At 30.6% G+C, this 72089-nt stretch overlaps 1 protein-coding gene across 1 annotated transcript; it reads left to right on the forward strand.

Moving 5' to 3' along the window:
- The first annotated feature begins 4697 nt into the window (after nucleotides 1-4697).
- LOC145282162 (general transcription factor II-I repeat domain-containing protein 2B-like) lies at nucleotides 4698-52347 on the forward strand. The gene is made up of 2 exons (XM_080132240.1): nucleotides 4698-4806; nucleotides 51878-52347. Exons 1-2 carry the CDS (start codon nucleotides 4698-4700, stop codon nucleotides 52345-52347), a joined length of 579 nt encoding a protein of 192 aa, XP_079988366.1.
- Nucleotides 52348-72089: the final 19742 nt, after the last annotated feature.

Consider the following 72089-nt stretch of genomic DNA (forward strand, 5'->3'; position numbering starts at 1 on the left):
TTTACATTTCATATCTTTGTATACTCTATACTGACATTTTTACAGATTTCGTTTTCACATGTTTACATTTTTACATATTTCGTTTTTACATTTTTACATATTCTTATTTACATTTTTACTTATTCCTTTTCACATTTTTTCATATTTCGTTTTTACATTTTTAAATGTTTGCATATTTCTATTTACATTTTTACATATTTCGTTTTTACATTTTTACATGTTTACATTTTTACATATTTCTTTTCACATTTTTACATTATTCGTTTTTACATTTTTGCATATTCCTATTTACATTTTTACATATTTCGTTTTTACATTTTTAGATTTTTACATTTTTTTTCACAGTTTTACATATTTCGTTTTTACATTTTTTCATTTTTGCATATTCCTATTTACATGTTGGCAGATGAAGAAAGATTGCATCAGCGAGACAGCAAAAGAAAAAAATTAAGAAAGTGATGAGCAATGAGATTTTAAACCTAATTAAAAACAGGAGAAACCCAAAAGTAAAGAACTCGACAAACTGATTAAGAAAAAAATGTAATGAAGCCGAGGAGGAATACATAGATATGTAGTGCAAGGAAATTGAAACGAAGTCAAATTTTGATAGCAAATGTATACATGAAGAGATAAAATATGTGACAGGGAAGAAAACCTGCAAAAACAGGTTGCATAAAGTCGAGAGATGGAGAAATACTCTTGGGGAAAGAAAATATTCCTTAACAAGTGATCAGAATACATCAAAGTGTCATACGACGACGACAAAGGTCTGTCTTCTAATATTGCAATAAAGATGGCCTATAATCATGGGGAAAGGAGTGAAACATGCACTCAGCAAGATGAAAAGTGGTAAGGCGCCAGGACCGCGTGGCATCCCACTTTAATTGATAATGGCCCTGGATGAAGTGGGAAGTAAGGCAGTCACAAAATTACTGAACAATATCTATGACACATAAAAGATTCCGACAGGCACAAAAAAGTCCATCTACATTGCGATCCCTAAGAAACCGGGCACAACTGAGTGTGGCCAATCGTACAATCAGCCTGATGAGTCACCTCACCACGGTTCTTTTACAAATACTCATGAAGAGAATGAGAAATAAAATGCTCCTAGAAATATCAGAAATGCAATTTGGATTCATGGCAAACAATGGCACCAGAAATGCAATCTTCGTATTGAAAATTCACATGGAAAGATCCATCGAACTCCAGAAAGACCTGTACCTCTGCTTCATTGATTACTCAAAAGCGTTCGACAAAGTATGACAATCTGACTTGTTTGATATTCTGGCAGGACTATTAATTTTCTGATATCTTGAGACTTCAGTTGCTTCATTGGCTTTTCTATATTTTCATAAAACTCCTCAATTTCTGCGTCATTTCTATCAGTTCTTGGTGCATATTAATGTTGGGACGATTAATCGGAATCGGGAATCGGAAACATCAGAGTTTTGGGGGGTATCGAAATCGGTATCGGAATTTGGAAAATTTGAGCCTAGTTTCCGATGCCTAAACCGATTCCTTTAATTATCTATTTTATTTGATTTTGTTTTTATAAAACATCTTCCACTGCTTGTTGTAATAATAAAATGATAAATATTTATTGATTTAAACTTCCAGTGAGACTAAAATCTTTAGATCAACCCATCACAAGTGTGATTTTTTTACGTTTGAGAAAATATAGGCACATTTAAGATGCGTTTTTACGGTAATCAGGACAAAATAACACTTTATGGTTAAATATTTAGAGATTTATAAAGAATCGGAATCGGTAATTGTATCGGAATCAGGAAAAATATTGAAATCGTCCCATCACTAGTGCATATACTTGTACTATTCCAATGTCCAATGGTTTACTTTGAAGTTTTACTGTCAAGCCTGTCATTGACAAGTCAGACACCTTTCATGCTCTTTGGGGTTTCTTTATCTAGAATCATGCCAACTCCTTTCTGGTATTGATCTCCTCTAGAGTAAAGAATGGTGCAGCTGTCGGATGTTATACAGCCTGCTCCTTTTCATCTCACTTCTGACACTTCTAGTATACTGAGGTACATTCTTTTTATTTCCTGTTTGAGATTTTCCAATTTTCCTTTTTGTAGCATAGTCAGTACGTTCCATGTAATCATCCTAAGAAGTTTTCTGATGCTGACAGTCGCTGGATGACGATTGAGGGTTATTGATACAATTCTCTATACATATAAAAGCCAAGTATGCCCAAGGATGGAATACTGCTGCCATATCTGGGCAGGGGCTACTAAAAACAGCCTATCCTACCTTGACAGAGTACAAAACAGACTTCGTGGCTTAGTGGGGGGTGCCCTTTTCTCTTCCCTGCAACCTCTCTCCCACAGAAGATACGTTGCGAGCCTATCTTTGTTTTATCGTTATTTCCATGGTAAGTGCTCGTCTGAGTTCCAATCTCTAGTCCCCCCGACTATAATCTCACCCGGCTATCATCACTTTTTGTACTATAAGAATATAATAAATTACTCGGTCGTAAAATAGGCTTAAATATATTTTAAATATAAATGCAGATTCGTATTTATTATTATAGAGCCAATTCTCTATTCATTATTATATTAGTAGTAGTAGTGATTTTTTTTTTAATTTTAAATTTAAAAAAAAAACATTCGCTGCCATATGACCTAAGGACAGATTGATATCAAAACTCAAAAATGTACTTAACTGTATAAATGTATATTTGCACATACGTGGAGAATACACAATAAGTCGATTTATGCCTGCCAAATTCCAAATTTTATATTTTTGCCCCTTATCAGTTATTTTTCGACTAAAAACCAAATCAGATTTGTTTCACGGGTCTAAATATCTGATAAATAAAGTTTCAAGTCTGTAGACACAAAATTGATAGAGTAGTTTTGTAGAGAGTGCTCCGCACCCCGCGCTCACCCACAAACAAGGTCACTCGTATGTGTGTGTATGTGTGTGTATGTATCTGTGCTGGGGTACCCATTTTTTTTCTTGGGAGTCACCACTTATCAAGGCCCGATGGCCATTCGAGGATATGGGTTAATGAATGTAAGGTGGTGGTGTAGTAATCGTTGATCGTGTAAATTAGGTCGAATTTGATAGTTTATGAGAACGGTTCAACGAGAACTTGTTTACATTGGACTTGAAGGCTACCATGTTGTATTAAACCGCGAAGCGGACCAGCAGAACAGTGGTCTACAGGCGGTCAGTTTTTGGAAAAAAGCTTTGTTCGTGGAATCTACGTTTAGATTTAGGCCCAGATAGAGTCGGGGAAATCGTATATAATGTTTGTAGTTAGTTGAGTGTATTTTTTTTTTTTGTGAAAGTTTTGCAGGGAGTACCATAGATTGGAGTTCAGTCGAGAACTTGCCATAAAAATAACGATAAAGCAAAGACAGGCTCGCAACGCCTCTTTGTTTTATTTAAAGTTAAAATTGGGTTGATTAAAACTTAGAGGCATTACCAAATAAATATCTTTTTTACTATACGTATATCTCACTGTATTTTTCATATGAAGGCGGCCATTAAACTCGTTTTGCAATTCAGTTCTACGGTGTAGGATTAATAAACTGCTGCGCCCATGCGTCAGATTTCTATTTCTTTTCATTTTTTTTTCTTTTTTTTTTTTTCTTCTTCTTCGCGTTTGTTTACTTTGATCAAAACGTTCATGAAAAGAATCGTTTGCTTCATAAATGGTCGTTTTGGAGAACGGAAATCTAGGGTTTATGTTCAAAGTGTATTTGTATTTTCATTGGGGGAGCAAATATGACTTAAGAGCGTAAAACATCAACTCGAAATGAGAATTAGTCAAACAAAAGTGTATTGAAGTAAAGCAGATGTGTTGGGGATTAATACAATCAAGAGAGAAAATATAATTTGATTTTTTTTAAATGCATTTTTGGTAAAAAAAAATACACTATTAGGTTACATTACTTGTATTGATCGGACTATTGTTCTCATCCTCTAATAAGGACCTTTTAGAACAATATGCAATGAAATTCTGTTTTAAACATGAAAAATACCTCAGAAACGTATGGAATGCTTCAGACTGCTTCTAGACCATCTTCCTTGAATTAAACGTCAGTTTTTGTAGTGGCATAAGAGATTCAAAGAAGGCAGGGAGTCTGTGGTGAATGATGAGAGGTAAAGAAGTCAAAACACCAGAGTTGATTGGCCAAATAAAGAATTTCATGAATAAGGACTATCGTCTTGACTGATAATGCCTCTACATTTCGATGTCAAGAATGTTAGAAATTCACAGCCGAATGGGTGGGGTTTAGAATGTGTTTACCGATGTACATATTTTCCTGAAGGTAACGGCATAGTGGAGCGATGTCACCGCATCGTCAAAAGAATTGCAGCTAGGACGCAGTTCGATTCCAGAAGCTGTGTACTCGTATAATGTGACACCGAATGATGATGCAACACCATTAACAGCGTATAAAAGGGATAGATGTCACACCATCAGTGGTTAGAGTTGTCAACACGCCGAATAAAGTAGGCGATCGTGTTTCGTTAAAACCACCAAATACTCGGTGTACTACAAGGCTTGGCAGTGGACGAATAGAAAATATAAGTTCTCAGACTATCTTGGTCAATGCTGTCCCACGTCCGCTCCTGTTGCGCCTCGAAAGACGATGAGGAAGAAAACATACAATTTGAGGATGATCCAGATCCGCTACTTCCCGTTCGGATGAGCTAAAAAAATGTTATCGACGAAACCAGAAGAGGAAATTGTGGAATGTGCCGGTGACGATGACGGTAGTGGTGAAGAAGATGGGAACGAGCAAGTGACACCTCCAATTCTACGTAGAAGTACACGTCGAAGGCGATCACCATCGCCCTGCTATTTATGTGATAGTGATATCAAGAGGGGGTGTAATAGAAATCATCACTCTAGCAAACGACCTCGTGTTTGCTGCTTAGCCTGTAAAATGTCAGCAGAAAATGTAGAAAAGAAAAGACAAACAGAATTTTATAGGTCGCTCATTGGTGAACCTATGCCATTAATTTTCATATGTACACAGTTGGTAACTGTTAAATGGGACGAATTCTAAAGCATGAGAGTTGAGTTGAGTTTTTTTGTTGGACAGCTTAGAACGAGAACGAACGGTGGAAGATGGTATCGAATACACGAGGATTTATTGCGAGTTGAGGAAAGAAAGGGAAAAAAAAAAGACTTTCGCGCGTTGTATTGCCAGTTTTTTTTGTTTTTTTCGTTTGTTTTGTTCCTTTCCCATTTTATATTATTTAATGCCAAATCAAATAATTTTAGACAAAAGTGTTTATGCTTCAAGCTCTTTATATCTTTACATGTTCATTTGTGGTTATTTTGACTTTGCAGAACATGATTGATTTTTTAAAACGGAAACGAAAACAATAACAATGTTTGGTGAATTTTAATTCAGAAAGCCAGTATCTTCAGACAACCTGATCTGGTAGCAACAGTTTTTCCTTTTGAGAATAGACCTCATCATGCGCTTTATAACACTGAGAGACAGTCTGAAGACGAACTTTCGTACAAATTAAAGATGGCTAACTTTTCTATTGTTTTCTTTTTATTTTTGTTAATAGTTTCTCGCACACAATCTTCCGGAAACCAACGAGTGACGTGTTAACGGGATCCAAATAAATCACTTATTTATTTTATTTTATTTCGGTGTCGCTATATCAACCATTTGACTGTGGTTGAATAGACGCTTTTTATAAGTAAAACAATCAAAATAATGAATAAATAAATGATAAAAGGGGTGGATGGTAAATAGGTTGACCCAAGAAAAGTGGGCACGGTCTGTGCTTATCGACAAGCTGTAATGGCTGCTAGAGAGGTTTTTTCTTCTTCTTCTTCTTCTTCTTCTTCTTCTTTCCGGACGTCTACTTAACATGGCGGGAACAGGTATAATGGTGAGCGCTGAGTTGAGGTAAGCCGATGGTTGAAATGCACAACAGGTCGAACGGAAATCGGGTAAAACCGTAAAAGCATTTAAAATCACGCCGTACTTGATGCAGCGTTCATAAAAGCACTTACCATCAAACACGCTTGGTTATTGTGGATACGGATTTAATGGCATATGTAAACGAAAGGCGAGTCAAGGAAAAAGAAAGGGGGGGAAGCAACGGTCAACCCTGATGAAATATTAATCTACTCCCTCCCACTTCCTCCCACTCTCTCTTATATAAGCTTTCTTTTAGGTTTGCCGGGAATAACTCTCTAATTTCTATGGTTGGCAGTACAAAAGAGAAAATGGGGAATGGGGTGAGATGTTGAGCACATCGGTGCGAGACAGTAGTTAACTAATTAGCGTTTTACAATGTTCATACAAGGAAGAACATTATCCATCGCCCTTGGTCTGATAGCAATAAATACATGTACATACTAACTGAAGTAGCCGTCTACGTTGGGCCATGGATTAATCTCACAACAAAATCAAATCCCTGAATAAGAAGCTGACAAATCTAAGAAACAGAACAATAGAGAATGGACCCTAGGTTTACTTTCGACAGCCTCGTAATTGTCGCTTCATTTATCTTGTCCTTTGGCCCTCACATGTTTCTGAAAAAGGGGAGGGGATTGGTCGTTTGAGGGGTCGGGATCTAACCATCAAACACTTCTCATTAGTTAATTTGTTTTTTATTTTATCTTGAAGTGATATTTTTTAGTTATTTACATCAAATGACTTCATGCCTTGTTTGGGCTGATTTCGACGAATAAATAAAAAAAGAAATTAAATAAATAAATAAATGAATAAAATAAATACATGTAGATACTAACTGAAGTACACGTCTACGTTGATGAATAAATCTCGCAACAAAATACAATCTCTGAGTAAGAAGCTGGTGTTCTAAGGGAACCAACACGTTGTAGCAGAGTACGTCGCAAGGAACATAGGACAACTAATAACTCGATTCCATTTCTTTAACAACGACATTTACTTCCTTATTCTCCCGCCGCGTGTGACTTCTCGTTGCGGTTGTGACGTCACCCACGTCTCGAACGTGCTCTCGAACGATCTCCACGTCTCTAACGTAATCCTGTGCTTTTTCTCCTTTTTATAGTCTGTTTCTTTACCGGTGACGTCATTTCGCATACATTTGTATACGCGCACCCGCACTCTGTTACACTGAGAGAGCTGCAAAAATAAAAACGTAAAAAATACATCTTGGGTTTACTTTCGGCATTACCGTAACTCTTGCTCCGTTGTTGCGTCCGTTAATCCTTACATATTTCAGAAATGGTGTCATCTATACAAAACCATAGCATTTCGTCTAGCTGTTTTTTTTTTTACGGCATATCAACCCTAGAGCGGCAGGAGCCATCTATCATGTTTGAAAGTAGCACAATGTTCAACGAGCGAGATCAAAGATGCGCCGCTGTACAACTCATGCTATCTACCGATCAAAGTTATAACAACAGAACCAATGCCAGTATCATCAAAATGCATCGCTGAATTGTCACGAATAACAAAGAAGATCCCAGGGTAATGAAAACAAAGTTTCTGGACACAGTTATGGTTTTTGATGTGGTTTCAAGTGAGGACCACATCATGCCACCTTTCATCTGGATGTGCTGAAGAGTGTGGTGATACCCTGGATGCAATCAGGTAGCCGCTGGTAGACCCTGGGTGTGGCAGCAGGACTCAGCGCCGATCCACAAGTCCAAAGAAACCCAGACTTGGCTTCAGACGGAGTGCTACTTTGTACCCTTCTTTCACTGGCCCCCTTTTTCACTCCACCTGAACCCACTGGACTACTTCGCTTCGTCATACGTCGAGAACATCACCAACATGACCTCCCACAACATCAAAGCCAGCCTGATCGCTGCCATATGACGAGTATTCGACGAGCCGGCGCTTGTGGAAAAAGCATGTTCCAAGATTCGGACCCTATTGAGGCGGTTAATGAGACTGAAGGCGGCTACATTGTATAGAGCTCTATTATATATTCAAGTGAATTGGGGTTTTTTTTCATTAAAAGTTTTAAATAAAACTGTAGTATTCTTTTCTTTAGGACAACTTTATCGTTCCAACCTGTGCTGTAGTCCAAGAAAATTTATTTTTTTATTAATGTATAGGCTTCAATTTATATATAAAGCAAAGACGGTTCTCCTATATAATTGACGTTGAGAATTTGTTTCGTCAGTAATGTATACCAGATATTGGTCCGTGTTCTTAAAGATAAAAATAAAAATTTAAGCGGTTTCATCGATTATTCATACTTAATTAATATTTCATTTTTATTAGTCATGTTTAGAAAAGTGACGATAAAGTTTTACTATTTAACGCAGAACTATTCCTACTTTGTTCATGATCCCTGGGACACCCAGTTAATATAACTTCTTTTTAGAGATTCGCTAATATTTCAAGCGTTTTCATTAGCTACTAACGAAAGTAGGTGGCAGAAAATAAGAACCGACCATTTTACAAATCTATGTTCTGTGAAAAGAGAGACACGAAAGAAAAAGACTGAAATAACTCGCAACCAAAACCAATAGCTGTTGTAAAACTGCACAGAAAGAGAGGGGGATAGAAAGAGAGGAAGAGACGGAGAGAGAAAGAAAATAAGATAGAATTTACTCTAATCCCAAAGAGTAGCTGTTGTGAAACTGTGAAGAGAATGGAGTTAAAGGTGGGCGTTTCTCTTCATTTACGCGGTAGCTTAATCAGTTCGCATATATAAAGACGGGGTTGTGGGTTTGAATCTAGGCCAGACATAAGAATTTTTCTACTGATATACGAATATTGAGTATTCTTGTTATTTCTCCTATAGCACTGAATAACACTACACGACCACACACACACACACACATATATATATACATATATATATATATATATATATATATATATATATATATAAATACTTAATTTTATCACATGAAATAATATATGACAATATAATTTTATGCGTAAATTTTTAGTATTCACTTCAACTGTGCTCAATATATAGGTAGAGTTAGGTAGTAAGTTATAAAATATATATGGCAATAAAGCTACATAGAATATTCCGTGTTTCATTCTCGTGAGAATTCGTCAGACTTATGCAAAGAGTTGTGGTTACCTCATGTTTTTATATAGGGACATGCTATTGAATTTTTAGTTAGCCAATCAGCTTCCTAGTTTTCACCACGCCCATTCACGGCCATTTGAGTTATGATATATATATATATATGTGTGTGTGTGTGTGTGTGTGTGTGTGAGTGTGTGTGTGTTTATATATATACATAAATATATATATGTATATATATGTATATCTATCTATATATATATGTGTGTATGTATATATATCTGTTTATATACATATATATATATACATAAATATATATATACATATATATGTATATATATGTATATCTATATATATATATATATACAAGCTTGTTATATATATATATATGTATGTATATATATATATATATATATATATATATATATATATATATATATATATATATATATAACAAGCTTGTTAAATCTAAAATGGTGGCTTCAGGGGTTTGAAGAATTTATTCTCTGATTATCATCTTAAAGGTGAGTTTTATATGTTTTTAACATGACATAATTTTCATTTTTCTTGCTTACCTTTTTACCCTTTAGTTTTGTTTTGGGATAGCGTGCCTGATTTTTTGTATTGAACAATCGTCTCTGAAGATCAACCTATAAAATCCCAGGTAATATTTTTTATTACAGGTTGCGAAACGTGCGTTAGGTAGAAAGAAGAAATTATAGATATTTACCAAAGCAAATAAATTATTATTGTGGACTGATTCTTTATTTCGTCATTAAAACAAACTACAATCGTTATATATATATATATATATATATATATATATATATATATATATATATATATGATGATTGCAACGTCTTGTCAGACGCGTACCACTCCCTCAGACACTGAAAGTTCATGAGCCCGAAAATGACATTTAGTCCTGCCGGCGAATTCACATACTCAAGCAGACATGACACTGAAGACGGTCATTGGTATACATACATATATATACACGCACGCACACATACATATGTACGCATACATACACATACACACATACATATCACACACATATATACATACACACATACATACATAATACATAATACGCACACATACATATACATACACACGTGCAAACATACACAAGACGGTCATTGGGATACATACATATAAATATATACACGCATACATGCATACATATCTATAAACATACGCTCATATATACCTATATACATACACAATGCGTAATACACATACATACATATACATACCCACATGCATACATACACATATACATACATATACATCCACATATACACACACATATACAAATACATACACACATATACTTACACGTACACATACATATACGTACACATATGCACATATATATACATACACTTACCTACATATACATACACATACATATATATGCATTCATACACATACACAATTACATGCACATATACACATACACATATACATGCACATATACACATACATATACATATATACACATACACACATGCATATATACACATACACACATATGTGCATACATACACGTAAACACATATATGCATATAAACACATACATGCATACAAACATATATAAATGTATATACATACACACACAAACATATATACACACATACACATATACATACGTATACACATAGATATAAATACATATACACACACATGCACATATATAAATATACATACACGTATACATACATATATACATAGATACATATAATGATGGCGGATCAACTGTTACATGCATTCAGCATTTCAGGCCTACAAACGTCACAGCTTTTCTTATCACCACGGGACTTTTTTTTTTTTTTTTGACGAATGCCTGAGGGAGTATCTATACGAAGATGATGTTACAGAGTTTTAGCTTTGTACGACAGCTAAATCTCTCTCTTGGTTCAAAATGTTAACATCCAGCAATAAGAAAGAGCAAGATAGCCAGCAACAAGTCAAATATATATATATATATATATATATATATATATATATATATTTGACTTGTTGCTGGCTATCTTGCTCTTTCTTGTTGCTGGATGTTAACATTTGACTTGTGGCTTGCTATCTTGCTCTTTCCTGTTGCTGGATGTTAACATTTTGAACCGATATATATATATATATATATATATATATATATATATATATATATATATATATATATATATATATGCCGGTTGTAGTTTGTGTGTGTGTGTGTGTGTGTGCGTGTGTGCGTGTGTGCGTGTGTGCGTGTGTGCGTGTGTGTGTGTGATCGAGATCGCGCTGGCTAGAGTTTCAGAGTTTTTTACGTGCAGTACCAGCCAGTGCGATCTCGATAACATAACACTTGGATAAGTTTTTACTTCCCAGGAAAAAAAAGACCAAAACTTAAGAACTCTTTCTATGACGAAAGATTTTAAATCCGAAATAATAAGAAAAGAAAAAAAAGGGAAAGAAAATTATTTTTCCTTTGCATCTAAAAGCGCGCCTTTTTGAAACAATTTGTCTGTTTATACTACATATATATATATATATATATATATATATATATATATATATATATATATATATAACTACTTCATTTACTCACATAAAATTAATATACAAAAGTATAAATTTATGCGTAAACTTTAAGTATTTACTTCAAAAGTGCTCAATGCGTAGGTAGAGCTAGTTAGTAATTTATAAAATATATATGGCGATTAAGCTACACTGAATATTCCGCGTTTCATCCACTCTAGGATTCTTCAGGCTTATGCGCATAAGTCTGAAGAATCCTAGAGTGGATGAAACGCGGAATATTCAGTGTAGCTTAATCGCCATATATATATATATATATATATATATATATATATATATATATATATATATATATATATATATATATATATATGCTTGCAGAAAGTGATTGGAAGAGAGAAAGACTGGGGCTGAGTGCCGGTTAAATAAGTATGTGATTTCTAATGGAAATAAGAGTTCAACTCTTTTAAGTCCTCTATGGTTGAATATCATCAATGAAAGAGTCGACGGGAGGCGCGGGAATTATCGACCCCATTGACAACTCCGACTACTTAGCCATTTCCGATAACTTAATTTTATTCTTTTCAATTGTTGTCACGCTTGTTGCCCCTTCGATAACAGCATGCTATACTTTCTCGCAGTCACTGACACACCCACACACACCTACACATACACACACACACACACCTACACATACACACGCACACATATGTGTATATATATATATACACGTACATATGTATGCATTTATATACATACACACACACATATATATACATATACACCTACATATATATATACACACACACATATATATATACATATACACACACATATATATATACATATACACGCACATATATATATACATATATACACACACATATATATACATATTTATACACACACATATATAAATATATACATGCACACACATATACACACACATATACACGCACACACACACGCACACGCACACACACGCGCACACGTGTGTGTGTGTATGTGTGTGTGTATGTGTGTGTGTGTGTAAGAGTTCCTTTCATACTTCGACCAGAAAAAAATAAAGACTCAAAAATATATACTATGCGATATGAAATTATTATTATTATTATTATTATTATTATTATTATTATTATTATTATTATTATTATTATCATGCACTTACTATGAGTTTTCACACAGGTCATCACCAGCGATCACTCACTGACAATAACGTGGTGCTTTCTGGAGTCTGAGTGACAACAAGTCTCTTCAAATTTCCAGTGCTATTCTACGCTTTCCGTAACTTGTGCGGGTGATTTCACGTTATCTCAACAGCCGTTTACCATTGATTTCTCGCTGCTATCGACCGTCAATATTCTTTGGGGTTTGGGTAGCAATATGCTACATACAGGCTCCAATTCTCTCAGCATTCTCAAGTGGATGTCTGGACAGTTTTCTCCCTCCTCGGTGCCCCGAAACTATTCACAATTGTTTCGTGTGACGTCATCGGATGAAAACTCCATGTTTTTTTTGGGGGGGGGGTAGTATTTTGCCTTTTTATTTTCTGGGTTTCCTATGGTCGTGGTCTTTTTCTTTTTGTTTGACTTCTATTACTGCATCCAATTCACTGTTTGTAATTTATGTGCATTTATTTCCGCATTCTATGATTTTCTTAAGATTCCAACTGTTTGCATTATTGCTATACGTTGTATCTTCTCACTGTTCCCTCTGGTTCTTATTTCACCCATTTCTTTTTTTTCAATTTTGTCGTCATTGTTCCTAGTGCTCCTGTGATTATTGGTGTTATCTTGATTTTCTTTATGTTTCATATCCATTTTAGTTTCTTGGCCAGTTTAGTACATATGCTTCGCTTCGCTGCCTTCTTGACGGTCGCTCTGTGGACTGCTAGGAGGATGAAATCTACGATCTGGTAGAATTTTTTATCTACTTGTCAACTATTATGATATCCGGTCTTCTTGCTTGGGTGTGTTTATTTGTTTTTACCTCCATATACCAGAAGATTTTATGATTTCTGGTTTGTGTTTGTACCATTTGTCTGGGTGTTCGAGGTACAGTTGCCTGCATAGTTCGCAGATTACTACCTTATCTAACTGGTTGCGTCTGTTCTTATATTTTGGGGGGACTAGTTTGCTGCATTCACATATGTTTCGTCTCTTTGTTTAAAGAGTCTACCTTTGCTGTTTTCTTGTGTTTTGTCGAATCTTAGCTCTAATATCTCTACTTATATATAAAGGCACTTTGTGTATGTCTGTGTGTGTGCGTTTGTGTGTGTTAGTTCGTTCCCTATGGACGCCGAAACGGCTGAACCGATTGTTTTGACATTTTAAATGTGTTTTATATGTCTGCGAGTGTTCTTAGATAGATCCTGTATCAGAAATGCCTCCAATAATTATCGAAAATCGATAATCGAGAAAATCCGATTAAAGAAGGAACGGTCCGATTTAGAACAAATTTAACACCCTCAAAACGCTCCAATCTATGGTCCCACTTCTTACCAAACTTTCACAAAAATATTCGTCTAGCTAAAACTACTATCAACAATTTTACCCCACTATCTGTGCTCAAGTCTAAACGGTGATTCCATGAACAAGGTTGTTTTCTTAGAACTGCCTGTTGACCTGCTTTATAGCTGATACAATATGCTCGTCTTCAAGTCCAATGTAAACAAGTTCTTGCTGAACCGCCCCCTTAAATAATCAAATTATGCCAAATTCCGACTACTAATGATTTATACGCTGTTGTCCTGATGGTTTCCGTACACTTATTAACCTTATCCTCGAGTGGCCTTCGGGCTTGATAATTGATACAAAGACAAAAAAAAACTTGGAACTGAATTTCGCTAAGTACTTTATTTGTAAGATCACAGATCCTTGTAGAAGTTCCGTCCAAATTTCCGAGTTCGACAGAAAGATTCCAGAGTTCAACAAAATACAATGAAGAAGGTCGGGTGTTACATCAACCGAAACGTTGTGCGAATCAGATTCACGATGTTAATAGTAATCCGAATAGTCCAAATAATACGAATAATAAATTCTCATCTCAAAAATTCAGAAACAGGATGTGACAAAATATGGGAAACGAAAGAGAAATAGAAATTTAAAAAAAAAGAATGAAATATGGGAAAAAAGAAGAAAGAAAGATAATGAAAAACAGGAAAAAAGGAGGACAAAGAAAGAAAGACATAAAAGAAAGATAATGAAAGAAATGAAGAAAGAAGACAAAGAAAGAAAGAAAGAAAGAAAGAAAGAAAGAAAGATAGACATAAAAGAAAGATAGATAATGAAAGCCAGGGGAAAAAGAAGACAAAGAAAGAAAGAAAGAAAGAAAGAAAACAAAGATAAATAATGAAAGAAAGGGGAATAGAAGACAAAGAAAGAAAGAAATAAAAAAGAAAGAAAGGCATAAAGTAAGAAAGATAATGAAAAAAGAGAAAAAAGGGGACAAAGAAAGAAAGAAAGAAAGAAAGGTATAAAAGAAAGATAATGAAAGAAAAGGGAAAAAGAAGACAAAGAAAAAAGAAAGAAAGAAAGAATATAGACAAGGAGATAGAAAAAAAAAACACATAGAAAAAAAATATATATAAAAATTTTAACCCGAGTAAAATTCAGAAAATTAATAAAATGGAAAAAAAATACGCAGAAGATTGAAATAAATAAATTAAAAAAGAGAAAAGAAACTGAAATTTTAAAAAGTCAAATAACAAATTAGGAATTTGATCTAAAAAGCCATTGGAAAAATAAAACTCAAAATCATTTAATACGGACGACATTTTGCTGCAAGCAATACTTGTATTGTCGATTCGCTCGAGGAAAACCAATAATGCCAGCGAAGGAAAAAAAAATTGCGAAAGTAATTGAAAGAAGAAACGGTGAGAGGAGCAAATATAAAAAGAAAAGCCAACAAATTACGATTGTATCGGAGGGAGGAGGATGTAAGAGCGAAGGAGAGAGGAGGGTATCAGATGATCTAAAGTGAGAGGGGGAGGGAATAACGGGTGTCAATGTAAAGGAAACTATAGTACGAGACAAAAGAAAGAATGAGAAATGATAGACATGATTAAGAAGAAGAAGAAGAAGAAGAAGAAGAAGAAGAAGAAGAAGAAGAAGAAGAATGGTTATATAAAGAAAGAATGAGAAACAAATATAGTCGATAGAAATAAAGTGATAAAGAAAGATAAGATGTGAGAGGAAAAGTATTAGTTGTTCAGTTACGGAGGGGGGTTAAATCTACGGCTGTGCCATCGGAAATAATAATCTATATCTACATGGTGGAACGATAAAATTCTCGCCCCAGAAAGGACGTCATGATTCCATTTCCGTTTGATGAAAACGGTTTTAGGTTTTTGGTGCTGACTATCTACTAGTTGGCCAGTTTATAAATCCCAGGAGTCTTCTATCATGTCTGAAAGTGACACAATGTTCACCAAGCAAGATCGGAGATGCGCCGCTGTACAACTTATGCTTTCTACCGATCCAAGTTATGACAACAGGTCCATTGCCAGCACCTTCAAATGTGTCGCTGGATTGCCACGATTAACAGATACGTGCCCAGGGTAATGAAAACAAAGTTTCCGGTTAGTTATGGTCTTTGGTGTGATTTCAAGTTAAGGCCATATCATGCCACCTCACATCTTCGAAGTCCTTTTGAAAGTCAACACCAAAGTGTACCTGGATGTGCTGAAGAGCGTGGTGATCCCTTGGTGCAATTAAGTGGCCGTTGAAAACCCCTGGATGTGGCAGCAGGACTCGGCATCAACCTACAAGTCCAAAAAGACCCAGGTTTGGCTGCAGAATGAGTGCTACGACTTTGTACCGATCTCTCACTGGTCTCCCTCCTGAATCCGCTAGAATACTTTGTTTAGTCATATGTCGAGAACATCACCAACATGACTTTCCACAACACCAAATACAGCCTGATCGCCGAGTATTCGCTGAGTATTCACTCGCCGGCGCTTGTGGAAAAGGCATGCTCCTAGTTCTGGACCCCTGAATTGATTTTTTCGATAAAACTTTTAAAATAAAACTGTAGTGTTGTTTGTCCACCGACTTAGTCAGATTTGAACCTTAGAATTCACCCTCGTCCATTCGTCTGTTTGTTCCCAAAATTCTCAATAACTACTTATTACATTTTTCTGAAATTTTGCATGAAGTTACAACTAGGTAAGGGATGAAATCTAACTATCTTTGAGGTTTTATAAAAAAAAAATATATATGGTTGTGTCCCCTGGAGGTCAAAAGGGGTCTAAATGGCCAAAAATAGCACTTTTCGGGAGATAGAATCTTTTCCGGCCATTAAATTTTGTTGAAAATTATCCAAAAGCAAAACCACATAGATATACCTCTGGAAACGTAATATTTGACTCTGGGAAAACTCTGGGGCTTGAACCCCAGGGTGTTTCCGAGGCGAGAAACACATCTTTTGGGGGTTATTTTTCTCCTAAAATTCATACTTGTGCTTTAATAGAGGTTTTAAATGGTACTGAATTTTAAAAAAATTAAGGCATCGTTTGTCATGAAACGGTGTCATTTGGCAGTTTTAGCCCAATGTTTTACATTAGGCCTAGGGTTTAAATAGTCAAAATAGGTAACAGTTCTACGACTGATTTTAGCTAACAGTACAAGGGAAGTAACTCTTGTAGATTTGATTTTACAAATATTGATTATATATTTATAGATTGAACTTTAATATAAGCGATTGGTTTATAATACAAGTTTTTTTAAATGCCTTCTACACATAAATGAAGATCCGACCTTTATCTAACCATACACCCGTGGGGAGGGAAGTAAATAAGAACATGTCAATTTGGATTGGGATTTATTTCAATTCATGTTTGTTACCTGTGAATGTTAGACTGAGGAGTTTAAATAATAAACTCTCAGCTAGTGTTCATAGGTTGTCATGGAGATGAAGATAAGTGATAAGAACGTTTTTGTACTTTGTACGTCGATCATCATCAGTTTTACCAGAAAGGTCTTTCTTGATCTGCCATGAAAAATAAAAAGATGAAAAGCCGTGTGAAGTGTGGTGCCGTTTATTTTACTGGCCCCAGTACCAGTGGAAGCTGCAACAAGAACAGCTGGATGTTCCAGGTCCTTGGGAGAAAGTGTTTGCTTGAGGTAATCAACTATAAGATTAACCACATGACTCTTTCCAGTTCAACCACAGAAATATGACAAAGGCATCAGTCGGGGGACAATATAGTTTTGGGCTTGTTTTTTGAGGGCGACACTTTTATCGTTCCACCATGTATCTATTATAAGTGAACGTGTGTGTGTGTGTGTGTGCGTGTGTGTGTTTGTGTACATTTTCCTACGCAATAACTCTGTCAATTTTCAGTCTACAGACACGAAATTTGATATACAGGGTACTGAGATTTGGGAAAATCTTTGTAATCGGTTTTCGGCCAGAAATCTGGCTGTTACGGGGTTAAAGTTCAACGATTTGACTTTTGAGAACTCTACCAAACTCCTCCGACAATTTTGGGTCTAAACACTTTAAATTTTAGATATAGGTTCTGTGGACATGGATCTAACTTAATAACTTAATGTGAGCCCAAAACAATAAATTTTAAGGGGGCATAATAGGGATCAAAGTTTAAAAAATTGATCTTTTTTTTTTGTGTTGTTTTTTTTTTGCTCAACATCCACCTCCAAACACCCGGGCAACGCCGGGCCGAAATGCTAGTTTATCTATACTCCTATAAATTTGCTGTTGTTGTTGCTACTGTTTTTGTTGTTTATTGATATTCATGTTAAACCCCCTTTTTTTTCTATTTATTTAAAAGGAGAATACAACATTGTTATATATGGATAGTGGAATTGCATTTATCTGCAAAAGATCTAGCTAATTTGCATATTATTTTAAACATTCATTTTAATCCATTCCCTATTAGATTTTTTCTTATGGGGTAATCATCTTTAGTTAACTATTACGTGTAACTATATTCATGCAGATATTCTACATGATTTATACTTGCGTAATATTTACGTAAAAAAGGTTATATTAAACACAAACGTCTTTTTATATATTTTATGTATGCGTATATATATATTTGTTTAAAACATTGTGCCTAGAAAACTCCTCTGTCGGTTTTTGGTCTACAGAAACTTGATATATAGGGTATGCGAACCCATGCGAAACTGTATATTTGTGTTTTAGCCGTGGAAAATCGGTGCAAATGTGTGAAAATTTTCAAAATGTAATTTGCCAGGTGATGGTCAGACGACCGCATTACGAATATGCATGCGTAACGTAATAGCATTTGGCTTATGATTTAATTTTTAGCATCGCAGCAAATGTGTCTTCATAGCTCAGGCATTAACGTCAAAGGAAAAAGTAAATTGTAAGCTAAGCGTTTTGGTTTCGATTCTTGGTAATTGCGGTATTTTTTTTTTTTTTACTTTTTTAATTATTACTATAGATTGGATGCAATATAATATAATAAAAAATACGAAATCTGCATTAAAATATTATGTTTAAGCGTATTTTACGATCGGGCAATACCGGACGGCCTGCTATCTATAAAAGTAAAAATATGTGTGTAGGGGTCACTGCCCAACTTATGTACTCCACAAATTTTTTATCTACAGACTTGAAATTCGGTATATAGGATATTCAGACATGTGGAAAACATTTTAATCCGGTTTCATCCGGAAAAATTGGCTGCAAAGAGGTCAAAATTGAAAAAAAAAATGGTATGTGCGAACATTCGGATTTTTTTTTTATCTGTTTGCTGTTTCACGAATGCGCATGCGTGATTAGCTCACATTGCAGATTATTTATGCAAAGAATAAGTAAGAAATCACCTTGTAAAGATCGTGTAACGTTCGTATAATGGTTACCTTTAGGTTTGGGTTTCGATCTCGACTTGAGCATTTTTCTTTTTTCTTTTTTTTTCTTTTTTTTTTGTTTACTTACAAGAGGTGAACGGTTTAGAGAAAAAAAAAACAATACTCGCATGCATATGTTTCAGTTTCTGTATGAATTAAAATGAAATATTTATGCGTATTTTACGACCGGGCAACGCTGGGCGGTCTGCTAGATTATAAAAAATAAAAGAAATAAGAATGATGAGAAATAAGGAGATTAAGAAAAAATAATTTAAAAAAAACTTAAGAAAAAGAAAGAAAAAACAAAAATGGAAAGAAAGAAAGAGATGCATAAATTACAAAAGGGTAAAAGAAGAAAATTATAAAGAAAAAAAATTAGATAAATAGTAAATTGAAAGATAGAACAAAAAATGTTACTAAAAAAAAAAGAATGAACATTTTAAAAAGAAAGAAAAGTTTTAAGAATAAAATAAACGAATATACTTAAAAGTAAAGAAAGTAAATAAAGAAGAAAATTGATTAAAAAGAAGAAATTTTTTTTAAATAAAACAGAATAAAATTATGAAGAAAAGAGGAATAAAAAAGAAAGAAAAATGAAAAGTGAATAAGAAACAACGAGAAAAAGAACAAAGAAAGTAAGAATGAAATTAAAGAAAAACAATAAAAAAGGGAATGTATAAAAAAGAAAGAAAAATTAAGAATTTTTTTTTAATGAAAGAGAAAATAAAAATTAATAATAAGAAGAAAATACGGAAGGAAAAAAAGAAAGACAAAAGGAGAAATTAAAGAAAAAACAATAAACAGAGACAAAAGAAAAAAAAACAGAAAGACAGAAAAGAAGAAAGAAGAGAAAATAAAGAAAAGGTAATAACATTAGAATAAAGAAAAAAGAAGAATGGAAGAAGAAAAAAGAGAAATTAAAGAAAAAATGGAAAAAAGTAAAAAGAAAAACAACGGGAAAAGAACGACAAATTAAAGAATAACAATAAAAAGGAAGAGAAAGAAAAACAGAGGTAAGAAAAAAGAAAGAAAAATTAAAAACAACAATAAAAAGGGAAAGAAAAAATGAAAAAGAATGAGAAATTAAATTTAAACAATCAAAAGGAACAAAGAAAAAAGAAAGATTAAAGAAAAGTGAAAGAGAAATTAAATAAAAACGATAAAAAGGGAAGAAAGAACAAGAAAAAAGAAAGAAAGAAAGAGAAATTAAGGAAAAACAATAAAAGGGAAGGAAGACAAAAGAAAAATGAATTAAAAAGAAAGAGAAATTAAAGAAAAACAATAAAAAGGAAAGAAAAAGAAAGAAAGAGAAATTAAGAAAAAAACAATAAAAGGGAAGGAAAACAAAAGAAAAATGAATTAAAAAGAAAGAGAAATTAAAGAAAAACAATAAAAAGAAAAGAAAAAGAAAGAAAGAAAGAGAAATAAAAAAATAAATAAAAAGGAAAAGCAAGAAAAAAGAAATAAAAAAGAGAAATTAAAGAAAAAAATAATAAAAAGAAAAAAGAAAAAAATATCAACAAAGCAGAAAAATTAAAGAAAAACAATAAAAAGTGAAAAAAAAAAAAACTAGAAAGAACGGAAGAAAGAAATAGAAATCAAAGCCAACCAATAAAACGAAAAACAAGAAAAAAGATAGAAAAAAAAATTAAAGAAAACGCAATAAAATGTAGAGGAAAGAAGAAAATAAAAAAGAAAATATTGACAGAAATGAATTGCAGAAACGATTCAAATGTCTGAATTCCATATTGGCACATAAAATCCAATATTTGTACCGAGAAGAAATTGGAGGAAAAAATCTTATTAAAATCAACTCGTATATATAAAAGGTGGCAAGTGTTGTGAGAGGGCCATTGGGAGATCATTCAAGTGGACATTTTTCTTCCGCTGCTTATTTAATGTTGTTGTCAGTCAATAAATGACAGAAATATTATCGACTGTCTCTCTATTGCAATTACAGGGACTCGCTTGAAATTGGTGGGGAGGACATAAAAGGACAAATCGAATAAGTTATGAAATTGGATCTAAGTAAAAATCAGTAAAATGCAAAATTATTTCGTTTCATCATTCTTCAATACTTCTACATACGAAATTAATTGGTTCCGGCTTGGCTTTCGTATCTTGAAAATTTGGAAGGCATTTTACACGAAAATCGTCTCACCCGTTCCATACCTATGAAAACTCTCATTACATTTTATAATGAAGGTAAAACCAGAATGAAACAGGAGCTAAATAGTAACTAACCTAACTATTAATACATTCACTTGCTATTTATTTATTTTTTTACTTTTCTTTGACATCCAAGTATAAAATTATATTAAATAAAAATTTAAAAAAAAAACGACTGAGATATGGCATTATAGTTTTAATAGATACTAGCAGGACATATGGAAATTCTACATCGGCATACTTCATACGTGAGCATTCTTTGGACATTCAGCGTGAATGGAGACCTCGCGATATTATTAAAAACTTTGTTAAAACTGTAAAAGTATTTATCTAAGTAATCTGGTGGGTATTTAGCAGAGAAGCCAACAAACGACTAGAACGAATATATATATATATATATATATATATATATATATATATATATATATATATATATTAAAATTTTAAAATTTTGCTATTCTAATATATATATATATATATATATATATATATATATATGCTATTCTAATATATATATATATATATATATATATATATATATATATATATATATATATATATATATATATATATATTAGAATAGCAAAATTTTAAAATGATGAAAAATAAATGAACCATATTTGGATGTTATAAAAATAAATAAGTCGATTAAAGAAATCACGAATAGTATAATAAAACCCGAAGCGCTTTTTGTCAGACAAACTTTTCAAAGATATATGTCCGAAAGACATGGTTGATTGTAATTCTTGAACCAGTCTGTTCTTTTTATTCAACATATTGTACTCCTGATTCTTTTCATTTTGCTTCATTTTTTGCTTCGACAATGAGGACGCACCAAGTTCCACCTGTCTGTCCTCGAGGCGCTTGCTATCAGTTTTAGACGCTCTACTTTTTGCAAGCAGAGAAAGCTTCGGTTACAGTTGGAACTATTTGAAGGGACACATTCCATTTAATTTTTTTTTTTCGTTTCTATCCCTTTTGTATAAGTATTTATACAAAAAAAAAATTCCCGTCTTTCAGACATATATACTTGAAAAGTTGTCTGACGAAAAGAGCTTCGGGTTTTATTACAATTCATGATTTTTTAATCGACTTATTTATTTTATAACATTCCAATATGGTTCATTTTTTAATCATATATATATATATATATATATATATATATATATATATATATAGTCTTTGAAGTTTTTAACATTTGAAACTATACAAAAGATTACTTTTATCATTCGTTAAAAAACCCCATCTAGTCAGTAAGTCATTTAATCACCTGCAATCACTGCATCAACTCTCTCGAATTTACTATAATACCATTTTTTTTTTATTTTTCAAGGGATCATCAGTTGTTTACCATGAAACACTGTTTCGGGGATTTAAAAACAAAACAGTATATTACATCATGGCTCCCCAGCAGTGTTGATCAAACACCACCACCCTTAATCTTAGGAAGAAGACATGTTACAAAAATTTGATCCAATTTACTATATATATATATATATATATATATATGTATATATATATATATATAAGTAAATAATTGATTTTGCGCTACAAAAAAGATACTGTCAATAATTGTAAATATCAACTGAATTAAAGGAATAAATAATAAGATGATACATCATGAATTTTGGAATATAGTTTTTTGTCATTTATTCACTATATAAATATATATATATATATATATATATATATATATATATATATACGTACAAGAAATATATGTTACCGTAGCCAATAAAAGTTAATTTTATATATATATATATATATATATATATATGTATATATATATAATTATATATAATATTATATAATATGTATATATATATAAAGTTAATTATATATATATATGTATATATAAAGCTAACTTATATATATGTAAGTTAACGTATATATATATATATATATATATATATATATATATATATTTAAATAAAATGGGTTAAGAAATTCCAACGAAAGAAAGATGTATATTAAAATAAGGGAGTAGTCACTAACAATGTGTATTTTTTAACATTATTTTATTATTCCGTGTCTGGGTTTTTCATTGAGAATTATGTTTGGATCATTGTAATAATGTTTTTAAGTCATTGAAATCGTTTTTACGCGTGTTTCAGACGTTCTGTGAAGCGTCCTCGTCAGAAATTATTTTCAAATGTGTTGGAAATGTAAAAATGGCAATTTTCGTAGTTCTTTTGAAGTGTTTCCAAGGGGTGGAGGCCTGTAAGTGTTTATTATTCATTGGCATGTTCAATTTTTATTACTCTTTTATTGGGCTTGTCCATGCCGCTGACCTGGTTGTAGTCACTCTCTCTTTCTGCTAGTGTTTTTTTTCTTTTCCTTTAGGGTGGGGTAGGGTGTGTGTGTGTGTGTGTGTGTGTGTGTGTGTGTGTGTGTGTGTGTGTGTGTGTGTGTGTGTGTGTGTGCGCGTGTGTGTGTTTGCTTTTAGTATTATGAGGTTATTTTCTTCCTTAGGTAGGTGACTGTGATCCGAGGTCGTTACTAATGTGTATGTATGAGAAGGGGGGACCAGCTCTTCTGAGATAAGGGTAGGGGTGCTTTCATTCTATTTTAATATTTATTTTTGGGATTCTTGGATTTTAGTATTGTGATTTTTCGTTTTAGTCTTTTCGGGTATTCCTTATATTATGTTTGTTTAGAAAGAGGGGTGTATTTAAAATATGTATAGGGGATTTTTTAATGTTTCTATTTATTTGTCTCCCCATGTGGGTATGGCCAGACCCAGGATCGGTTCCTAGTGTGGGGGAGATTTTGTTCCCCAGAGGGGGGGGGCAATTGGAGGGGTATAGGTATGGGAGGGGGATGATAGAAGGGATGATAGTTGTTTCAGTCATGAGGGGGTTCTCCTCCACTGACTGAGGAGGGAGTGAGGTGTTGGAACAGATATTATATTATGGTTCTAGGTGTTTCCTAGTGTTGTTGGTTTCGAGGTTAAGTAGGGTTGGTATTGTTCAGTGTGTTGTATTAGAGATAGGGGTGTTATGTCTGTGTGTGGCTGTATGCGCGCACGTGTGTGTGTTTTAATGTGTCGGTTCTGATTTATGTGTGGGTGTGTATATATGTATGTGTATGGATGTGCATGCGAGTGTACCTTGCATTTCATGTTTTTATGTGATGATATTAGGCTCTGTTCAGTTCAGGAATGAATCTGGTGATGAAGTTTTTTTCCTGTGTAAGTAAATAAAAATAATTGTCTGTTTGAAAGATTGGCATTATTTTGAAGCTGTTTCCACTGCATGTGTGTACGTGTTTTGAAACATAGAGGTGTCTGTTATCTGCAATTTTGATGTTGCTCTTATGTAAGGTCACTCTATTGCTGAAATTTTTGGTGGCGCCTCTGTAGGATTTGTTGCATGTTGTGCATCTTAGTGCATATACTACATTTCTGGAGGTGCAATTTAGATCCTTTTTTATTTTGAATGTTTATGTTGGGTTTTTGAATGTGTATGTGTTACCTTCTATTATTATGTCACATACTCCACATCGCGGTTTGTTGCATTTTGTAACCCCTTTTGTAGTATGTAGGACGAATTTGGAGGAAGTTAGGATGTGTTTTAAGTTTTTGGGTTGGCGTTTGCTTTTTATTATTTTTGTTGTTTTAAGTATGTTGTTTAGTTTGTCGTTCTGATTGAGGAGGATAAGGCTTTTTGTTATCTGTGTGAATAGTTCTGGGTTGTTTGTGTTGTGTGTAGAGACGTATGCTAAAATTTGTTCTTTGTTGTGTTCTTTTGGGGTTCTTAGTTGGTCTATTGGAATTTTTTCAGCCAGTTCAATACCTTTCTGTATTAGTGGTAGAAGAAACGATCTACTTTTACTTACATGTTGGAACGATAAAGTTGTCGCCCTAAAGAAAACAACACTACAGCTTTATTTTTTAAACTTTTATTGAAAAAATCAATTCAGGTAATTTGATTATGTAGTAGAGCTGGCATTCAATGAAGTCGCCTTCAGTCTAAACCACCGCCTAGATACGGATCCGGAACTAGGGGCATACCTTTTCCACAAGCGTCGGCGGATGGCAGCTATTAGGCTGCTGCTGTAGGAGGTCATGTTGGTGATGTTTTCGACGTATGATCAAATGAATTAGTCCAGCGAGTTCAGGTCGGGGGAGTAGGGTAGTGAGAGAAAGCTACAAAAGTCGCAGCACTCCTTCTGAAGTCAGTCCTGGGTCTCTTTGGACTTGTGGGCCGGCGCTGAGTCCTGCTGCCACACCCAGGGTCTGTCAATGACGACCTGATTGCATCAGGGAATCACTATATTCTTCAACACATCCAGGTACAATTTGATGTTGACTTTTAAGCCGACTTCGAAGATGTGAGGTGGCATAATGTGGCCCTAACTTGAAACCAAAGACGATAACTGTTGCCGGAAACTTTGTTGAGCTGTGCCCTCAAGCGTTGAATCGTCCGGATTGCATTTTGAGGATGCTGGCAATGGTCCTGTTGTCATAACTTGGATCGGAGAGAGCATGCGTTGTACAGCGATGCATCTCCGATCTCGCTCGTTGAACATTGTGTCAATTTAATACATGATAGATGACTCCTATCGCTCTTGGGATTTGTACACAACTGGTCAACTAGTAGATGGTCTGCAAAAAAAAATGAACCTGTTTTCATTAAATGGAAATGGAATCATGTCGTCTTTTCTAGGGAAACAATTTTATCATTCCATCCTATACATAAATTGTTCTTATATAACCGACCCACACACAAATAAATCGTGTCACCATTTCTTACAATAAACGCCGCTGGGTTTACAATTGAAGAAGTGGATTTATACGTTCAGTATGGTACCCTGCGTTATGGTACCCTGATGATTTTCTCAGTTTTGGGCCATGATTTCTCCCATAGCCAATGGCCGTTGGAGCACTCCGTGACCCAGGGCGTCATTCAGTGTGGTGATATTGAGAAACACTTTATGGGAAATGCAATGGTAATAATTATTTTTTACTGTTTACTTTTTAGATATCGTTGGATACATTTGCAATGAACATCAATAAGCAGCAATGGAGGAGTTTTAGCTTATTTTATTTTATTCATAAAATAACGCTGTTATAAGATTGACTACACTTTTACTCCAAACCAAAGGTGCAGCGCAACTTGGATGTAAGTGGCTATTATTCGGGACAAAATTGGCAGAGGTACTACGTAGAAAGGTGGGCAGCAAGATGTCTGTTCACATTACACTTGGCCTTCTGCATGTCAGTACAGTTCGGGAAGCAGGGACCCCAGAGGGCACTCCAAAGTCTAGCAATTCGAAGGAAAAAGCTATTTGAGTATAAGGCTTTCCGATATCAAGTAGAGGTGGGAATTTGGTGCTGTTCGGGGTTGTCGGAGGTTATATATGTCGAGGGAATACAAGGTCTTGGAGCTCGCCGGAGCACTCACTAAAATACTTTTACAACAGGCAAAGGGGTGCAACATTACGTCGAAAGGACTGAGTTTCAAATTTAGCTGAGAGTGTGGTACATATTAGCTTTACCAAATTGATTTTAATGAAATTTTTAAGCTTTATCACATTCGTTTTAATTAAAATTTTCTACCTTATTAAATTGATTTTAATAAAATTATCAACTTTCATCAAATTGATTTTATTCAATTATCTACTTTTATCAAATTGATTTTATTCAATTATCTACTTTTATCAAATTGATTTTTATTCAATTATCTACTTTTATCAAATTGATTTTTATTCAATTATCTACTTTTATCAAATTGATTTTTATTCAATTATCTACTTTTATAAAATTGATTTTTATTCAATTATCTACTTTTATCAAATTGATTTTTTTTCAAATATCTACTTTTATCAAATTGATTTTTATTCAATTATCTACTTTTATAAAATTGATTTTTATTCAATTATCTACTTTTATAAAATTGATTTTTATTCAATTATCTACTTTTATCAAATTGATTTTTATTCAATTATCTACTTTTATCAAATTGATTTTTATTCAATTATCTACTTTTATCAAATTGATTTTTATTCAATTATCTACTTTTATCAAATTGATTTTTATTCAATTATCTACTTTTATAAAATTGATTTTTTTTCAAATATCTACTTTTATCAAATTGATTTTTATTCAATTATCTACTTTTATAAAATTGATTTTTATTCAATTATCTACTTTTATAAAATTGATTTTTATTCAATTATCTACTTTTATCAAATTGATTTTTATTCAATTATCTACTTTTATAAAATTGATTTTTTTTCAAATATCTACTTTTATCAAATTGATTTTTATTCAATTATCTACTTTTATCAAATTGATTTTTATTCAATTATCTACTTTTATCAAATTGATTTTTATTCAATTATCTACTTTTATCAAATTGATTTTTATTCAATTATCTACTTTTATCAAATTGATTTTTATTCAATTATCTACTTTTATAAAATTGATTTTTATTCAATTATCTACTTTTATAAAATTGATTTTATTCAATTATCTACTTTTATCAAATTGATTTTTATTCAATTATCTACTTTTATCAAATTGATTTTTATTCAATTATCTACTTTTATCAAATTGATTTTATTCAATTATCTACTTTTATCAAATTGATTTTTATTCAATTATCTACTTTTATCAAATTGATTTTATTCAATTATCTACTTTTATCAAATTGATTTTATTCAATTATCTACTTTTATCAAATTGATTTTTATTCAATTATCTACTTTTATAAAATTGATTTTTATTCAATTATCTACTTTTATCAAATTGATTTTATTCAATTATCTACTTTTATCAAATTGATTTTTATTCAAATATCTACTTTTATAAAATTGATTTTTTTTCAAATATCTACTTTTATCAAATTGATTTTTATTCAATTATCTACTTTTATCAAATTGATTTTTATTCAATTATCTACTTTTATAAAATTGATTTTTATTCAATTATCTACTTTTATCAAATTGATTTTATTCAATTATCTACTTTTATCAAATTGATTTTATTCAATTATCTACTTTTATCAAATTGATTTTTATTCAAATATCTACTTTTATAAAATTGATTTTTATTCAATTATCTACTTTTATAAAATTGATTTTTATTCAATTATCTACTTTTATAAAATTGATTTTTTTTCAAATATCTACTTTTATCAAATTGATTTTATTCAATTATCTACTTATATCAAATTGATTTTTATTCAAATATCTACTTTTATAAAATTGATTTTTATTCAATTATCTACTTTTATCAAATTGATTTTTATTCAATTATCTACTTTTATCAAATTGATTTTTTTTCAAATATCTACTTTTATCAAATTGATTTTTATTCAATTATCTACTTTTATAAAATTGATTTTTATTCAATTATCTACTTTTATCAAATTGATTTTTATTCAATTATCTACTTTTATCAAATTGATTTTTTTTCAAATATCTACTTTTATCAAATTGATTTTTATTCAATTATCTACTTTTATCAAATTGATTTTATTCAATTATCTACTTTTATCAAATTGATTTTTATTCAATTATCTACTTTTATAAAATTGATTTTTATTCAATTATCTACTTTTATCAAATTGATTTTTATTCAATTATCTACTTTTATCAAATTGATTTTATTCAATTATCTACTTTTATCAAATTGATTTTTATTCAAATATCTACTTTTATAAAATTGATTTTTATTCAATTATCTACTTTTATCAAATTGATTTTTATTCAATTATCTACTTTTATAAAATTGATTTTTTTTCAAATATCTACTTTTATCAAATTGATTTTATTCAATTATCTACTTTTATCAAATTGATTTTTATTCAAATATCTACTTTTATAAAATTGATTTTTATTCAATTATCTACTTTTATCAAATTGATTTTTATTCAATTATCTACTTTTATCAAATTGATTTTTTTTCAAATATCTACTTTTACCAAATTGATTTTTATTCACTTATCTACTTTTATAAAATTGATTTTTATTCAATTATCTACTTTTATCAAATTGATTTTTATTCAATTATCTACTTTTATAAAATTGATTTTTTTCAAATATCTACTTTTATCAAATTGATTTTTATTCAATTATCTACTTTTATCAAATTGATTTTATTCAATTATCTACTTTTATCAAATTGATTTTTATTCAATTATCTACTTTTATCAAATTGATTTTTATTCAATTATCTACTTTTATAAAATTGATTTTTATTCAATTATCTACTTTTATAAAATTGATTTTTATTCAATTATCTACTTTTATCAAATTGATTTTATTCAATTATCTACTTTTATCAAATTGATTTTTATTCAATTATCTACTTTTATCAAATTGATTTTTATTCAATTATCTACTTTTATCAAATTGATTTTTATTCAATTATCTACTTTTATCAAATTGATTTTTATTCAATTATCTACTTTTATCAAATTGATTTTATTCGATTATCTACTTTTATCAAATTGATTTTATTCAATTATCTACTTTTATAAAATTGATTTTTATTCAATTATCTACTTTTATCAGATTGATTTTTATTCAATTATCTACTTTTATCAAATTGATTTTTATTACATTATCTACTTTTATCAAATTGATTTTTATTCAAATATCTACTTTTATAAAATTGATTTTTTTTCAAATATCTACTTTTATCAAATTGATTTTTATTCAATTATCTACTTTTATCAAATTGATTTTTATTCAAATATCTACTTTTAAAAAATTGATTTTTTTTCAAATATCTACTTTTATCAAATTGATTTTTATTCAATTATCTACTTTTATCAAATTGATTTTTTTTCAAATATCTACTTTTATCAAATTGATTTTTATTCAATTATCTACTTGTATCAAATTGATTTTTATTCAATTATCTACTTTTATCAAATTGATTTTATTCAATTATCTACTTTTATCAAATTGATTTTTATTCAAATATCTACTTTTATCAAATTGATTTTTATTCAATTATCTACTTTTATCAAATTGATTTTTATTCAATTATCTACTTTTATCAAATTGATTTTTTTTCAAATATCTACTTTTATCAAATTGATTTTTATTCAATTATCTACTTTTATCAAATTGATTTTTATTCAATTATCTACTTTTATCAAATTGATTTTTATTCAATTATCTACTTTTATCAAATTGATTTTTATTCAATTATCTACTTTTATCAAATTGATTTTATTCAATTATCTACTTTTATCAAATTGATTTTTATTCAATTATCTACTTTTATCAAATTGATTTTTATTCAATTATCTACTTTTATAAAATTGATTTTTTTTCAAATATCTACTTTTATCAAATTGATTTTTATTCAATTATCTACTTTTATCAAATTGATTTTTATTCAATTATCTACTTTTATCAAATTGATTTTTATTCAATTATCTACTTTTATCAAATTGATTTTTATTCAATTATCTACTTTTATAAAATTGATTTTTATTCAATTATCTACTTTTATAAAATTGATTTTTATTCAATTATCTACTTTTATCAAATTGATTTTATTCAATTATCTACTTTTATCAAATTGATTTTTATTCAATTATCTACTTTTATCAAATTGATTTTTATTCAATTATCTACTTTTATCAAATTGATTTTTATTCAATTATCTACTTTTATCAAATTGATTTTATTCAATTATCTACTTTTATCAAATTGATTTTATTCAATTATCTACTTTTATCAAATTGATTTTTATTCAATTATCTACTTTTATCAAATTGATTTTTATTCAATTATCTACTTTTATCAAATTGATTTTATTCAATTATCTACTTTTATCAAATTGATTTTTATTCAATTATCTACTTTTATCAAATTGATTTTATTCAATTATCTACTTTTATCAAATTGATTTAATTCAATTATCTACTTTTATCAAATTGATTTTTATTCAATTATCTACTTTTATCAAATTGATTTTTATTCAATTATCTACTTTTATCAAATTGATTTTATTCAATTATCTACTTTTATGAAATTGATTTTATTCAATTATCTACTTTTATCAAATTGATTTTTTTTCAATTATCTACTTTTATCAAATTGATTTTTATTCAATTATCTACTTTTATCAAATTGATTTTATTCAATTATCTACTTTTATCAAATTGATTTTATTCAATTATCTACTTTTATCAAATTGATTTTTATTCAATTATCTACTTTTATCAAATTGATTTTTATTCAATTATCTACTTTTATCAAATTGATTTTATTCAATTATCTACTTTTATCAAATTGATTTTTATTCAATTATCTACTTTTATCAAATTGATTTTTATTCAATTATCTACTTTTATCAAATTGATTTTATTCAATTATCTACTTTTATCAAATTGATTTTTATTCAAATATCTACTTTTATCAAATTGATTTTTATTCAATTATCTACTTTTATCAAATTGATTTTATTCAATTATCTACTTTTATAAAATTGATTTTTATTCAATTATCTACTTTTATAAAATTGATTTTTATTCAATTATCTACTTTTATAAAATAGATATTTAATCAATTATCTACTTTTATGAAATTAATTTTAATGAAATTATCCAGTTATTAAATTGATTTTAATGAAATTATCTAGCTTTATCAAATTGATTTGAATGAAATTATTCAGCTGTATGAAATTAATTTTCATTTAGTTATCAACTTTTAACAAATTGATTTTAATGAAATTATCTAGTTTATCAAATTGATTTTAATGAAATTATCTAACTTTATCAAATTGATTTTAATGAAAGAATATACTTTTATCAACTTCATTTTAATGAAATTATCTACTTTTATCAAATTGATTTTAATGAAATTATCTACTTTTATCAAATTGATTTTAATGAAATTATCTACTTTTATCAAATTGATTTTAATGAAATTATCCAGCTTTATAAAATTGATTGTAATTAAATTATCTTCTTTTATCAAACTGATTTTAATGAATGTATCTACTTATATCAAATTCATTTTAATGAAATTATCTAGCTTTATCAAATTGATTTTAATGAAATGATCTACTTTTAGCAAATTGATGTTTAATCAATTATCTATTTTATCAAATTGATTTTAATAAAATTATCTACTTTTACAAATTGATTTTAATGAAATAATCCAGCTTTATCAAATTTATTTAAATGAAATTAACTATCTTTTTTAAATGTATTTTAATGAAATTATCAACTTTTATCAAATTTATTTTTATTAAATTATAAACTGTTAACAAATTGATTCTAATGAAAGTACCTACTTTTATCTAATATATTTTAATGAAATTATCAATTTTTATCAAATTGATTTTAATGAAATTATCAAATTTATCAAATTGATTTTAATTAAATAATCGACTTTAAACCAATTGATTTTAATGAAATTATCTACTTTTATCAAATTGATTTTAAAGAGATTATCTAGCTTTATCAAATTAATTTTAATGAAAGTATCTACTTTTATCAAATTTATTTTAATGAAATTATCCAGCTTTATCAAATTGATTTTAATGAAATTATCAACTTTTGTCAAATTGATTTTAATTAAATAATCAACTTTTAACAAATTGATTTTAATGTAATTATCTACTTTAATCAAATTGATTTTAATGAAATTATCTACCTTTATCAAATTGATTTTAATGAAATTATGTATTTTTCTCAAACTGATTTCAATGAAATTATCAACTTTTATCAAATTGATTTTAATTAAATTCTCTAATTGTATCAAATTTATTTTAATGAAATTATCTAGCTTTATCAAATTTATTTAAATGAAATTATCTAGCGTTATCAAATTGATTTTAATGAAATTATCCAGCTTTATCAAATTGATTTTAATGATATTATCAACTTTAATCAAATTGATTTTTATTATATAATCAACTTTCAACAAATTGATTTTAATGAAATTGTCTACTTTTATCAAATTGATTTTTAATCAATTATCTACTTTTATCAAATTGATTTTTATTCAATTATTTAATTTATCAAATTGATTTTAATGAAATTATCTAGTTTTAGCAAATTGATTTTAATGAAATTTTCTAGCTTTATCAAATAGATTTTAATGAAATTATCTAGCATTATCAAATTTATCTTAATGAAATTATCTAGCTTTATCAAATAGATTTTAATGAAATTATCTAATTTTATCAAATTGATTTTAATGAAAGTATCTACTTTTATCAAAATGATTTTAATGAAATTATCTAGCTTTATCAAATTGATTTTAATGAAAGTATCTACTTTTATCAAAATTGATTTTAATGAAATTATCTATTTTTCTCAAATTGATTTTAACGAAATCATCTACTTTTGTCAAATTGATTTTAATGAAATTATCCAGCGTTATCAAATTGATTTTAATGAAATCATCTATCTTTCTCAAATTGATTTTTAGAAATTATCAACCTTTATCACATTGATTTTAATTAAATCAACTTTTAACAAATTGATGTTAATGCAATTATCTACTTTTACCAAATTGATTTTAATTAAATTATCTAGCTTTATCAAATTGATTGTAATCAAATTATCTACTTTTAGAAAATTGATTTTAATGAAATTATCTACTTTTATCAAATTGATTTTAAAGAAATTATCCAGCTTTATGAAATTGATTTTAATGAAATTATCTAACTTTTTCAAATTGATTTTAATGAAATGATCCAGCTTTATCAAATTGATTTTAATGATATTATCAACTTTTATCAAATTGATGTTTATTATGTAATCAACTTTTAAAAAATTGATTTTAATGAAATTATCTACTTTTAGCAAACTGATTTTAATGAAATCATCAACTTTTATCAACTAGATTTTCATGAAATTATCTACTTTTATCACATTGATTTTAATTACATTATCAACTTTTAATAAATTTATTTTAATGAAATTATCTACTTTTATCAAATTGATTTTAATGACATTATCTACTTTTAGCAAATGTATTTTAATGAAAGTATCTACTCTTATCAAATTGAGTTTAATGAAATTATATAGCTTTATCAAATTGATTTCAATGAAATTTCTACTTTTATCAAATTGATTTTAATGAAAGTGTCTACCTTTATCAAATTCATTTTAATGAAATTATAAACTTTTATCAAATTGATTTTAATGAAATAATCCAGCTTTATCAAATTGAAGTTATGAAATTATCCTACTTTCTCAAATTGATTTTAATGAAATTATCTACGTTTATCAAATGGATTTAAATGAAATTATCAAGTTTTATCAAATTGATTTTAATGAAATTATCTACTTTTATCAAATTGATGTTAATGAAATTATTAACTTTTACCAGATGGTTTTAATTAAATTATTTACTTTTATCCAATTTATTTTAATGAAATTATCTACTTTTATCAAATTGATTGTAATTAAATTATCAACTTTTAACAAATTGATTTTAATGAAATTATCTACTTTAATCAAATTGATTCTAATGAAATATTCTTGCTTTATCAAATTTATTTTAATGAAATTATCTAGCTTTATCAAATTGATTTTAATGGAATTATCTAGCATTATAAAATCGATTTTAATGAAAATATCTTGCTTTATCAAATTGATTCTAATGAAATTAGGTAGCTTTATCAAATTTATTTTAATGAAATTATTTATCATTATAAAATTAATTTAAATGAAATTATCAACTTTTATCACATTTATTTTAATGAAAATATCTAGCTTTATCAAATTGATTGTAATAAAATTATTTACTTTTATCAAATTGATTGAAATGAAATCCTCCAGCTTTATTAAATTGATTTTAATGAAATTATCTTACTTTATTAAATTGATTTTTATTAAATTATCAACATTTATCAAATTGATTTTAATGAAATTCTCAACTTTTATCAAATTGATTGTAATGAAATTATGTAGCTTTATCGAATTGATTTTAACGAAATTATATAACTTTTATCAAATGTTTTTAATGAAATTATCTACTTTTATCAAATTGATTGTAATGAAATTTTCAACGTTTATCAAATGGAGTTTATTAAATTATCTACTTTTATCAAATTGATATTAATGAAATAATCTTGTTTAATCAAATTGATTTTAATCAAATCATCTAGCTTTATTAAATTGATTTTAATGAAATTATGTAAATCTATCAAATTTATTTTAATGAAATTATCTAGCATTATAAAATTGATTTGAATGAAATTATCTACTTTTATCAAATTGATTTTAATAAAATTATCAACATTTATCAAATGTATTTTAATGAAATAATCCAGCTTTATAAAATTGATTTTAATGAAATTATTTAACTTTATCAAATTTATTGTAATGAAATTATCTACTTTTATCAAATTGATTTTAATGCAATTATCTACTTTTATCAAATTGATTTTTATGAGATTCTGTAGCTTTTTCAAATTGATTTTAATGAAATTATCTAACTTTCTCATATTTATATTAATGAAATTATAAACTTTTATCAAATTAATTGTAATGAAATTATCAACTTGCGTCAAATTGATTTTAATGAAATAATCTACTTTTAGCAAATTGATTTTAATGAAATTATCTAACTTTCTCAAATTCATATTAATTAAATTATAAACTTTTATCAAATTAATTGCAATGAAATTATCAACTTTTATCTAATAGATTTTAATAAAATTATCTACTTTTAGCAAATTGATTTTAATGAAATTATAAACTTTTATCAAATTGATTTTAATGAAATTATCAACTTTTATCAAATTGATTTAATGAAATTATTTAATTTTAGCAAATTTATTTTAATGAAATTATCTAACTTTATCAAATTGATGCTAATGAAATTATCTACTTTTTTCAAATTGATTTTAATGAAATTATCCAGCTTTATCAAATTGATTCTAATGAAATTATCAACTGTTATCAAATGGATTTTAATGAAATTATCTACTTTTATCAAATTGATTTTAATAAAATTATTTTCTTTTATCAAAATGATTTTAATGAATGTATCTACTTTTATCAAATAGATTTTAATGAAATTATCTACTTTTATAAGTTGATTTTAATGAAATTATCTAGTTTTATCAAGTATATTTTAATAAAATTATCTTGCTTCATTAAATTGATTTTAATGAAATTATCAACTTTTATCAAATTGATTTTAATGAAATTATCTACTTTTATCAAAATGAGTTTAATGAAATTATCTACTTTTATCAAATTGATTCTAATGAAATATTCTTGCTTTATCAAATTTATTTTAATGAAATTATCTAGCTTTATCAAATTGATTTTAATGGAATTATCTAGCATTATAAAATCGATTTTAATGAAAATATCTTGCTTTATCAAATTGATTCTAATGAAATTAGGTAGCTTTATCAAATTTATTTTAATGAAATTATTTATCATTATAAAATTAATTTAAATGAAATTATCAACTTTTATCACATTTATTTTAATGAAAATATCTAGCTTTATCAAATTGATTGTAATAAAATTATTTACTTTTATCAAATTGATTTTAATGAAATTATCTTACTTTATTAAATTGATTTTTATTAAATTATCAACATTTATCAAATTGATTTTAATGAAATTCTCAACTTTTATCAAATTGATTGTAATGAAATTATGTAGCTTTATCGAATTGATTTTAACGAAATTATATAACTTTTATCAAATGTTTTTAATGAAATTATCTACTTTTATCAAATTGATTGTAATGAAATTTTCAACGTTTATCAAATGGAGTTTATTAAATTATCTACTTTTATCAAATTGATTTTAATGAAATAATCTTGTTTAATCAAATTGATTTTAATCAAATCATCTAGCTTTATAAAATTGATTTTAATTAAATTATGTAAATCTATCAAATTTATTTTAATGAAATTATCTAGCATTATAAAATTGATTTGAATGAAATTATCTACTTTTATCAAATTGATTTAAATAAAATTATCAACATTTATCAAATGTATTTTAATGAAATAATCCAGCTTTATAAAATTGATTTTATTGAAATTATTTAACTTTATCAAATTTATTGTAATGAAATTATCTACCTTTATCAAATTGATTTTAATGCAATTATCTACTTTTATCAAATTGATTTTTATGAGATTCTGTAGCTTTTTCAAATTGATTTTAATGAAATTATCTAACTTTCTCATATTTATATTAATGAAATTATAAACTTTTATCAAATTAATTGTAATGAAATTATCAACTTGCGTCAAATTGATTTTAATGAAATAATCTACTTTTAGCAAATTGATTTTAATGAAATTATCTAACTTTCTCAAATGCATATTAATTAAATTATAAACTTTTATCAAATTAATTGCAATGAAATTATCAACTTTTATCTAATAGATTTTAATGAAATTATTTACTTTTAGCAAATTGATTTTAATGAAATTATAAACTTTTATCAAATTGATTTTAATGAAATTATCAACTTTTATCAAATTGATTTAATGAAATTATTTAATTTTAGCAAATTTATTTTAATGAAATTATCAAACTTTATCAAATTGATGCTAATGAAATTATCTACTTTTTTCAAATTGATTTTAATGAAATTATCCAGCTTTATCAAATTGATTTTAATGAAATTATCAACTGTTATCAAATGGATTTTAATGAAATTATCTACTTTTATCAAATTGATTTTAATAAAATTATTTTCTTTTATCAAAATGATTTTAATGAATGTATCTACTTTTATCAAATAGATTTTAATGAAATTATCTACTTTTATAAGTTGATTTTAATGAAATTATCTAGTTTTATCAAGTATATTTTAATAAAATTATCTTGCTTCATTAAATTGATTTTAATGAAATTATCAACTTTTATCAAATTGATTTTCATGAAATTATCTACTTTTATCAAATTCATTTTAATGAAATTATCTAGGTTTATCAAATTGATTTTAATGAAATTATCTAGTTTTATCAAATTGATTTTAATAAAATCATCTGGCTTCATTAAATTGATTTTAATGAAATTATCAACTTTTATCAAATTGATTTTAATTAAATTTTCTACTTTTATCAAATTAATTTTAATGAAATTATCTACTTTTATCTAATTGATTTTAATGAAAGTATCTTCTTTTATCAAATTGATTGTAATGAAATTATCTACTTTTATCAAATTGATTTTAATGAAATTATCTAGCATTATAAAATTGATTTTAATAAAAAAATTTTAGCTTTATCAAATTGATTTTGATAAAATTATCTTGCTTTTTTAAATTGATTTTTATTCAATTATCTAATTACACCAGATTAATTTTAATGATATTATCTAGCTTTACCAAATCGATTTTAACAAACACTTCTAATGTTTTAACTGTTTTACTCGCAACAATCTGTTTTTATTAGTTTTTATTGTAAGCCAAGTAAGTATTGTAGAGTTCACTGGCCTGTTAAATATCACAGATTTGAACAAGCTTTTCGTACTTATTGGATAAATGGCCATATGGCGTCTATTAGAGACTGCGGATTTCAACTTATGTTGTGCACAGAAAATTTCAACAACGTTAAGATAATAGACTAGTGCTGAGACAATACTAAAAACAATCACCAATTCTGTTTTAAATTCCTGGTTCCGATACAATTGCATATTTATTTTAAATTCCTGATCTGATACAATTACTGATTCAATTTTAAATTCCGGATTCCGTAGCAATTACTGATTCCATTTTAACTTCCCGACCATGATACAATTACTGAGTCCGTTTTTGAATTCCTGATTCCGACACAATTACTGATTATTGTCTTAAATTCCCGATTCCGATACAATTACCGAATCTATTTTGAATTTTCGATTTCGACACAATTACATATCCCGTTTTAAATTCCCGACTCCGATACAACTACTGATTTGATTTTAAATTTCTGATTCTGATGTCGCCTCTCTTAAAACTATTAAATAATGAAGTTGTTTTTATTAATAAGTTTTAGGAATACCATAAAAACTCATATAATATGTTAATTTATTTTTGCAAACGTAAAAATATATACTTGTGGACAGGGGATGTATATATTTTAGTTTCCCTGGTAGTTTGTAATCAATAATTTTTTTATTTTTTTATAATTTGTACCAATAATTGGAAATTTTACTTTAAACAAAAAAAACAAACAATCTATATATTAATAGGATAGCGTGTGCGTTATTTATTTTGTGTGTCACGCTTACATCCGAGTGACTGTCGTTTAATTGTTATGGACTTCCATTTTTATAATAAATAATTTTACCAAGAATTCTCCATAAGTTTTCGTTTCGGTTTCAATTATAGCTGATGGTACTCCAGTAATTTATTTTTGTATAAATAATTTTATCAAGAATTCTTCATAAGTTATGATTTCGGTTTCAATTATAGCTGAAGGAATACTAATATATATAAAAATATATATATATATATATATATATATATATATATATATATATATATATATATATAAGGGAGTAGTCACCAACAATGTGTATTTTTTAACATTATTTTATTATTCCATGTCTTGGTTTTTCATTGAGAATTATGTTTGGATCATTGTAATAATATGATCCAAACATAATTCTCAATGAAAAACCAAGACATGGAACAATAAAATAATATTAAAAAATACACATTGTTGGTGACTACTCCCTTATTTAAATATACATCTTTCTTTCGTTGGAATTTCTTAACCCATTTTATATATATATATATATATATATATATATATATATATATATATATATATATATATATATATATATATTAGTGTCGGGACCATTAATCGGAATCGGGGTCTGGAATCGGAAAAATCGAAACTTTTCGGGGTATCGGAATCGGAAAAATTATAGTCTAATTTTCGATTCCAAACCGATACTTTAAAATTTAAAAATAAAAAATGAAGCAAGCGCAAATTGTTTTTTTTTATTATTAGAAGTTGTTCCTTTAGAGCATAAGACTGGAAAGGGCCACAGAATGAGTTATAAATCTCATTTACAGATTTAACATTGATTAGCAGAATTTAATTTATTTTATTTATGGGTCATTTATAACTTGCCTATTGCTTTTGTAATCGTTTCACATCACGCTAAAATGTCTATGCGCTTTCATTTGAAGGAGTTCATATGATTATTAACGTTTTAAATGCTCTGAGCGGGAGAGGGAGTAAATTTCGTTGGCGCCAGCTGTACATTAGAATGTTTGTCATCGGCTTCTTCTGAAATAATTAAAGTTTTATGGTGCCCTTTTGGACACAAGGAAATCCACAGACTCTCCAAACCTAATTTAATGTGTTTGTATTAGTTTTTAATACAAGCCAAGTAAATATTCTAGAGTTCATTTGCCTGTTCAATATCACAGATTTTAAAAAGCTGTTCGCACCTATTTGATAAATGACCATATGGCGTCTATTACAGGCTTTAAGATGCTTTGAATTTTATTTTTCTGATCACCACGTCCTTTGAAATATTTCATGTTTCCATATATTTTGTTTGTTTTGGCACAAGTGAAAATATAGATGAAAATCTCACAAGTTCATCAAAACTTTGGAAGAGCAAACATTGAGAAGTTTAACTTAAAAAAAACGTTCATTTACATTTAAAATACCCAAAAAATATGAGGCTCTACATTTTTAGGTGATGTTGTGTGAGCACACTGAAACGTTATTTTAGAATTTAGAATGAGGGTTCAGTTGTGCATATGAATATAGTATAAACTGATCCTATTTCGGTATATTATAACTTTTTAAGCAGTTTAGTAATTTTTACCACTAATTCTAAAGCCGATCAGCAAAATCATAAAATCACATGTAATTGCCATATTTTTCGTATTGCCATCCATACTTAGGGTTAGTAATAGGAAAGGAGTGTTTTTATTACTTTTAACAATACTATGTATTAATACGATAGTGTGTGTGTGTGTGTGTGTGTGTGTGTGTGTGTGTGTGTGTGTGTGTGTGTGTGTGTGTGTGTGTGTGTGTGTGTGTGTGTGTGTGTGTGTGTGTGTGTCACGATTACATCCGAGTTACTATTGTTTAATTCTGGATCCCCATTTCTTATAATAAATAATTTAACCAAGAATTCTTCAAAAGTTTTGGTTTCGGTTTTGGTTTCGGTTTCAATTATAGCTGATGACACTCAAGTCATTTATTTTCCTATGAATAATTTTACCAAGAATTCTTCATAAGTTTTGGTTTCGATTTCGATTATAGCTGATGGATCTCCAGTGATCCATTTTTTTAATAAATAATTTTATCAAGAATTACTCATAAATTTTGGTTTTGCTTTCGAAGGAACTCAAGCTGATACACCCAATTCATATGGATATATGTTTTTATTTTTGAAATCGTAACTTTATAATATATAAAAATCGATAGAACATTAACTCTATAATAATATATACGAAATCTGCAATATATCATATTTAAGCGTACTTTACGACCGGGCTACGTAGGGTGTCCCTGCTAGCTTAGATAAATACTTTTGCAGTTTTAATTTTTTTAAAAAAGCTACAATAATATCAGAGCGTCTCCATTTATACCGAACATCTACAGAATGTCAACATCAATATATTACATATGAATGAGTCCCCTGTGGAATTGCCACAGATCCCGCTAGTTAAAAGAATTATACTTGGTATCGAGAAATAGGCTCAATTCTATTCTGATACAAATTCTGATACCGATTAATCGTCCTAGCATTAAGAAAAACTATGTACAAACTAAAAGGTAATTTAAAACGCATATTTTGACTTTTATTTTTAACAACAATAGGTTCAGAATATTTGAACGAAGGGAAAATTTCACGAAATACCAAAGTTGTTCCAAAAGTAAAGCCTCCTATTCTTTACTCAAAAAGAAGAATTACGATGGCAGGAGTGGTACAAATAAAGCGAGCGATCCCATGTACTCAAGAGTTTATTTTTCTTCATAGTCACCACCATTTTCAATGAGTTTTTGCCAACGATGAAAGATAGCTGTGCACGGGAGTTTCAAAGGTAATGTCTCCTATTTTTTTAGCTCAAAAAGTTGAAGAGTTATGAATATGGGAGTAGTACAATTAAAACAAGCGACCTTTTGTACTTCAGAATTTATTTTTCTACATAGTCACCACCAGTTTTGATGCAATTTTTCCAGGGATTCAATAACGCATCTCTGCTTCTGACGTACGTCTACAACAGGGGTTGCTTTCTTATAGTTTCACGCCGTCAATATCTGCAACTGAGAGATGAAACTTTCAGGTCATGAATGCATAAGTTCAGTTATCAAACAAATGCAATTTGCAATCAGGACTGATCCATTCGGGCAGAACAAAAAATAAGAGACATTACATTTGGAACGCCCTTCGTATTACAATACGGATTCTTTGTGATGCTATAGTCGACGCCCCCGCCCTAAGAAGTAGGATAAAAGAAAGAAAAAAGGATACATAACAAAAGATAAGAAGCTGTTCACTGGGGTAGACAAAAGAACAAAAGAATCGAACATTTGACATGAGATACATTTAGATTTGGTTTGCGGGTACTTTGAGATCGACAATGAGTTTTATGATTTTGGGGAGTGACTATGGGGTGCGACAGTCAATGAGTTTTAATGACAATAGGATCGATTTACGGACGACAAAGTCCAGTTTACGACAGTAAAAGTTGAGAGTGGTGAATTGGACACAGTTGAAGACGGATCGTGACTCAGAACAGATGGGGAAATGAGATGATCAATTAACAGACGGACAGCCTCGACAGAACGTACATGTGGATCTTAACATTTAGAGAGTCGGGGATTTCGCACATGCAGACAGTGTCCATGTGTAATATATCGGGGTCTGTGCATTCTTTTGTTTTTCCCATTTTATTTTTGCACTTATGAGCCCGTGCACTCCCTTCAACGGTCGCCAATGCGTAAAAGGCGACACGGCCAAAACCAGAACGACAGAAGATGAAATGAAAAATCAACGGAACACAAAACGTTGGGGTCGGCGAATTGTCGTGGAGGTACACATACTAGCATATCTCCATCTGATCAGAATACATGTAAAATATATATATATATATATATATATATATATATATATATATATATATATATATATATGAGTCACTATGTGCGTGTGGTTGAGTTCCTTCCTTATAGGTTCCGAAACGGCTGAGCCTATATTTTGTAAATTTCACAGAAATATAATTTATATGTCTAGCAGTGTCCTTAGATATGTTTTGTGCAGAAATTCATCCAATATGTGTCGAAAATTGAAAAAATCCTATCCTAAAAACAGTTTTTCTTATAGATAAAAAAAAGAAGAATTTTTACAAGATAATTTTTATACGTTATACCGGCAAGAGAGATAATAAAATCTTAACAAAGTATTTCTTCTTAAAAAAAAATAGAATCATTGACATCTGGAGGTATAGCTCAGTGGTAGAGTATTCGACTAATGATTCCCTATTTTTTCTTATTAATGAGTTTAATTTACGATAAAAGAAGAGGTACCATCTAAAATCACCGCAAATCGCGGTTTTCTTTTCTATATTTTAAAACAAAAAATTAACCAGAAGTGACTTTTCCAGAGCATTCATCGTCAACCCCAATAATAATAAATAATAAACTAGACAAAATACTGGTAGAAATTAGCTCAATATATGTTACCGTGACATAACTTGACATATATTCGGTGGTTTTTTAATAGTATTTTGTCTAGTTTATTATTTATAACACCTTTTCCCGAACTTACCGTGTTAAAGAGAGAGAGTCGGCCGCCATTTTGAATTTCCCAATACATCGGTAAACACTGTACGCTTTTTGAGCTGAATAAACATGTTAAATTGAATAAAAACACGAAAATTATATCTAGTTTGGTAGAAAAGTAATTTATCTTGCCTTTGATAACATTTATTTGTTATATATTTGTTTTTTGACAACTTTTTCGAATCTATGTGTACAGTAATACAACTCCGAACGGGAAATAATGTCCGGTATATCACATCTTAGGGGTCTTGATAATCGCTAAAAAATAGAAAATTAAAGAAATTACTGAGGGAGATTTGGTTTTAAAAAGAAAATAATAAATTTTAATATTTTTTAAAATATAATTTCGAGAGAGAGAGAGAGAGCGGGGTGGGGGGGGGGTAAAAGCTATATCTCCCTCCGAAAAACAACCAACAAAAAATGAAATTAAAAAGATTCTTGATAAACGATAGCGGGGTTTTCAAGAAAATTGATTAATAAATTTATTTAGTGATTACTTTTTCTCTTAATGATTGATTTTAGAATTTTGAAGTAAAAATTAAAAAAAATTAAAAATTAGTTAACGAGAGATTGTTAGCACATGGCATCTCTCGCGCCAAAAAAATATTTCGTTTTTAGTTTATTAGTTAATTTTTGCAAACTTTGACAGGACGACAATAAATGTTGATAATTGATAAAATTATAATTTTAAATAACGCATGAGTGCATTTGGTATGAGAGAAAACAAAAACATAACAACAAAAAAACTATCATAATTAAAAAAACAAAACAAAAAAGTAACGAAAAATCGAATCGCTCCCTGTTTTTTAATTTTTTGGTTTTGTTTTTAATTATTGTTTTTATGACTGCAAAAAACATTGTTAAAATAAGAACAAAAAAAAATTGTAATTAACTTTGTATGAACATAATAAACGCTTTAATATAAGTGAAACCACTAAGAACTTAGCCAGTTATGTAGAAAACGGACACTTAGAAAATCGATTTTATTTAAAAAAAAAAAAAAAAAAAAAAAACATTAAACAAGTAAAAATATTTTTTAAAAATATTAGGGGGGGCTATATTCTATTTAAAAAAATAATATCTCCCTCAAGAATGATCATAAAATGTGTTTTCAATCGATATTTATTCAATGAGGGACCAGTTTTCCTACCTAGCGAAAGGGGACCAGTTTTCCGGAGACGAGTTTTCCCGAGACGAGTTTTCCGGGCACCACACCTGAAAACACAGTTGGTGAAGATGATCAACAGGCCAACTTGTGATGGGACAATGTACGATCGAAAGAACACCTGTCAGATCGGGTGGAATCCGACGAGGTTAAGGACACCCGGTGTGGTTGGTGCAGTATCGGCCACGTTATAATTATCATCCTTATCTTTTTATTTTTATTTTTTATTTTTATTTATTTTTTATTATCTATTCATTTATTTTTTAGAATTAGTCAACCGGGCAAATTATTCATATATAATAATCAATAGAAGATTGATTCTATCATAATGCATATGCAATCTGCATAAATCAAAATATCATGTTTAAGCGTAGTATACGACCGGACAACTCCGGACGTTCAGCTAGTATTGTATTAAAAATGGTGAATCGGCATAGCTTATTCTACCGTTATATCTTAAGTTCGTGTCTATCCGTTACACATCTGCATTGTATTGCCTTCTATAAATTTAAATTTCATTTATATGCACACTAAACAATGCTTCAAGCAAACTACGTCAACCTCTAAACATATTTTGAAATCTTGTAGAAAATTTTATTTTTTAAAATTGAATACGCTTCATTAAAGAAAAATTTCTATTTTACTCGAGGGTGTGAATTTAGTTCTTTTTTAGCAACGGTATTTCATATTTGATTAGTTGAATGATCTGGTGTTACCGGATCAGGCTGTTTGAAGATACTAAGAGTCCTTACCTAAAATGTACCAAACATTAGTATTATTGCTTTTTTTTTTCTTTCCCTTTGTGAAACTCAGTTATTTTCTGCAAAACAAAAATAACAATTTCTTCTAAAAAAAAAAAAAAAAATTAAATACCATGACTAAATATTTAGAGATATACAGAACTTGAAGAAGGAGACCGTTTTTCAAAAATTACCGGGTTCGACATTAAATAATCCGAAAATCGTTTATATGCCGTAAAACAAACACCCAAACATAAGAACATGATTAAATATTTAAAGATATTAAAAAACTCGAAGCATAAAAACTTATTCTAAAAATATTAAAGTGAACATTAAATAACCGAAAAAAAAAGTTGATATGCCGTAAATCTAAACAACCAAACCAGGCACCATAAATAATAAAATAAACCTAAAACAGAAGAAAACTCATTCAAAAATTCCGGAAGCGGCATTAAAGAACCCGAAAATGATTGATATGCCGTAAAACAAAACAATTAAACCAGAAACAACGACTAAATATTTGATGATACAAAAAACAATTGAATCATGAAAGCTTTCTCTAAAATTTCTGGATTCAGCATTAAATAATCCTATAATGGTCAACCGATCTATATATCTATAAAAGATGAATAAATCTTTCAAGATATAAAGAACTTAAAACATAAAATACTTTCCAAAATTATCGAGTTCAGCATTAAATATCCCGGTATGAGTTGATATGCCATAAAACAAAACAACCAAACCAAACACCATGAATATTTGAAAATATAAATAACTTGAAGCATAAAAACTTTTCCAAACTTACCAAATTTAGCATTAAATAACGCGAAAAGGGCTCAAATGGCATAAAACAAATCAACCAAACCAAACAATACGAATAAATATTTGAAAATATTAAGAACTTGAAGCATAAAAGCTGTTTTCTAATATAACGGGATTCAACATTAAAAAATCCAAAACGGTTCGATATGCCGTAAAGCGAAACACCCATACCAAATATTCTGACTACATATTTGAAGATATATGGAACTTGAATTATAAAAATGTTTTTGTTATTTTTTTTGTTTGTTTGTTTGTTTTGTTTTGTATTTTTTTTTTTTTTTTAATTGCAGGTTTTGGCCTAACCCGGAATGGATTGATATGCCGTAAAACGAAACACCATACCAAATATACTGACTACATATTTGAAGATATATAGAACTTGAACCATGAAAACGTTTTTTGTTGTTTTTTGTTTGTTTGTCTGTTTGTTTCATTTTGCGCTTTTTGTTTTTTTTTAATTGCAAGATCGGAATGGGTTGATATGCCGTAAAATGAAACCACCATACTAAATATACTGGCTGCATATTCGAAGGTATATAGAAATTGAACCATAAAAATGTTTTTTTGTTTGTTTTTTTTTCTCTGTGTGTGTGTGTGTGTGTGTGTGTGTGTGTGTGTGTGTGTGTGTGTGTGTGTGCTTTTTTGTTTTTATTTTTTTTGTTTGTCTGTTTTTTTTTGTTTTTTGTTGTTGTTTTTTTGTTTTTGTTTTTTTTGTTTTTTGTTTTTTTTGTTTTGTTTTTTAGAAGTTTTTTGGGTTTTTTTGTTTTTTTTTTTTTTTTTTTTTTTTTTGCTTTTTAATTGCAGGATTTGACTTAAATACCCCGGAATGGGTTGATATGCCATAAAACGAAACTACCATACCAAATATACTAACTGCATATTTGAAAATATATAGAGCTTGAACCATAAAAATGTTTTTGTTGTTGTTTTTCGTTTTTGTTTTTTTGTTTGTTTTGTTTTGTGGGGGGGGGTTGTTTTTGTTTTTGTTTTTTAATTACAGACTTTGGCCTTAAATAACCCGGAAAAGGTTGATATGCTGTAAAACAAAACCACCAAACCAAAATCATATAAATAGAATTCGGAAACAAATATAAAGGAGTACAAAGAAAGAAAATGGATAACTTTTTGGCATCATCGATGATTTGTACTGCTTTTGGCAAGAACCTTTCATCGCTCTTTTATTTTTGCCAACAACCCTAAAGCCATTATTGCTTGGTGTCTTTTAATCGGAGAAACCTTTCAAATTTAAATTTGTTTTATCTTCGGGTTTTGCGCTAATGGCGATACTTTTTGTTTATTTCTGATTCAACCAATAATAGAAACGATGACAAACAAATAATTAAAGCTGTTTAAAAAAAAAAGAAAGAAAGAAAGAAAGAAAGAAAAGGATATGAGATAAAGTCAGTCTAATAACTGGCGGCGTATTGGGTGATAGAGGCAACGTCATCACCAACAACGGCGATGCCAGCTTCATTATCAGCATTATAATAGCATTAATGGATATTGAGAAAAAAAAAATAAAAAAAAAAAAAAAAAAGATGCCCTCAACGCCGTCTTCTTGCTGGGGGTTATTACTCGGGAGGCGATATTTGATGCTCATTGCCTAAGAAAAATCCCCTAATCACTTTGCCTCGTGTACAACCCGAGGTCTATAAGCATGACATGGTTACTTCTCTCCCTCGACACCACAACACACAGCGCCCCTTGGCGACGAACGAGGCGGGGATCGAAACAGGCTGACTGGTAATTGAATTAGAAAAAAAAATAAATTAATAAATAATCGAACTACTAAGAGAAACTATAAAACAAGTGTTTGATTCGGATGCGCTAACTTTTATCTTGTCTTTTTATTGATAGGTCTTTTATTTCATATATATATATATATATATATATATATATATATATATATATATATATATATATATATATATATATATATATATAGTGTGTGTTGATTTCCAGGGGCAGTGCTGGAGTAATCACCTGGAACTATTGGCCCGTTGTCGTCTGTTGTGCAACACAAACATCTGCGAGCAATATACTGTTTACTTGGTGCTGAGGCGAGTAGCTTCGTGCCTACATCCACCAGCAATATACGGTTAGGCGGCGGAGAGGTTGGCTATTAGCGCCTGCGGTGATTGGCTAATAATGAAAGTATGTACAGCACCAGCGACACACATTGGCCCACCGTTGCAAAAACCAATCAAAACTTTACAAATTTAGGACACCGTTTCTAATTAATTTCATTATCTTTTCTGGACTTCTTTCAGATCATTTTATCTTTTTAATTCACTTGTAGATTTGTTTTTGGAGTGTAGTTTTTTGGAGTATTTTTTTTTTTTTTTTTGCGTTTTATTTTTAAGTTTTTGCTGTTTTTATCATTTGTATTTTTTATTTTATCTATCTATCTATCTATCTATCTGTCTATCTATCTATCTATCTATCTATGCCTCACTCCCACTCTGTCTGTCTGTCTGTCTGTCTCTTCTTCTTTCCCCCCTCTCTCTCTCTCTCTCTCTCTCATTCTCTCTCTATATATATCTATTTATCTCGCTCGCTCTCTCTCTCTCTTTCTTTCTTTCTTTCTTTCACTCTCTATTACACTATTACTCTATTAGTATCTCTCACTCTTTTTATTCACTTTTCTTTTACTTTTTTCATCTTTATTCTTTTTTTCTCGCGTATTCCTTTCTCTCTCTTTCTCTCTCTTTCTCTCTCTCTCTCTCTCCGTCTCTCTCGCTTCCCCCCCCCTCTCTCTCTCTCTCTCGTCTTTTATTTTCTCTTCCTTTTCTTTCGGTTTTACATTTATTCCTCTTGTCTCTTCTCAGTTCCGTTTCTTAGTATTTATTTTAGTTTTCTTCTACTTGTCATTCCTCTCCCCCCCCCCTCATTTTGTCCTCTACCTTTTTAGTCGTCTATAGTTAAACTATCAGTGTGGTTAGACGTATCAAATATATCTACGCTAATGAAATGTAACATCTGCAAATATTTAGGTTCGATAAAACTTTTGTTCAAATTTGAGTTTATCTTAAGTAGGACAAATTCTGGAGTGAATGTGGTATTGTGATGACTGATATATTTCGAAAGAGTTGGATAGACAATTTTAAATATTTGAGACTAAAGATAACCAACGACACTCATTTTCCCCACGATTTCGATTGGCCTTATGCCTACTTTGTTCAATTTGTAATTTTTGTCAGATTTTGTACAAATATATATTTCAAATGTATCAACGCAAAGATGTACATATTTCGACTTGAAACCTTAATATGTATATATTCAGTCGGTGTACGCAGATAAATAATGATAAATAATTCAATAGTTTTCAATAAGTATTCATTTATTTACCTGATTATAAATGGTGTATTCTCGACTATAGGTGGTATATTCCTCTGATATTTTCGGGAGCAACTCCCATTCTCAAGAGGTAGGAAATGTATATCCACTCGTTACTTTAATTTAAGTTGGTCGTTATGTTTTAATTTTGTTTTGAAACGCTATTTTTAAGGTTCAAAAATTATATTAATTGTTAAGGGGGGGTAATTCTGCTATCTTTTTTTTTTTAATTATATTTTCTAATCTAAAGGAAGTAATTCTGTAGTTTGCTCCAAGTTTTCTAATCTAAGGAAAATAATTCTGCAACTCAATCCAAGTGAATTAATCTGCTTGTATCTTGTCGAGCAATTGTTTTTCATATTACGTTAATTGTTTAGGGAAGGAATTCGATACTTTTTTAAAACTACGAGAACTTAAACTGTAACTCGCCCAAGGAAAGTATTTAAGCTGCTTTTGTCCTTATTAGGAAGATGTATATTTCTGTTTTTGTATATTTTTAATTTTAATTTAACTATTAATATCGATTCTTTTAATCTGGGATTTCCTTGATCACTTTCAGTTGTTAGTATTTTAACAATTATATTTTATTGGGGTTGTTGTGTAAGATACGTGTTTGTAAAAAGACCAGGTCTTGATGGTAAAATGTTCTTTGATTCGGATATGCAACGGCCTGATTGTACTTCCAATATACGACTCCTTGCATATGGTGCATTGGGTTTAATAAAGTGAATATGTGCGTTCGCATAGTCCTATGTTTTTCTGGACAGTTAGATAATGAATACGGTTTGCTCCTTGATGTAGTTTTGGTTTTAGATAAGTTTTGTCTTAATGTTAGACCAGTGTGTGTGAGTTGTATGTCTAATTGTTCTTTGTGAATGGTCTGACATATGACTGCTGTTATCCTATTATTAAAATGTGATACTTTGAGAAAGCATATGTTAGATAATGTGAGTGGTTGTTTTACTGCTAGATGTCTTAATGTGCTGCAGAGTTTTTGTAGGGTATACATTTTGCTTGAGGACTTGTTGCAATTTTCTAATGGAGGTGATCATGTTCGTTTTATTCATGTACCTGCTACGAATGCAGTTTGTTTCATCTCTAGCATAGCCTATTTTTGCTTGGGTAAAGAAGTGCCGATTTGTTGTTTATGAAATGGCCCCGATAGCAGGTTTCCTATAGAAATCGGTGTGTATTTGGCCTGTTTCGGTTATGTAGAGTGTAAAATCAAGTAGTGATAGATGTGCAGATGTGTTTGGGTGTTCTATGGTAAATCTAATATGTGGGTCTGCATTTTGGAAGTAAATAAATATTTCATCAGCTTCTTCACGAGATTATGTTAGGTGAGAATATCGTCTACATTATTGTGAGGAAAATGCCGGATTAGTAGTTATGCAGTGTGTTCTGTTCTAGTCTATTCATAGTCTGTTCATAGTCTATTCATAGTCTATTCATAATCTATTCATAAAACATAACGACCAACTTAAAGGATTTCGGAGAAAGCTGTCATTGTTTGAAGCACAGCTGGAAGGAGAAAACTTCTCTCATTTTCACTGTTTCAGAGAGTTTTGCGCTTCAATCGCTGTAGATGTCAACCTCGATTTTCCAAAAAAGATTATTCGTGACTTGAAGAAGCATTTTTTGGAGAGATTTTCAGATCTCGACAGAACTGAGAGTGACATTCTTCTGTTCCAGAATCTGTTTGATTGTAACCTTGATGATGTGCCAGTTGAACTACAGTTGGAGTTCATTGATTTGCAAGCAAATGACTTGTTGAAAGAGAAGCACAGAGAAGGAAAACTTGTTGAATTTTACCGCTGCTTACCTGATCCTGAGTTTCCGAAATTGAAGAAATTTGCCGCTGGTATGGCATCAGTGTTTGGAACAACTTATGTCTGTGAGCAAACATTTTCAAAAATGAAGTATGTGAAGTCAACACATCGAACGAGATTGACTGATGATCATTTGAAAGCAATTCTCTTGATTGGATGCAGCAATTCCAAACCAAACATTGATGATATCTTGAAAGCCAAACGTCAGTTTCACAAATCTCACTAAACTTTTTTGCTGTTTGGGTTGTGAGATTCGGATATGTGCACACTAGGTTTGATGTAACTATCTTTTTGTTTACGTCGCTTTCTTTGAAAACTTTTTAGTAAATAAAATGTTGGTTGTCTTTGTTTTTTGATTAACATGGAATGCTAAACTTAGTTTTTCGTCTTTTTTTCCCCAGAGCTTTCGTTCTGGCTTGCAAGTATTGAACAGAATGATTATGTGGCCCGCGCTCGTCATTCATTCAGTTATCCGGCCCACTGTGAAAAAAGTTTGGTGACCTCTGGTATAGTCTATAGCAAGAAGTTTGGAGGACCTGCTATCTGTTTGTATGTTTTTGATTTATATTGAAAGTGTGTGTTGTCTACCATTACATTTAGAAGTTGATGTATGTCAGTGGTGGTGACGTTAACGCAGTATTGATTATTATAGAAGATGTATTCTGTGATTAGGTCTACAGATTAGGTGTGCTGCTGTGATAGTTTTAAAAAAGTACCGAATTCCTTTCCTAAACAATTAACGTAATTCTAAAAACAATTGCCTTAGAAGGTACAAGGAGATTAATTCCCTTGGACTGAGTTGCAGAATTAATTTCCTTAGATAAGAAAACTTGAGGTGAACTACAGAATTACTTCCTTTAGATTAGAAAATATAATTTCAAAAAGATAGCACTGAATTTGCCACCATACTTACAAAACTTTTTAAGCGTTGCCTTAAGGAGAAGTGCTTTCCAACACCATGGAAAACCTCATCAGTATGCCCTGTATTTAAGAATTCAGGTGATAAGTCATCTCCCTCTCGGTACAGACCAATAAGTCTCCTGTGTGTCATGAGTAAGTTGCTGGAATCCATACTAAATAGAGAAGTAGTCAACCATCTTAGCAGAAATAACTAGGGCTGTGACAATATTCTCTTTCAAATATGCTCTATATTCTTTTTATATGCCGGGAATATTCTGTAAGAATATGCTCGAGAATATGCTTTTTTTACACGAGAATATTCTTTTTTAAAAAGAATATGCTTTTTTGCATAGGAATATTCTTTTTAAAAAGAATATGCTGCTTTGAGACGGAATATTCTCTTTGGCTACCGTATATTTATCTTTATAAATCGCATATTTTCACTGTACTTCAAGCGAATATATTTATGCTAGGTACCTTAGATTTACGTTTGCAACAATATTAACCCTTTCGATTCCAATGGGCCGATATATCGGCCATGGGGATTTAAGGTAAAAGAAGACCTACAGATATTTCGGCCTTACTATAATATTTTAATAGAACGGATATAGTTGAGTAGTTGGTAATTTTGCAATGTTAGGGTCGAAAGGGTTAATTATTTGTTTTTTTATAAATTCTATTGATGATTTTGTAAAAGCTTCAGTTAATGCCGAAAATGCACGAAAATATATAGAAAAAACGTTTATTTTTATGCTATAAATACTTCTAACAATTAAACACTATCAAGCTTAAACAAATATTTTATTCATTGCATTTTACAATTAAATGCGTTTTTAAGTTCTCAAAATTGAAACTTCTGCGGTTGTCTGCTAAAACGGTCTTATACTGGGAAAAAACTCGTTCCACGTCGCATGAGACTACTGGGGGCATATTTCAAGCTGGCCATTTCTTCGGCACTTAAAACTTTTAAATGATCTATGTCATCCAAATTTCCTTCATTTTCAAAAGCTTTCCCACTAATAAGTGCATCGAGACGTTTTAAAGTAGCAAAACCTTTGTTCTTTGAAATGACATTCTTCAGCTTTTTACGAAATTGGGAGTCATCCATCTCCTCAAGTGTCATTTCGACCGCTCTAATTAATTCAATAGATTTTGAAAGACTCAGCCCTTTAGTCTCCAACTTTGCAATATTTTTTGTTAAAATGGAAAAACTGTTGGCGATAAAGCCGAGATCAAATGGCAGTGATTCCTCATCCAACAGTTTTTTGGACTCCAATATACTTTGGGCCTCTGTTGAATCTAGAGACATTATGACAGGAGTAATTTCGGGCAAATGTTTGGCGTAATAATGCGCTGCATCTAACCACGTACCCCATCTTGTTACAATGGGACTCGGTGGAAGGGGCACTCCTGGGGCTAGTTCCCTGAACTTTTCGATCCGATTGGGTGCTTTTAAAAATATACTTTTTACAGTTGAAATCAGTTTATTTACTTTTGGGTGCGCCTGCCTGACTAATTCCGCAACCCTGTGCAAACCATGGGCCAAACAAGTAACGTGCACCATTTTCGGGTATAAAACCTGAAGAGCATTCATAGCTTTGGACATATATGCAGCTGCATCAGTGGTTACAAGGAGCACATTATTATAAAGGACTTGCTGCGGCCACAAAAACTGCAACGAATCGTTAAAAAAGGCAGCAATTGTGGAATAATTAACTTTTGGCAGACATGCAATATTTCCCAAATAGCACTTGCTGCGTTCCTCTTCTACCCCAAGAATGCTAAACACAAAGCAAGCAATAAAACGCTGCTCTACATCAGTGGTTTCATCAATCGAGACCCACAGTTTCATTCCAGCGGCTTTTTCTCTGAGTGACTTCACTTTTGCTTCGTACACTTCACTAACGTAATATTTTCTTAGTGTAGTCTGATTTGGAATATTTCTATGTGTGTACCTATGAAGAAAGTCTTTGAACACATTATTGCTCAGTTTATGAAACGGAATATCCGCTGCAATCAACGCTTTGCATAAGTCAGCGTTGAACAAATTATTCGTACTGGCTCCTAAATCAATTGCTGCAGTAGGAACTTCGCCTAACGTTGCCGTGTATGTCTTTTTTGCCAGATGTGCGTTGGTTTTTAAATGCTGCTTTATTAGAGATTTTTTTACAACTTTTGATCTGTAAAAATAAAAATCAATTATTTAATGGTAATATATACATTTAAAGGAAGGGTGGAAAAAGTTATTTGAAGCCGATTAACATTTATTAATTAACGTAAAAAGTAGATAAAATAAATTGTAAATTTCAACGTTCAATCAAAGTTTAATACAGCTAGATTTACCGTTATAGAACTTCAAAAACAAAACTACTATAACAACGCCAATCTATTAGTCAACTATATTGCAAATTTTATGTATTAAAGTTTGTTCCTACCTGGATATTGCAGTATTTGCAGGTTAAGCAATTGCCAGTTAACTGGTAATCTTCAAATTCATCGGCATATCTTGCCATCCGTTCAGCAGAAGTGCTAATTATTTTCGGCATTTTTTGTTTAGTTTTTTTAGATCTTGTAAATTCGTCCTGGGTACTAACACGCTTTGAGTATCTACAAGGACGAGATGTTTGTACATATTTATATATATGCCTATAATATAACTCTTTTTCAACAGACCAAATTTTAGACCCTTTTTTATGTAAATTCACATCTGTTAGGGTTATACCACGTTTAATTCATCTAAAAAAATGAATAAATTAAAAACTCTTATCCAAATATTTTCTTTCAGCATATTTTTGGCAAAACAAAACTTATTCCATAAATATTTTGCATATTCTATTTAAAAAGCATATTCTTTTTTTTTTTTAAGGAATATGCTTTTTATCAAAAGAATATTCTCTAACCCAATATATGTAAAGAATTGTTTTTTATTAAAGAATATTCTTGACATTGCCTTACTCATTAATGTATATACTGTTTATATACTGTGAACAATTGAACACTCTATGGAACTTAAATATTTTATTTATTCCATTTTATAATTAAATTAGTCTTTAAATTATCAAAATTAAAGCTTCTTTGGTTGTCCGCTAAAATAGCCTTATAATGAAAAAAAAACTCGTTCCAATCGTAGGAGATTACTGGACCATATTTAAACCTGGCTACTTTTTCGATACAAATTGTAGTTACAATCCTTTGGACACTACGGGGCCGATATATCGGCCCTGGAGACCTAGGGCAAAAAGGATACGCGGATATTTCATCCCTAATATAATCCTCTAATAGAATGGCTCTCATTAGGAACCAAAGGTTATTGTAAATTCACAACTACGAAGGTTTTACCATGTTTAATTTAATTTATATAAAAAAGAAAACTTCGTAAAATTAAGACTCGTATGCAAATACTTATTTCAACATATTTTCGGCACAACTTATTCCATAAATATTTTGCATATTCTTTTTTTTAAGAGAATAGGCTTTTTGTTAAAGGAATATTCTTTAAAAAAAAGAATATGCTTTTTGTTAAATGAATATTCTCTAACGAAATATATGCAAAGAATATTCTTTTGTAAAAGAATATGCTTGTCACAGCCCTAGAAATAACCTTCTTAGTGACACGCAATATGGTTTCCACTCTGCTAGATCTACAGCAGATGTGATAACGGTTATATCTTATAGGATTAGCGAATCTCTCGACAAAGGCTTCATTTTTAGGGCAATTGCTCTTGACATATCAAAGGCCTTTGATAAGGTATGGCATAAAGGCCTACTTCACAAGATTTCCTGCTACGGTATAACTGGAAATGTTTTCTCAATCATTAAATCATTTCTCTCTGATAGGTTCATATGAGTAGTGGTTGATGGGCAGAAATCAGAGGCCCACAGTACAAATGCTTATGTCCCTCAGGGGTCCATCCTGGGCCCAACTCTCTTCCTGATCTACATTAATGATCTCCAAAAGCACATACTTAAATCATTCGTTGACATCTATGCTGATGACACGATCATCTATGGCAACACATCAAAGGACGTAAATGACAATGTTCTCTCTGATTCTCTCTCCTCAGATCTTGAGTGCGTATACAGTGGGGGAAGAGGTGGTTGGTCACTTTTAATGCATCTAAAACCAAGCTCCTATCTTTACATCATAAACGCTCTGATCCCCATCTGGCATCAATCGAAATGGATGGCTCTCGTCTAGCGGAGGCCTCATGTTTTGACAAGCTTCTGGGTTTGACCTTTACTCCAGATCTGAAATGGAACACATACATTAAGTCTGTGTCCAAGATCGCTGGGAAAATGGTGAGATCCTTCTACCGCTCCAAAAGATATCTCATTGCTGATGCACTTCTCTATCTGTATAAAAGCCAAGTACGTCCAAGGATGGAGTACTGCTGCTACATTTGGGCAGGAGCTGCTAAAAGCAGCCTATCCTGCCTTGACAGAGTACAAAATAGACTTCGTAGCTTAGTGGGCGATGCCCTTTTCTCTTCCCTGCAACCTCTCTCCCACAGAAGAGACGTTGCGAGTCTATCTTTGTCTTATTGTTATTTCCATGGCAAGTGCTCGTCTGAGTTCCAATCTCTGGTCCCCCCTCGCCAATCTTTCACGAGGAGCACCCGTCTAGCTGAAACCACTGTCAATAATTTTCCCCACTCTTTATCTGTGCCTAAATCAAAACGTAGATTCCATGAACAAAACTTCTTTCTTAGAACTGCATGCCTGTGGAACTTTCTGCCGCTTGCCTGTTTCCCTCCCGAATTCAACTTGGATGTCTTCAAGTCTAACACAAACAAATTCCTGATGAACCGCCCCCTTAAGTAAGACATTTTATCAAATCTCCAATACTAACGATTACTACGATACTATCCCCGGGCCTTGATAAGTGGTGACCTTCATGTAAAAAAAAAAAAATTAAACTCCCCTTAAAAATTACCGTAATTTTTAAACTTTAAAAGATACCGTTTCAAAACAAAATTAAAATGTAACGGTCAACTGAAGTGGATATCGTTGATTATGTAACGAAACCGAACGAAATACACGAAAAACGAAACCATAAAAAAAAATTACTCTAGTTTTTAACATTTGCCGTGTTATTACGAAACAAACAAAAAAGAAAACACTTCTTGTATTATCAAATAATAAAACAAATATTTTATTTAGAAAAATTGGTACTTCACGGGGAACGTGGGCCCTAGTGTTTTTATTTTATGATTGCTCCTTCAAAGCGCATGCGCAAAAGGTTTTCTTTGGTTTATTTAATCACGAAAACTTTTTAAAGGTACTATTTGAGGCCAAAAGGTGGGTGGGGCAAAAGCATCATTTGAATATGTACGAAAAAATAATTTAACAAAAAAACATAATATTTAGTGGAGAAAATAATAAAAAAAATTAAATGAAATGAAATGAAAATAAAAACAAGCACAAAATAAAAGTACACTTTGAGGGAACAATCATAAATTAAAAATAACCGTTTACGCAGGGTCCACGTTCCCCGTGAAATACCGAAAATTGTTGTATTAAATTTATATTTTCTTACAGACTTAAATAAATATTTTTATAATTATATATTGATACATTTTATACAATAAATGTTTTTATAATTATATATTGATACATTTTATACAATAAATGTTTTTATAATTATATATTGATACATTTTATACAATAAATGTTTTTATAATTATATATTGATACATTTTATACAATAAATGTTTTTATAATTATATATTGATACATTTTATACAATAAATGTTTTTATAATTATATATTGATACATTTTATACAATAAATGTTTTTATAATTATATATTGATACATTTTATACAATAAATGTTTTTATAATTATATATTGATACATTTTATACAATAAATGTTTTTATAATTATATATTGATACATTTTATACAATAAATGTTTTTATAATTATATATTGATACATTTTATACAATAAATGTTTTTATAATTATATATTGATACATTTTATACAATAAATGTTTTTATAATTATATATTGATACATTTTATACAATAAATGTTTTTATAATTATATATTGATACATTTTGTACAATAAATGTTTGGGTTTTCAAATATTTTTCCGTCCGGAAAAAAAAAATCTTGTTTGTTACTTATTTGCCGCGTTATATTTTTCTTGGCCTTCGGGACAAGATCAAAGTGTAGTATCTGTTCTTCAGATGCTGCACTTCTATTTTTTGTTCTCTTTCGGTGGAGGAGAAATCCTTCACGACTGAGACAATTTTTATTTTTGTACCTTTTCTCCACGTTAAAAAACGACCCTGGTGTCTAACTCTGTCCCGTGGGGAGGCATAGTAAATAGGTACTTATTTGCCGCGTTATTTGACCAAGAAGAAATTGGAGTTATCGCCCTCTAACAATAGCCGCCGTCTGCATACTACACAAGTGCCCCCGTAATGACTTTTAAACGATACCCTACCTACCCATGTTAAAAATGGCTTTCGAAATAATAACGTTATTATTTCAGCATGATACCAAAAATACATAAGTACCGTGTTTTCTTTTTTGTCGTTTCGTAATAACACAAAAATTGTTTAAACTAAATTAATTCTGCTAAATAAAATAATTACTTTCTTTGATAATACGTGTTTTCTTTCTTTTATTTTTGTTTCGTAATAATACAAAAAGTGTTAACACTAAATTATTTTTTAAATAAATATATGGTTTCGTTTTTCGTATCTTGACTCCGTGATCAAGTTTATTTTTTTAAAACAAGAGTTAAAAATAATTTTTTTAAATATTATGGGACGTTTATTCACTTTTAAAGACAATATCTTCTTCAAGAACGGTCATAAAATATGTTTTCAATTGATATTTATTCAATAAGGGACCAGTTTTTCTACCTAGCAAAAAGCAGAGGAGTTTTCCGAGGACGAGTTTTCCGGCCACCAATAATATATATATATATATATATATATATATATATATATATATATATATATATATATATATATATACATAGTAAGTTATAAAATATATATATTTTATAACTTACTAACTAGCTCTACCTACGTATTGAGCACTTTTGAAGTAAATATTTAAAGTTTACGCATAAATTTATACTTTCGTATATTAATTTTATGTGAGTAAATTAAGTAGTTATATATATATGTGTGTGTGTGTGTGTGTGTGTGATTAAATATATGTATATTTATATATGAGTATGTGTATATGTATATATATATATATATATATATATATATATATATATATATATATACATATTAGTATATATACAAGTATATATACAAGACACTCTTTTCTTTTTTATATATTTTCTATCTTTTCTTTTCATTCGACCATATCTCTCTCTCTCTCTCTCTCTCTCTCTCTCTCTCTCTCTCTCTCTCTCTCTCTCTCTCTCTCTCTCTCTCTCTCTCTACTTTATGTCTTTTTTTTTTCTAGATCAATTCTTTTTTTTCTATTTCCAAGGATGTGGTTTTGTTTTCCTAATAAACACTGCTTAAACGAGAACGCAGTAATGGAAGGGTATTTTTTTTCTGAAATGAGAAACTTGCAAAGAAAATAACTTTTTTCTCCCCCACCACTTTTTTGATCAATTTTCCCGAAGATTAACTTTTCTGGCTCTTGTTTTTCTTTCTTCTTTTTCTTTTTTTTTGTTTTCCATTTTTTTTTTTCTTCCATTTTTTTTTCCTGTTCAGAAGATCTTGTTCAGAATCGTTTTTTTTTTACTTTTTATATTTTTCTAACCAAGATATGTATACAAGCGCTAATATATATATATATATATATATATATATATATATATATATATATATATATATATATATAGACTAAACTAGACTAGCCGTGACCCGTTGGGTCAGTATGCTATATCTATCTATAGAATAGTAACATACAAAATTAATGTATAAAAGTGCAAGTAATTATACAGAATTAATGGGTAAAAACGCAAAAATTACATGCACGCGCGCGCGCGCGAAAACAAACATGGCGACCAGTGAAAACAATACAGAATACATTGGGTAATAAAGGTCTTAACATCATTGCTCTTAGATTAAATGAAAAATCCTTTATATAAGAGGAGGGGTGTAATCTGTTACAAAAAATTGAAAAAAGACGAAAAGAAAAAAATACAAAGAAAAAGTGTGCATTTTACTTAGTTTTAAAAATATCGAGAAATAATAATTAATTCAGCAATATTAACGTTTAGATCTTATAAAACAAAGTCTTTTTTAATCCCTCCCTCACGCACATTTTAAAGCGTTTCTACGTATTTTTAAAAATGTTTGGAACTTATTACCCCCTCATCCCGCTCCCTCTTATTGCCCCATACCCCCAACCGCCACCAAAGTAACGATTACAGTGGGTTCTTTTAATTACGTTAAATTTATATAGGAAAGTGATCCCCGCTCTAAAATGTTAAATTTGTATTATTTTATTTAAAAAAATATTTAATGGCCGTTGAAACGTATTAGCCAAAATAAAGTACATTTTCATTTCTTTTAGAGGGTAAATTACGTTGAGTTAGGGGGATAAAAAATACCAAATATTTTTAAATATATGTAAATTGATTAAGTAGGTTTTTTGTTGTTTTATTTTGTTTTACATTAAATACATTTGTTTTGTTTTGTTTGTTTCTTTTTTACTTAAAATCATTTCAGCTTGCAATGAAAATACAACTGAAATAATCCTTTTACAAATTTGGAACGTTAAAACCGTACATGGTATAATCAAAAGAATTCGTACGCGATATTTGTTTTTAAAAATTCATAAAATTAAGAATAAAAACGTTTATGTTGTATAAAATTATAAAAAAAATTTCTATATAAATTGTTTGAAATTTAAAATAAAAAGGTTTATATTGCTTAAAATTATAAAAAGTTTTAGTTTTGTTGCTTACAAATGTTTTTTAAGTTCTGTATATATTGTTTGAGTTTTAATTTTATTGCTTACAAATGTTTTTTTAAGTTCTGTATATATTATTTGAGTTTTAATTTTATTGCTTACAAATGTTTTTTTAAGTTCTGTATATATTGTTGAGTTTTAGTTTTATTGCTTACAAATGTTTTTTTAAGTTCTGTATATATTATTTGAGTTTTAGTTTTATTGCTTACAAATGTTTTTTTAAGTTCTGTATATATTACGTGAGTTTTAGTTTTATTGCTTACAAATGTTTTTTTAAGTTCTGTATATATTATTTGAGTTTTAGTTTTGTTGCTTACAAATGTTTTTTTAAGTTCTGTATGTATTGTTTGAGTTTTAGTTTTATTGCTTACAAATGTTTTTTTAAGTTCTGTATATATTATTTGAGTTTTAGTTTTATTGCTTACAAATGTTTTTTTAAGTTCTGTATATATTACTTGAGTTTTAGTTTTATTGCTTACAAATGTTTTTTTAAGTTCTGTATATATTATTTGAGTTTTAGTTTTGTTGCTTACAAATGTTTTTTTAAGTTCTGTATATATTGTTTGAGTTTTAGTTTTATTGCTTACAAATGTTTTTTTAAGTTCTGTATATATTGTTTGAGTTTTAGTTTTGTTGCTTACAAATATTTTTTTAAGTTCTGTATATATTGTTTGAGTTTTAATTTTATTGCTTACAAATGTTTTTTTAAGTTCTGTATATATTATTTGAGTTTTAATTTAATTGCTTACAAATGTTTTTTAAGTTCTGTATATATTGTTTGATTTTTAGTTTTATTGCTTACAAATGTTTTTTTAAGTTCTGTATGTATTGTTTGAGTTTTAGTTTTGTTGCTTACAAATGTTTTTTTAAGTTCTGTATATATTGTTTGAGTTTTAGTTTTGTTGCTTACAAATGTTTTTTTAAGTTCTGTATATATTATTTGAGTTTTAATTTTATTGCTTACAAATGTTTTTTTAAGTTCTGTATATATTATTTGAGTTTTAATTTAATTGCTTACAAATGTTTTTTAAGTTCTGTATATATTGTTTGATTTTTAGTTTTATTGCTTACAAATGTTTTTTTAAGTTCTGTATGTATTGTTTGATTTTTAGTTTTATTGCTTACAAATGTTTTTTTAAGTTCTGTATATATTGTTTGAGTTTTAGTTTTGTTGCTTACAAATGTTTTTTTAAGTTCTGTATATATTGTTTGAGTTTTAATTTTATTGCTTACAAATGTTTTTTTAAGTTCTGTATATATTGTTTGAGGCAGTCATGATCTTTGTAGATTTCTCCAAAGCATTCGACTCCGTACATAGAGGGAAAAGGCGCCAGCATATTAAAAGCATATGGAATTCCAAATGGAGTCATTAATGCTATCATGATGCTAGATGAGCACACTCGAGCAATGGTCAGGTCCCCAGATGGGGAGACTGAATTCTTCGACATCAGTACTGTGGTTCTACAAGGAGATACTCTTGCCCCTTTTCTTTTCATTGTCTGTCTTGACTTTGTACTTCGCACCTCTGTTGATATACACAACATGCTAGGCTTCACCCTAAAGAATAGAAACAGACGTCATCAATCAGGACACATAACTGATGCAGATTACACGGATGATATTGCTTTGTTCGCGAACAACACTGCTGATGCGTAAATACTGTTACGTAAGCTAGAAAAATCTGCAAATGACATTGGTCTCCACATAAATGCGGATAAGACAAAGTTTATGACTTTCAATGTGAAGGGAGAGATCAAGGCTTTGGTTGGATCAACACTGAAAGAAGTCGCTGAGTTTACGTATCTGGGCAGCAACAGTTTCCACAGAGAGAGATATCGGAATTCGTATCTCAAAAGCATGGACCGCATTGGATGGGTTACATTCAGTATGGACTTCGGGACTGGCTGACAAACTGAAAAGGCACTTCTTCAGGGCAGTGGTAGAGTCTGTTCTTGTTTACTGTGCTACAACCTGGACACTCACCAAAAGATTTGAAAGAAAACGAGACGGCACATACACCCGTATGCTAAGAACAATATTAAATATATCTTGGCAAAATCATCCCACGAAGCAGCAACTTTATGGCAGCCTACCTGCCATATCTAATATCATCAGAGAAAGACGCCTACGATTTGCTGGTCATTGTTTGAGGAGCAAGCATGAATTGGTGAGTGATGTATTGCTATGGACTCCACGACACGGGCGCGCAAGCAGAGGACGACCTAGATCCACGTACATCCAACAAATAGCATATGACGCCAACTGTGAACCTGAAGATCTGAGGCAACTGATGGAAGACAGGAAACTCTGGAGAGGAAGAGTCATATTGGTCCGGGAAAGGAGCCCGTCATGATGATGATGATGATGATGATGATATATTGTTTAAAATAAATAAAAAATGTTTATTTTTTAAGGTTTTCTTTATATTGTTTATTTTTGAAAAGGAATTTCTACTTATTTAAACCTGTTAACTTTTGAAATACCGATATTATTGTTTACATATTGTTTGCTAGGGAAAATTGGCTCTTTTATGTGATATATAGGGATCGAGAGTATTTTGCCATTAACTTTCCAATCTTGTTCGATTTTTTATTTTGTAACGTAAACCAATTTTTTTTTTTAAATATTTATAAAAAAGTGAAATGTTATTATGGGTTGACAGTTAAGTATTTTCTTTTTATTAACACGGTTTCAACGACTATGCAAACAGATTTTAGTAATTTTATCGCCTTTAAACTGTCAATTACAGAATACATGAAAGATATTAAATCGTAAACATTTGTTTTGTTTGAAAACAATTCCAATACAAATATGTTTCCTTTTTATTTGCATATTTTAAAGGCGGAAAAATTGCCGATTAAAAAACTTTCATGGCTTTGTTTTTATGTAATTACGTATGCGCATCATAAAGCGGAACCGGAAACACGGTTTCCACGCTCAAGCAAAACAATTTCAGTTTTATAATATAATATAATATAATATTTTGAACTCTGTCAAGGCAGAAAAAGTCCTTTTTAACAGCTCCTGCCCAGATGTGGCAACAGTACTTCATCCTTGAACGTGCCTCGCTCTTGTATAGGTTGGTTGGTGGTTTTTGTTTTACGGCATATCAGCCCTTTTCAGGTTATTTAATGCCGAATCCAGTGATTTTGAAGAACAATTTTTATACTCTGTCACATGATAGAGAACTGGCTTGTGATTGGACAAGCCAGGAGGAAATGGATTTCAAATCTTGTCGAGAGAAGTAGCTCCTGCCTGTGATGTAGCGGGTGTCGGCTGCTACAATGAACTTTGCTTAAAACTGACTTCTTTTACTAACATTCTTTTCACTATCATTTCAAATCTGTGAGTGTTCAGTGGCAAAAATATCTGAAATCAAGGTGAATTTCCCAATTTGGTTGACCTTAATTCTTATCCCTCCCTCCAACATGTGAAATTTAATGTAGAATATTCCCACATTTCCAGGGTATTTTATCTTTTTATGGCAGTTAACCAAAAAAAAAAAGAAGATTTTTCTATGGGACATAAATTCTATGTGATTCATTTTTTTTTTAGGAGTGGGAATTGTTTAATGCTGAAAAGGTAGTAAAAAAGATTATTAACTCTACCATTAGTATATTTGTTGTTTTTTTAAGTCAGTTTCTATTTAACCCATAGTTGAGACCCTAACAGGTACTACCACTACCAGAGTGGACCTGGAAGCAATGGCAATTAAAGGGTGGCTCCACACTCCCCAAAGCCCGTAAGCTGGGGCCTCACCATCGGATATAGTTCAAGGTTATATCCAGGACCTATTATATAGGTAGAGAATTGTATCAGCAGTGAGATATCTACTGGATCGATAGAAAGATCCAACCATTTTCCGATTTTTTCAGATTTGATGTACGTGTTCCATTTCAGATCAGAAGTAATGGTCAAGCTCAGGAGCTTGTCAAAACATGGAGCCTCCTCAAGATGAGAGCCATTCATTTCAATTGATGCCAGATACCCAGAACGTTGATGATGTAAAGATAGAAGTTTGGTTTTAGATGCATTAAAAGTAATCAGCCACCTCTTTCCCCATTGTACCACATGCTCAAGATTAGAGGAGAGAGAATCAGATAGAACTTGGTCGTTAACGGTCTTTGATGTACTGCGATAGATGGTAGTGTCATCAGCATAAATATCTACGAATGATCTAAGGATGTGATTTGGAAGATCATTGATGTAGCTTAGGAAGAGAGTTGGGCCCAGGATGGACCTCTGAGGGACTCCAGCATTAATAATGTGAGCTTCTGATTTCTGCCCATTATCCTCTACTCTAATGAACCTATCAGAAAGAAATTATTTAATAATTGAGAAGACATTACCGGCTATACCGTAACAGGAGATCTTGTGAAATAGACCTTTATGCCATACTCTATTAAAGGCCTTGTATATGTCAGGAGCAACTACCCTAGAAATGAAGCCTCCGTCAAGAGATTCGCTGATCCTATTACCATAAGCACATCTGCTGTAGATCTAGCAGAACGGAAACTATATTGAATATCACTAAGAAGTTTATTTTTGCTGAGGTGGTAGACTACTTCTCTATTTAACATCTTCTATACAGTTTACATTTTGGAGACGGAAGTGTTTTTGTTGAAATAAGTGACTTTTATATTAATCGTACAATTTATTTTTAGATTCAAATATTAATAACTACATTTTATTTCAGTATTTAATTTATGTATTTCTGTTTTATTAAATGCTAGCTTTTTTTCTCGTCCATAAATGTTTATTTATCTACCGAGTTGATCTTAAATATTTCATAGACTCAATCCATTATATTATCCTTTTCAGTCCCCACCCCCTGAATTCCTGCTTCAATCTTATCTCGCAATTACTTATAACGTCACCAACTAACTTTCGGAAGAACCCCCCCCCCATCCGCTTTTCTTTTATATCGCAAGTTTCTTAAAACGTGACTAGCTAAAGTCCAGAATTAATTCACGTTTTTCTTTTAACGGTTAATTAAAAAAAAAAAAAAAAAAAAAAAAAGTCTTCTGAACGCTGTTAAAACCTAAATTCTTCTCTACAGTTTACATTTTGGAGACGGAAGTGTTTTTGTTGAGATAAGTGACTTTTATATTAATCGTACTATTTATTTTTAGATTCAAATATTAATAACTACATTTTATTTCAGTATTTAATTTATGTATTTCTGTTTTATTAAATGCTAGCTTTTTTTCTCGTCCATAAATGTTTATCTATCTACCAAATTGATTGCAAAAATAGATTACGAAATTGTACTCATTTTTAGTTCGTTAGAGGGGAATCTATCACCATACTTTCCCTTAAACACGTCTGTTGGACTTTTTTATTGAGTAGAATACTTAATAATTTTTTTTTAATGGAGAGTAAACAATGCATTGTGGATGCGTTATTGGCAGCTCCTGTTACTCTCGCTTCTCCTTATTTGTCCCTCAGTCTTCATTTTTTAATGAGTGATTTTTCTGACAAAGTGAGAAGAAAAAGCTGTTTTCTAGGTTGGCAGTATTTTGCGCGAACAGTTGGCAGAGATGGCGGAGATTTTCTGTTTCTATGTCTATCCTTGTAGCCATGTCACTAGTTAGGGTGCTGGAGGTAAACGTTTTATCTGGGCTGACGTTATCCGCCTGATAGTCAGGGACCCGAACCTTGGATTAACCACTAAGGAGGCTGTCCTATCAGCAGGTGCAAAGTACTGGGGCTGCTGTATTGCCATTTGGTGAATGGAGTCTGGACCATGCAGTAGCTTCTGGTGGGGCCTCTCGATGCCATATTAGTGGGTAATTGTTACAGCTTTACCTTATCATGAGCTACAAAAAAATCTTCGTTTCTTTTTCTCTCTTAGTTTCCCCTCTCTGTCCTGCTCTCAGTAAATCTGACGACCTAGTCTACAAATTCCAAAATTTCATCATGACAAGTTTCAAGAAAAAATACACGATTAAACCCGGTTTTCCAACTTACAACGTAGACCCCTACTACCATGTCTCCTTCTCCAACATCAAGGGTCTACGTTCTAACCTTCCAGAGGTTGAAACCCAATTACAGGAGACTAAACCAGACCTTTTATTTTTAAGCGAAACTGGTATTGGACAGGCTATTTCCCTAGAAGAGTTCGCAATTAAAGGATACTTTAACTTAACTTCTAAATCTGACCCCCAAAATCGCCATGGGCATGAAATATGTGCCTATATTAAAGATCGCTTTCCATGTGGTAGGGACATCTCCAGGGAAGATCCTAACTTACCCTATATGTGCTTCCGGGTTGCTTTAGCTCACACTACGGCATTTATATTTACTCTCTATCGCCCCCAAAACAGCGGAGTTACTATCTTTAAAAGCATATCTGAGAAAATTGACCAAGTCCTATCTGCTTATCCTTCAGCTAACATTCACGTATGTGGAGACTCCAATGTTCACAACGTCGAATGGTTGACCCACTCAAACAAGACCGATGATGAGGGTAGGTTCTGTCATGATTTCTCCATTGCCTATGACCTCACTCAGATTGTTTATGAACCCACCCGTGTGCCCGACAATGACGGCCAGTATGTGAGCCTACTAGACCTTTTTCTCACAACTTGCCCTGAACTATGTTCAGTTTCTGTTCTGTCTCCTCTTGGATCTTCCGACCACTCTGTTGTATCAATTAACATAACAATGAAATGTAATAAGTCCCCAGACGTACCTCTCCATCGTACAGTATATCGATACACTAAGGCTGACTGAATATTTTCTCCTGTATCAGAAAACACGCTATGTGATATACGTATATCTGTACGTGATGTTGCCAAGCTAATCAAAAACCTTGATTCCAGTAAAGCAACTGGCCCTGACAGTATTCCAATTATAGTACTCAAAAACCTTCAACCTGAACTAGCGCCCATACTTACAAAACTGTTTAAACGTTGTCTTAAGGAAAATAGTTTCCCATCACCCTGGAAAATGTAATCAGTATGCCCTGTATTTAAGAATTCAGGTGATCGCTCATCCCCTCTCAGTACAGGCCAATAAGTTTTTTGTGCGTCATGAGTAAGTTGCTGCAATCTGTGTTAAATACAGAAGTAATCAAACATCTCAACAAAAATAACCTTCTTAGTGACACTCAATATGGTTTCCGTTCTGCTAGATCTACAGCAGATGTGCTTACAGTTATATCTCATAGGATTAGCAAATCTCTCGACGGAGGCTACCTTTCTAGGGCAATTGCTCTTGACATATACAAGGCCTTTTGATAGGGTATGGCATAAAGGTTTACTTCACAAGATCTCTAGCTATGGTATAACTGGAAATGTCTTCTCAATTATTAAATCATTTCTTTCTGATAGGTTCATATGAGTAGAAGTTGAGGGGCAAAAATCAGAAGCTCGCAGTATTAATGCTTATGTCCCTCAGGGGCCCATCCTGGGTACAACTCTTTTCTTGATCTACATTAATGATCTTCCAAATCACATCCTTACATCATTTGTAGACATTTATGCTGACGACATTACCATTTATGGTAGCACATCTAAGACAGTAAACGACCAAGTTCTCTCCGATTCTCTGTCCTCTGATCTTGAGCACGTAGTACAACGAGGAAAGGAGTGGCTGGTTACTTTTAATGCATCTAAAACCAAGCTTCTCTCTTTACATCATCAACATTCTGATACCCATCTGGCATCAATTGAAATGAATGGCTCTCGTCTTCAGGAGGCCTCAAGTTTTGACAAGCTTCTAGGCTTGACCATTACTCCTGATCTGAAATGGAACGTACATCAAATCTGTTGCCAAGGCCGCTGGAAAAATGGTGGGATCTTTCTATCGATCCAGTAGATATCTCACTGCTGATGCAATTCTCTATCTATATAAGAACCAGGTACGTCCAAGGATGGAATACTGTTGCCACATCTGGACAGGAGCTGCTAGAAAGGACTTGTCCTGCCTTGATAGAGTTCAAAATAGACTTCGTAGCCTCGTAGGAGATGTCCTTTTCTCTTCCCTGCAACCTCTATCTCACAGAAGAGATGTTGCGAGTCTGTCTCTGATGTATCGTTATTTTCATGGAAAGTGTTCGACTGAACTTAAGTCTATGGTCCCCCCTCGCCAAACTTTCACAAGAAACACTCGTCTAGCTGAAAACACTATCAATAATTCCCCCCACTCTTTATCTGTGCCTAAACCTAAACGTAGATTCCACGAACAAAGCTTCTTTCTTAGAACTGCACGCCTGTGGAATTGTCTTCCGTTTTCCTGCTTTCCGGCTGACTACAATATGGTTATGTTCAAGTCTAACGTAAATAAGTTCTTGATGAACCGTTCCATATAAGTTATCAAATTTACCGAATTTTCATTACTAATGATTACTATAATGTCCAATTTCTACTGTACACTCTTTAACCCTTATCCTTGAGTGGCCTCTTGGCCTTGATAAAGTGGTGATTCCTGTGTAAAAGAAAAAAAAGAACATAGATTCCAGCAACTTACTCATGACACACAGGAGACTTATTGGTCTGTACTGAGAGGGAGATGACCGATCACTTAAATTTCCTACCCTAGGACAGGTATTACACAACACATATATGAAACAATTGTACCTTTATTAGGACAGGTAATTTACAACTCGCGTATGAAATAATTATACCTTCCCAGGACGGGTAATATACAACACGCATTTAAAATAATTTTATCTACCCTCGAACGGGTAATGTAAATACATATATGAAACAATTTAACATACTCTCGACAGGTATTGTACAATATATATGAAATAATTTCTCTTCCCACCAACGCTATCTAAATTTTAAGAAAGATGAAGTCATTTTTAGAAGATGGATCTCGAGCAAAATTATTGCTTCAGCACCGTCCCTAGTCAATTTTCTGTTTATTAAATTGTTAGAGGAAAGTACAAAATATTTAGCAAAATACCTTCCCTCTCCATAAGAATGGCTTTCGAAATAATTGCTAATTTGCTAGTATCCCATATCTCTATGAAGCCACTACTCGCCTATGCAGTGAGTCTCGTTGCCACGTCTGAGCTAGTGCGCCAGTCACTAGTCTCGGCTTCGTAGACAGAGTCCAAAAAAGAGCCTCTAATCTAATATGTCGCACACTACCTACCAAGTTCCAACCCCTGTCGCATCGCCGTAATGTTGTGTCACTGTGCTCGTTTTGCAAGTACTTCAGTGAAATGTGGTCTAACGTACTTGCTGAACTTGTGCCCTCTCGCCATAAATGCACTCAGTCAAACCGACAATCATTCACTGTCAAAGTCCACAGACATCGAAAGATCTATACTCTAATAGCTTTTTTTATTCAGACTGCTAACCTTTTGTAATTCCCCCTCCTCCGTGTTTTTCCGAATGTACTAAAGTAAAGAAAATTAAATATGATATGAGCATCTCGCTGCACAACTCACCACCTAGGTTGTCCTTATTAATCTGCCCACTTATTAACAGTACCCCTTTTGTCACAGAGGCATTATGCATTAATTGCGGGGAATATAGAGTGAAACGATAAAATTGTCGCCCTAGAAAAGACATGATTCCATTTCTATTTGATCAAAACCAGTTTACTTTTTTTTTTTGCTTTTTGCAGACCATCTACTATTTGGCTAGTTGGGTACAAACCCCAAGAGCGATAGGAGCCTTCTATCATGTCTTAAAGTGACACAATGTTCAACGAGCGAGATAGGAGATGTGCCTCTGTACAACTCGTGCTCTCTACCGATCCAAGTTATGACAATAGGACGATTGCCAGAACCCTCAAAATACATCGCTAGATTGTCACGAATAACAGGGACGTGCCAAGGGTGATGAAAACAAAGTTTACGACCACGGTTATGGTCTTTGGTGTGGTTTCAAGTGAGGGCCACATCATGCCACCTTGCATCTTTGAAGTCGGCTTAAACGTCAACACCAAAGTGTACCTGGATGTGCTGAAGAATATGGTGCTCCCCTGGTCCAATCAGGTGGTCGCTGGCAGACCCTGAGCGCCGGCCCACAAGTCCAAAGAGACCCAGGCTTGGTTTCAGAAGGAGTGCTACGACTTTGTACTCTTCTCTCACTTGCCCCTCGCCTTCCTTCCCCGACCTGAACCCGTTGGACTACTTCGTTTGTGTCATACGTCGAGAACATCACCAACATCATCTCCCACAACACCAAAGCCAGCATGCTGAGTATTCA

Source organism: Euprymna scolopes, chromosome 1 (assembly GCF_053919585.1).
Source record: "Euprymna scolopes isolate OS-2025 chromosome 1, ASM5391958v1, whole genome shotgun sequence".
Classification (NCBI taxonomy): domain Eukaryota; kingdom Metazoa; phylum Mollusca; class Cephalopoda; order Sepiida; family Sepiolidae; genus Euprymna; species Euprymna scolopes.

Coding starts and splice junctions, on each gene's coding strand:
- LOC145282162 (XM_080132240.1), top strand. CDS start 4,698: ATGTTATCGACGAAACCAGAAGAGGAAATTGTGGAATGTGCCGGTGAC. Junction 4,807..51,877: donor ACCTCCAATTCTACGTAGAA/GTACACGTCGAA, acceptor CAATCGCTGTAG/ATGTCAACCTCGATTTTCCA.